Source organism: Triticum aestivum, chromosome 4B (assembly GCF_018294505.1).
Source record: "Triticum aestivum cultivar Chinese Spring chromosome 4B, IWGSC CS RefSeq v2.1, whole genome shotgun sequence".
NCBI classification, from domain to species: Eukaryota; Viridiplantae; Streptophyta; class Magnoliopsida; order Poales; family Poaceae; genus Triticum; species Triticum aestivum.
Genome location: NC_057804.1, coordinates 610,462,507 through 610,534,595, shown reverse-complemented (window position 1 = coordinate 610,534,595; position 72,089 = coordinate 610,462,507). Strand labels below are relative to the sequence as shown.

Sequence of the window (72,089 nt, the reverse complement as noted above, 5' to 3'; positions counted from 1 at the left end):
CACTTGATTATGAATCACTTGATGCTTGCGAACCATGCCTTATGGGCAAGATGACTAAAGACTCCGTTCTCCGGAACAATAGAGCGAGCAACTGACTTATTGGAAATAATACATACTGATGTATGCGATCCGATGAGTGTTGAGGCTCGCGGCAAGTATCATTATTTTCTGACCTTCACAGATGATTTGAGCAGATATGAGTATATCTACTTGATGAAACATAAGTCTGAAATAGTTGAAAGGTTCAAAGAATTTCAGAGTGAAGTGGAGAATCATCGTAACAAGAAAATAAAGTATCTGTGATTTGATCGCGGAGACAAATATTTGAGTTACGAGTTTGGTCTTCAATTAAAACAATGTGGAATAGTTTCACAAATCACGCCACTGGAACACCACAATTTAATGGTGTGTCCGAACATCGTAATCGTACTTTACTAGATATGGTGCGATCTATGATATCTCTTATTGGTTTACCACTATCGTTTTGGGGTTATGCATTAGAGACAGCTGCATTCACGTTTAATAGGGCACCATCTAAATCCGTTGAGATGACACCGTATGAACTATGGTTTAGCAGTAAACCTAAGCTGTCGTTTCTTAAAGCTTGGAGTTGCGATGCTTATATGAAAAAAGGTTTTCAACCTGATAAGCTCGAACCCAAATCGGAGAAGTGCGTCTTCATAGAATACCCAAAGGTAACTATTGGGTACACCTTCTATCACAGATCCGAAGGCAAGTTATTCGTTGCTAAGATGGATCCTTTCTAGAGAAGAAGTTTCTCTCGAAAGAAGTGAGTGGGAGGAAAGTAGAACTTGATGAGGTAATTGTACCTTCTCCCTTATTGGAAAGTAGTTCATCACAGAAATCAGTTCCAGTGATTACTACACCAATTAGTGAGGAAGTTAATGATGATGATCATGAAACTTCAGATCAAGTTGCTGCCAAACCTCGTAGGTCTTCCAGAGTAAGATCCGCACCAGAGTGGTACGGTAATCATGTTCTGGAAGTCATGTTACTAGACCATGATGAACCTACGAACTATGAGGAAGCGATGATGAGCCCAGATTCCACGAAATGGCTTGAGGCCATAAAATCTGAGATATGATCCATGTATGAGAACAAAGTATGGACTTTGATTGACTTGCTCGATGATCAGCAAGCCATGTTAAATAAATGGATCTTCAAGAGGAAGACGGACACTGATAGTAGTGTAACTATCTACTAAGCTCGACTTGTTACGAAAGGTTTTCGACAAGTTCAAGGTGTTGAATACGATGAGATTTTCTCACTCGTATCGATGCTTAAGTCTGTCCGAATCATGTTAGCAATTGCCACATTTTATGAAATCTGGCAAATGGATGTCAAAACTGCATTCCTTAATGATTTTCTTAAAGAAGAGTTGTATATGATGCAACCAGAAGGTTTTGTCAATCCTAAAGATGCTAACAAAATGTGCAAGCTCCAGCGATCCATCTATGGACTGGTGCAAGCATCTCAGAGTTGGAATATACGCTTTGATAAGTTGATCAAAGCATATAGTTTTATACCGACTTGCGGTGAAGCCTGTATTTACAATAAAGTGAGTGGGAGCACTACCGCCTTTCTGATAAATATATGTGAGTAACATATTGTTGATCAGAAATGATGTAGAATTTTTCTGGAAAGCATAAAGGAGTATTTGAAAGGAGTTCTTTTAAAACAAAGACCTCAGTAAAGCTACTTACATATTGAGCATCAAGATCTACTGAGATAGATCAAGACGCTTGATAAGTTTTTTCAATAAGTACATACCTTGTCAAGATTTTGAAATAGTTCAAAATGGAACAGTCAAAGAAAAAGTTCTTGCCTGTGTTGCAAAGGTGTGAAATTGAGTAAAGACTCAAATCCCGACCACGGCAGAAAATAGAAAAGAGAATGAAAGTCATTCCCTATGCCTCAGTCATAGGTTCTATAAAGTATGCTATGCTATGTACCAGACCTATTGTATACCTTGTTCTGGTTTGGCAAGGGAGTACAATAGTGATCTAATAGTAGATCACTGGACAGCGGTCAAGAATATCCTTAGTGAGGACTAAGGAGATGTTTCTCGATTATGGAGGTGATAAAAGAGCTCGTCGTAAAAGTTACATCGGTGCAAACTTTTACACCGATCCAGATGACTCTAAGTCTCAATCTGGATACATATTGAAAGTGGGAGCAATTAGCTAGAGTAGCTCCGTGCAAAGCATTGTAGACATAGAATATTTGCAAAATACATACGACTCTGTAATATGACAGACCCGTTGACTAAACTTCTCTCACGAGCAAAACATGATCATACCTTAGTACTCTTTGGGTCTTAATCACATAGCGATGTGAACTAGATTATTGACTCTAGTAAACCCTTTGGGTGTTGATCACATGACGATGTGAACTATGGGTATTAATCACATACAGATGTGAATATTGGTGTTTAATCACATAGCGATGTGAACTAGATTATTGACTCTAGTGCAAGTGGGAGACTGAAGGAAATATGCCCTAGAGGCAATAATAAAGTTATTATTTATTTCCTTATATCATGATAAATGTTTATTATTCATGCTAGAATTGTATTAACCGGAAACATAATACATGTGTGAATACATAGACCAACATAACGTCACTAGTATGCCTCTACTTGACTAGCTCATTAATCAAAGATGGTTATGTTTCCTAACCATAGACATGTGTTGTCATTTGATTAACGGGATCACATCATTAGGAGAATGATGTGATTGACTTGACCCATTCCGTTAGCTTAGCACTTGATCGTTTAGTATGTTGCTATTGCTTTCTTCATGACTTATACATGTTCCTGTAACTATGAGATTATGCAACTCCCGTTTACCGGAGGAACACTTTGGGTGCTACCAAACGTCACAACGTAACTGGGTGATTATAAAGGAGTACTACAGGTGTCTCCAAAGGTACATGTTGGGTTGGCGTATTTCGAGATTAGGTTTTGTCACTCCGATTGTCGGAGAGGTATCTCTGGGCCCTCTCGGTAATGCACATCACTATAAGCCTTGCAAGCAATGTAGCTAATGAGTTAGTTACGGAATGATGCATTACGTAACGAGTAAAGAGACTTGCCAGTAACGAGATTGAACTAGGTATTGGATACCGACGATCGAATCTCGGGCAAGTAACATACCGATGACAAAGGGAACAACGTATGTTGTTATGCGGTTTGACCGATAAAGATCTTCGTAGAATATGTAGGAGCCAATATGGGCATCCAGGTTCCGCTATTGGTTATTGACTGAGAATAGTTCTAGGTCATGTCTACATAGTTCTCGAACCCGTAGGGTCCGCACGCTTAAGGTTTCGATGACAGTTATATTATGAGTTTATGAGTTTTGATGTACCGAAGGAGTTCGGAGTCCCGGATGAGATCGGGGACATGACGAGGAGTCTCGAAATGGTCGATATGTAAAGATCGATATATTGGACGACTATATTCGGAGTTCGGAAAGGTTCCGAGTGATTCGGGTATTTTTCGGAGTACCGGAGAGTTACGGGAATTCGCCGGGGAGTATATGGGCCTTATTGGGCCATACGGGAATAGAGGAGAGAGGCCAAAAGGAAGGAGGCCTGCGCCCCCCCTCTGGTCCGAATTGGACAAGGGGCGCAGCCCCCTTTTCCTTTTGCCTCTCCCCCCTCTTTCCCCTTCTCCTACTCCAACAAGGAAGGAGGGAGTCCTACTCCCGGTGGGAGTAGGACTCCCCTTGGCGCGCCCCCTCCTAGGCCGGCCGCACCATCCCCCTCCCTCCTTTATATATGGGGGCAGGGGGGCACCCCATGACACAGAAGTTGATCTACGGATCGTTCTTTAGCCGTGTGCGGTGCCCCCCTCCACCATATTCCACCTTGGTCATATCGTCGCGGAGTTTAGGCGAAGCCCTGCGCCGGTAGAACATCATCATCGTCACCACGCCGTCGTGCTGACGGAATTCATCCCCGACACTTTGCTGGATCGGAGTCCGGGGATCGTCATCGAGCTGAACGTGTGCTGAACTCGGAGGTGCCGTACGTTCGGTACTTGGATCGGTCGGATCGTGAAGACGTACGACTACATCAACCGCGTTGTCATAATGCTTCCGCTTACGGTCTACGAGGGTACATGGACAATACTCTCCCCTCTCATTGCTATGCCATCACCATGATCTTGCGTGTACGTAGGAATTTTTTTGAAATTACTACGTTCCCCAACAATCTACACATACTCGGGTGGGATTAGGACCTATCTTTACCTATTAGCATCTAGGTTGCATGGACGTAATAAAAGTGACAAACTCCATTAAATGATGAATATATACATGCTGATTAATTTATATATATATATATTTCTTATGTGTCCAGTAGCTAGGAAAGATGAGTGATCGTGCGTGGATGTACATCGGTCACACTAGTCAGAAAGACATGACCATTGAATGGTTAACAAAAACCAAGGGGTTTCTGAGAGCCGCATTTGCAAATGGCCAGAGGACAACCTGGTGCCCCTGTGCCGGGTGCAACAATTGGCACAAGAGGACAGAGGATGAAATGGGCAAACACCTGTAGAAGAGGGGTTTTACGCCAGATTATACAGTGTGGACATTTCATGGCGAGTCTACCCAACGTGCCAGAGCTGAGGCGCTTCGTCGTCGCACCAACGAGCATGGTACCAGATGCAAGACATGGTGCAAGACTTTGATGATGCTCAGGACTCGGACGATGAGATGGAGAAATCTGCAAAGGCCTTCAATGAAATGTTGGAGTCTTCAAAACATCCTCTCTACGAGCACACTAAGCTTTGTCAGCCTGATGCCATCTCACAAATAATGGCTCTAAAGGCTCAATTCAACTTGGGCAGAGAATGCTAGATGTGATGATGAAAATATTGGGACGTTTTCTACCAAAAGGCCATGTACTACCTGCAAACCTGTACCAGTATGATAAAATCGTCCATGCTCTTAAGATGCCCTATGAGAAGATACATGCCTGTGAGAATGGATGTGCCTTATTTAGGCTTCAGTATGCAGACTTGAACTATTGTCCCATTTGCAAGTCATCCAGGTATGTTGTGGTAGACAACGGTATGGGTGAGAAGACGCAGACCAAAATCGCCATTAATGTTCTTCGGTATAGGCCAATCGTACCAAGACTTCAACGTCTTTTCATGATCGAAGAGACGGCAAGACAAATGACATGGCACAAAACGGGCAAAAGAATCCAACTAGGTGCAGATGGGAAGCTGATGATGGTGCACACATTGGATGGTGAAGCGTGGAAGCGCTTTGATGCATTACATGACGACAAAGCGGCAGATCCGAGGCATCCTCGAGTCCCCATCAACATGGATGGGTTCAGTGTGTTTGGTCTGACGGCAACCAAATACAGTTGTTGGCCCGTATTTGTCATTCCACTCAATCTCCCCCGGACAGATTATGCAAAGAAAGAACATTTTCCTGACGTTGATAATTCCAGGGCCCGACTATCCGAGGAAGAATATGAATGTGTACATGCAGCCGCTGAAGGACGAATTGCAAGAAGCCTAGGATAATGGGTTCAAGACATACGGCGCCTTTAGCAAAAAGAACTTCATAATGCGTGTCTAGTACATGTACTCGATGCATGACTTGCCGGCGTATGAGCTATTCGTTGGCTGGTGTGTGCATGGAAGGTTCCCATGCCCCACATGCAAGGGAGCTCTTTAGTTTCATTGGCTTCAGGCCGGTCACAAGTTTTCTTGCTTCGACATGCATAGACCGTTCCTGCATCCTTGCCATAAGTTCAGGAAAGACAAGCAGAACTTCATCGAAGGTAGAGTTGTCAAAGACTCTGCACCACCTCCTTTGACAGGCCAAGAGATCCTGGATTAGTTAAATGCTCTCGAGCCAGATCCAGAGCGTCCAAGGTATTTCAAGGGGTATAATTCGCAACACGCCTGGACTCACAAGACATGCTTGTGGGATCTGCCTTACTTCAAAGACCTCCTTTGCCCACACAACATTGACGTGATGCACACTGAAAAGAATATCACCGAGGCACTTTTTGGTACATTGTTTGGCATAGATGGGAAGTCAAAATTTAATCCTAAGGCAAGAGTCGATCAGGAGGCGCTAGGTCATAGACCGTTACAAGACATGCAACCACCGAAAGGAAAGAAGAACTGGACAAAGCCAAAGGCATGGTTCAACCTTGGAAAGCCAGCTATGAGGGAAATTATCTCGTGGGTGAGAATGCAATTGATGTTCCCCGATGGGTATGTAGCGAATCTAAAGTGGGGAGCGAGTCTTGAAAAAAATGAAGATATTTGGTCTCAAGAGTCATGATTGGCACATATGGATTGAGCGGGTAATGTCGGTGATGTTGCGCGCCTTCATTCTTGAGGATGAATGGCAAGTACTGGCAGAGTCGAGCTATTTCTTCTGTGTTCTTTGTGCGAAAGAACTATCGTTTGACCTGGTAGAAGAAATAATGGAAGAGTTGGTGCCAGAGTTGATCTGCAAGTTAGAAGATATTTCCGCTAGGCTTCTTTAATCCAATGCAACACTTGATTCTGCATCTCCCAACCGAGGCAACATTGGGGGGGGGGTGCTGTGCAGAATCGTTGGTGCTACGCAATTGAGAGGATGCAGAAGACGCTTCGAGCAAAATGTAAAAATAAACGTATAATTGAAGCATCAATGGCTGAGGCATTCATTATTGAGGAGGCAGCAAACTTCGTGACAGCACACTACGAAGCCAAAAATCATCATTTGCATAATCCGAAGCCTCGGTACAATGTTGGCGACCCTAAAAAGGGTGGATCCAACCTCAGCCTATTCAAAGGGGATCTGGCACCAGCCGGTGCTTCTAATTCCTTAACATTGGATTTCAAAGAATGGCAGACCATTTCGTTGTATATCTTCAACAACCTAACAGAAGTGTGATCGTACATCGAGTAAGTTCTCGGTACATTGTTTCGCAACTTCTAATTCCTTTGAACTGCCCTTATTCCTGGATGAATTTGATACAGTCGATACGTTGCCAAATTCTCGTATGGAGCGGTGATCCAAAAGGATCCTGTTGAAGAGTATGAGCTTCTGGCAAAGCATGGAGGCGGCTATCCCGGTTTCATCTCTTGGTTTAAACAAACGGTAGTTTCCATTAGACCATTTCATTTCTTCGTCTAATTTGTGGCTAATGCAACAATCCCTTTCGTATTAAACTTGTAGGCTAATTCAGAGTTTATGGACGCCGAATTGAGACAAGTCGCTAACGGTTTTAATTGACTTTAAGGTCCGTTCATTTGACAAATACGACATCAACGGGTATCACTTTCGTACCTATGGCAAAGAGCTATCTATAGCCGACCGAAAGTCTACAAATTGTTGTGTCTCTACTATCGGTGAAGGAGATACCGAGTATTATGGAAGATTTGAAGAAATTTATGAACTTGAATTCTATGGTGCAAACCCACCAAACGTCATAGTCTTCAAATGTTATTGGTTCCAGCCGAAGGAGACTAGAAGGACTCATGAACATATAGGGCTAGTGGAAATCAAACAAAGCACCCATTTGGATGTTCCCGATGTCTATATTATGGCTAAACAGGCAACCCAAGTTTTCTATCTACCATGGGCCTATCAAAGTGATCCTAATCTCAATGGTTGGGATGTCATTTCTGAAGTGCTGCCACGTGTTAGACCACCTCCACCCAATGAAGAGGATTATGAACCTCACATTAACCCAGACACATATGAAGGAGAATTCTTCCAAGAGACACGCCTTTCCAAAAAATGTTTCAAGAACCTCTCTACTTCACCCTAGAACATTGAAGTAGACAACTACAGTGAACCCGACTTCACCCCTCAGCCGGAACAAGAAGAGCCTGAACTAGAAGAGGTTACTGTTGCGGATGACCTATCAATGCTTGACCGATTACGTAGAGGTGGCCTTCCACATGATGATGCATTTATTAATGATGATGATGAGCACGTCATTACTGATAGTGATGATGATGATGCATTTATTGATCCCGAAGCATTTATTGAACCCGACAATCCAGATTATTATTAGGTATTCATTTTTTATGTTGTACTTGATTTATATAGTTACTTGCATGATTGCATGATTTATATAGTTACTTGTATAATTTTCTTACTTTGTATGATTGTTTGTTATACATAGTGCCATGGTCTTGATATCCGTCCCCGTTGGCCCTCACCCGATTTATAATTTAGATGTGGTAAATCCTCTTTTATAACTATTTGTTGCATTTCGCATTTATGACAATTATGGCCATCAAGTTGACATAGAGATATTTTAATCTAGGTGGTATGTGAACCGGAATTTGCAACCGACCCTCTTGTCGAGAAGTTAAATTTAGTTGAAAAAGAAAATGAGTGTTTGAAAGAAAAAATTAAAAGAATTGAAGAAGAGAAGATGAAATAGGAGTTGTATGTTGCCGATGTCGTCAATGATCACAAGATGAAGATGAATGCAATGCGCTTGAAGATGGATGCAATGCGTTTGAAGATTAAGAAGATTAGAGAATATGCCATTGATAATGAGGCTTGGTATCATTATGCTGTTGGATCAATTGATACCTTAGTTTCGATCTTCATCGCATTTGTTGTGATGAGGGTAAGTTTTCTCTAGTGTTTTGCTTAACAAATGCATACTTAGCCTACTTTCCTCCTAAATGGCATAATTATCTAAGTTAAACAAAAAATGAGCTATACTTAGCTTCTTCAGTTCATTTATGACATACTTAGCATACTTAGGTCAAAAATGGCATGATAATTTTTGTTACCTCCAAAATGATATAGACTTAGCTTATTTTCCTCGAAAATGACATAATAACCTTACTAAGCTCCAAAATGACAGATTGCAATAAAATGGCATTTTTACCTACCTTAGGTAGAAGAAGAAGAAGATAAAGAAGAGGAGAGGAGAAAAAGAAAGAGAAAAAAAATCTTCTTCTTCTTCTTCTTCTTCTTCTTCTTCTTCTTCTTCTTCTTCTTCTTCTTCTTATTCTTCTTCTTCTTCTTCTTCTTATTCTTCTTATTCTTATTCTTCTTATTCTTCTTCTTGTTCTTCTTCTTCTTCTTCTTCTTATTCTTCTTCTTGTTCTTCTTCTTCTTATTCTTCTTATTCTTCTTATTCTTATTCTTCTTCTTCTTCTTCTTCTTATTATTATTCTTCTTCTTCTTCTTCTTCTTCTTCTTCTTCTTCTTCTTCTTCTTCTTCTTCTTCTTCTTCTTCTTCTTCTTCTTCTTCTTCTTCTTCTTCTTCTTCTTCTTCTTCTTCTTCTTCTTCTTCTTCTTCTTCTTCTTCTTCTTCTTCTTCTTCTTCTTCTTCTTCTTCTTCTTCTTCTTCTTCTTCTTCTTCTTCTTCTTCTTCTTCTTCTTCTTCTTCTTCTTCTTCTTCTTCTTCTTCTTCTTCTTCTTCTTCTTCTTCTTCTTCTTCTTCTTCTTCTTCTTCTTCTTCTTCTTCTTCTTCTTCTTCTTCTTCTTCTTCTTCTTCTTCTTCTTCTTCTTCTTCTTCTTCTTCTTCTTCTTTTATGCTTCCTTCTTGTTTTGATTTTGATTTTAGATGAGGAAGCTTGCGTTGATGGAGTCTACTCTTCTCTTTATGCTTCCTTCTTGTTTTGATTTTGTAGGATGAACAATGTGAAACTTGCTACCTTTATATGTATGGTTAAAACCATTGCATGCTTGTTGTTGGATATGTTGGCTAGCTATATATGTTGCATATGGACTTTTGATTTGCTATATATATGTGTTGGATGATCATATCCATATGGCAGGGATATGATTTGGTATGTATATGTGTTGATATGCTTGTCGAAAGTATTTTCATATGTGTATATAGATAATCTGTGAAATTCTATGAAAAATTGAATGAATTTAAGAAAAAAAACAGGGGCTATACACGCTATTTGCCGTCTGCTGGCAGACGACAAATATGCCACGTGTCAGCTACCTATGCAACCTGGGGGCAATAGGGTGGCTATTTGGATGCTTTGCCGCCTGCTGGCAGACGGCAAAGACCATTGCATCTTTGCCGTCTGCCAGCAGACGAAAAAGCAACCAAATAGGCCAACCCCCAGGTGCTGCCAGGTGGCACGCTGTGCCGTCTGCTGGCAAGCGAAAAATATGCAAAGGTCTTTGCCGTCCGCTGGCAGACGACAAATATGCAAAGGTCTTCGACGTCTGCTAGCGGATGGCAAAGCACGTCGTTAAGCCTTAACGGACCTAAGCTGACACGTGTGCCATCCAGGCTCTTTGCCGTCTGCTCGCGGACGGCAAAGACCTTTGCATCTTGGACGTCTGCCAGCAGACGACAAAGAGCCCTTTGCCGTAGCCTGTTCAGCCGGACATTTTGCCGTCTGCTGGCAGACGGCAAAGGCCTTTGCCGTCCGCCAGGCATGAATTTGCCGTCAGCCATGGAGGACGGCAAAGTTCCTGATTCCTGTAGTGTACATGCAACAAATCCTCTCCCTTAATCAAACTAGCAGTACAAACAACCCTAAAAACAAGCAGTTATACTCTCAGGTAAGCCAATTAATGTACACAAGTCGTTGATGACCAGAATGAAATTTATTTTTTCAAAGCCATGGAAGCTTTTGTACCTAGAAAATTATTGGTAGGCTAATGAGTTAGTTAAGGTCGTCCCCTGGTTAGTGTCCCCCCTTCCCTGCAGACTGTGCGATGGCTAGGGCACTCATCCCCTCCAGGCATTGTAAACAAGCCCTTGGATCCACCATGGTACCTTGGATCCGACTAGTAGTTTAGGTTATGGTTTTTATTATCATAGGGGCCGCATTCTGACGGATGGCGGAACTTGATTTTCGAGTTGATATTCTGGGCTCTGATCCTCCCCGAGTGCAGCTATTGGAATGGAGTTGATGGAGCTCCGGTCTTGATTCCTATTGTCTTAATGAGATTACAGTATTTTCCCATGCATGCTAATACGTCTGCAACATATCTATAATTTATGAAGTATTCATGCCAGTTTACAATAATTTTATATGGTTTTGGTATGATTTGAATGGAACTAACCTGGACTACCGCTATTTTCAGCAGAACTACTGTGGTGTTGTTTTTTGTGTAGAAATAGAAGGTCTCAGAATGGGCTAAAAATTTATGGTGTCTTTTTATGGACCAGAAGAGACCCACAGAACACCGGAGCTAGGTCAGAAGAGCCACGAGGGCACGAGAAGTGATACGTCTCTGTCGTATCTACTTTTCCAAACTCTTTTGCCCTTGTTTTGGACTCTAATTTGCATGATTTGAACGGAACTAACCCATACTGACGCTATTTTCAACAAAATTGCCATGGTGTTATTTTTGTGCAGAAATCAAAGTTCTCGGATTGACCTAAAAATTACGGAGAATTTTGTGGAATAAATAAAAAATACTGGCGCAAGAAGTTACTAGAGGGGGCCCACCCACATGCCACAAGCCCTGGGGGTGCGTCCACCCCCCTAGGGCGCGCCCTGCAGGCTTGTGGGCTTCCTGGACCTCCTCCGACCCTAATTCTAATGCTATATATTCCTATTCGGGGAGAAAAAAATCAGAGAGAAGGAGTCATCGCATTTTACGATACAGAGCCACCGCCGCCTCCTGTTCTTCATTGGGAGGGCTGACCTGGAGTCTATTTTGGGCTCCAGAGAGGGGAATCCGTCGCCATCATCATCATCGATCTTCCTCCATCACCAATCTCATGATGCTCACTGCCGGGAGTGAGTAATTCCATCATAGTCTTGCTGGACGGTGATGGGTTGGATGAGATTTATCATGTAATCGAGTTAGTTTTGTTAGGGTTTGATCCCTAGTATCCACTATGTTCTGAGATTGATGTTGCTATGACTTTGCTATGCTTAATGCTTGTCATTAGGGACCGAGTGCCATGAATTCATATCTGAACCTATTATGTTTTCATGAATATATATGTGTTCTTGATCCGATCTTGCAAGTTGTAGACACCTATTACAAGTTATGATCCGCATACCCCAAGGTGACAATAATTGGGATTCTTTCTGGTGATTACCGTAGTTTGAGGAGTTCATGTATTCACTAAGTGCTAATGATTTGTTCCGGATATCTATTAAAAGGAGGCTTTAATATCCCTTAGTTTTCCTTAGGACCCCGCTGCCACAGGAGGGTAGAACAAAAGATGTCATGCAAGTTCTTTTCCATAAGCACGTATGACTATATACAGAATACATGCCTACATTATATTGATGAATTGGAGCTAGTTCCGTGTCGCCCTAGGTTATAACTCTTGCATGATGAATGCCATCCAACATAATTATCCATCGCTGATCCAATGCCTACGAGCTTTTCACATATTGATCTTTGCTGAGTTACTTTCGTTGCTACTGCTATTACAATCACTACAAAACCGCTACTGACCTACAATTACTTTTGCCACTGTTACCGTTACTTCCATACTACTGTTACTAAATATTTTGTTGTAGATATTAAGTCTTCAGGTGTGGTTGAATTGAAACTCAACTGCTCATACTCGCGAATATTCTTTGGCTCCCATTGTGTCGAATCAGTAAATTTCGGTTGAATACTCTACCTTCGAAAACTGTTGCAATCTCCAATACTTGTGGGTTATCAAGACCTTTTTCTCGCACCGTTGCTGGGGAGCATAGCTCTATTTGCTGAGCCACTTGGGATTTATATCTGTTGATCACTATGAGGAATCTGAAAGATGACAAAACCAAGATCGTTCCCTCTAGGACGAGGGGAGGTAAGGAACTGCCATCTAGCTCTGCACTTGATTCACCTTTCGTTTTAAGTAAGCTTGCGACACCACCACCTGCTATTAATCCTAATATGTCACATGTAATTGATGATGCTACTTTTGCTATGAACGGTACTTATGATGATGCTAGTACTTTGCTTGATAAGACTATGCCACTAGGAGAATTGCTTGATGAACACCTTACTAGAGCTAGAGAAAATGAGATTATTGAAACTGAAGATTATGATTCTCCTTCTAGATATGAATTTCCTGATACACGTGAGGGTTATGTTATGGATGGAGAGGTGTCTAGGGACTTTTTTGCTATGAAGGATAAAGATGATCTTAGGAAATTATTATGCAAGTGGAAAGAAAAATCTTTGAATTCTAGAATGCAATATGATCCTAAGTTTGCTACTTCACCTATCTTTGTTACTGATAAGGATTATGAATTCTCTGTCGATCCTGAGTTAATTACTTTGTTTGAATCTGATCCTTTCCATGGTTATGAATCTGAAACTATTGTGTCACATCTTACTAAACTAAATGATATAGCCACCCTATTCGCTCATGAGGAATTTTTTCGCTATTACTATATTCTTAAGTTGTTTCCTTTCTCATTAAAGGCTGATGCTAAGATATGGTTTAATTCTATTGCTCCTGGTTGTGTGCATAGTCCCCAGGATATGATATATTACTTCCGTGAAAAATATTTTCCTGCTCATAAGAAACAAGCTGCTTTACAGGAAATATTTAACTTTGTGCAAATTGAAGAAGCGAGTCTCCCACAAGCTTGGGGGAGGCTTCTCCAATTACTTAATGCTTTGCCTGATCATCCTCTTAAGAAAAGTGAAATACTTGATATCTTTTATAATATACTAAGCGATGCTTCTAGGGAGAGTATTTAACCAAAAACTACCACATTTCGTGGAAACATGCCCAGAAACTACCACTTTATAGATTTGTGCCAAAAACTACCACTTTCTTACTAACCCTCGGCCAAAAACTACCATGTCGGATAACCGCTCGCTGCGCCCACTCTAAGCACCGAACTGACTGGTTGGGCCCATGAATCAGATGCCACTGTGGCCAACCGTGGACGGCCACACGTTAACGTCCGTTAACGCCATGTTTGCGGTCGGGTCAACGCGGCTGTCGATGGTCAAATAAGTTGGCCCACTGTGAGAGCTCAGTCACTCTCTCCCTGCTCGCTCACTCATCCTCATCCTCTCATTCTCCCTCCTGCTCTGAGCATATCGCCGTTGCCGCCACCGGCATAGCTGCCGGTAGAACTTGAGGATGCCATTGTGGAATGACGAGGAGAGCTCGGACGAGGACATCTGCATGGTTTCAACGGATCCTCAGCTCTTTGTAGGTACATCATTGTGGAATAGAGTTAGGGTTAGGGTTAGGTCATCCAAATTCGAGATTCCAAGTTTCTTTTTGTTTAAATGTTTGATTCCAAGTTTCTTTTACAGGAAACCCTCGACAGTGTGGTGGATCCATCTTTCTGTGGTTCTTTCACAGAATCTGAACCGAAGTGCATGATGCATCATCATAGGCCCAAGAAGGTGGTAGCTTTCGAAGATGATTTGACTGAGAGGCGATTCCTCGGTGGTCCTGTGCAGTAGGTATTTAATCTTCAACTCTTACTTGTTTTGCTAGTGGAACAGAAAGTGCAATGTGAATGTGTTCTCAAGTGTGTAGATGTGTGGTGTGTTTTGAACTCAAACTAACAAGTGCCTTACATATGGAAGCATATGTGTGAATATAAATCTTGAGTTAACTGAATTCAATAAATAGTTGACTGAAACTGAGAACACATGTTAACTGTTAACCAAATATATCTATTAACAGAAAATAACTGTTAACTGAATTTATCTCTGCTGCACTGAATCTAGTAAGCTGAATTCATTTGATGTTGTTAAATGAATTTGAGTGTTGCTAAATACGGTGCTTCGTGCTTACTTTTGAAGAATTGCTTCTGTTAGTTGAATTGAGAGAGCATTGATCTAAACACAAGGTTTGACTTAACTGAATTAAGTTTATGACTTCTGTTAACTGTATTAAGTTTGTAAGTAAGGTGCTTTGTGCTTACTTTTGAAAAATTTCTCATGTAGGATGAATGTGTGAGCTATGGGTGGTGGAGTGGGTGGATGCTCCTTGTCCAGAGATCCTACAAAGGTGCCTAGCAAGGATTTGGGACATGTACCATGAGAAGAACATGGGTATGGTGAAGGACAATCAAGCTCACGAGAAAGAGGTGGGCAAGCTAAAGAAGGAAATTGACTTCCTATCAGACAGCTACAGCCAGTTGGTGGAAGATGTATACAAGCTTTTTGACTATCAAGATGGCAAGATGTCTCATGACATGGACTATACTAGTCAGGAAATCAATGATCTAAATGAAAAGAAGAAACAACTTGAGGATCAGGTAAAGATTGAGATAAAGATGGAGAAGCTGAAGCTTGCCAAGGAGCAAAGGTGCATTCTTCAAAGCCAAGCAGATATCATTCAGAACATGAGGAAGGCCATGAAGTAAGTGGAGGGGGAGAGGGGCTTACTTAAGCAAGAGAAGAAGAAGCTGGAGTATATGATTGCTGATCTGCTCAAGGCTGGAGAGGATCAAGGCAATAATGGATGAGTGAAGTGCTTGATGTGTTGGTTAAGTAATTATTAGGCCTATATATTAATATATATATATAGCTGGCCTTGGAATGTCCTACATGTTAGGTGTATATTTTGGGTATGTGTTATGTGGTTTCAGAACCTGAATCAAGATGCTATGAGCTACTGGTATGGTTTAAGAACTAGGTGGTTTTATCTCTCATGTAATGACTTTTATGTTAAGACCTACTATGCTAAGTTAAGCAAGCAAGAAGGTTGAATGATGAGGCTATTTTACTTTCCTATATTATGTGTAGCTAGTATATGCATATTTATCTAGCTAACTGACAATAGTGACATACTTGGAAATGATAACATAGCTTTCATATATTAGCATATTTGGAAATGATAAGTAGTAAAACAGTCTGACATACTGCTGGCATACATAGATAGTCTGACATACAACTAACATACATAGATAGCAATGACCAAATATGTCTGACCATACTGGCACTCTAACTTAGTGAACTGACAATAGCATAGCTGAAGAAATCAACAATGATGAAACTGAAGATTGGTCAGACTGACGAAACTGAAGATTGCTAAGACTGATGAAACTAAAGATAGCATCCTCACTCCTCCTTCTTCAGCAGCTTTAGGCATTTGGAGCGCCGCACTGCAGTCATCTTCCCCGCCACCCTCTTCTTCTTCCCCACAGCCGACGCAACTGAGGGAATTTAGGATTAAGGGGTCCTCGGGTGTCCGGGCTATGTAATATGGGCCGGACTAATGGGCCATGAAGATATGAGATCGAAGACCTTCCTCCATGTCCGGATGGGACTCTCCTTTGCGTGGTTGGCAAGCTTGGCGTTCGGATCATGTATTCCTTTCTCTGTAAACCGACCTTGTACAACCCTAGGTCCCTCTGGTGTCTATATAAACCGGAGGGTTTAGTCCGTAGAGGCAGATTCATAATCATACAGGCTAGACTTCTAGGGTTTAGCCATTACGATCTCGTGGTAGATCAACTCTTGTAACCCCTATACTCATCAAAGTCAATCAAGCAGGAAGTAGGGTATTACCTCCATCAAGAGGGCCCAAACCTAGGTAAAAACATCGTGTCCCTGCCTCCTGTTACCTTTGATCCTTAGACGCACAGTTCGGGACCCCCTACCCGTGATATGCCGGTTTTGACACCGACATTGGTGCTTTGATTGAGAGTTCCACTATGCCGTCGCCAGAAGGCTCGATGGCTACATCAATCATCCACAACATCGCCGTGAGGGAGACTTTCCTCCCCGGCCAGATCTTCGTATTCGTCGTCTTCGCAGTGTGGGCCAATTCGATTGTCCAGCTAGAGTAGATCAACAGCTACACCCCCGGTTATCAGATTAATTTTGGAAATCTGAACTATATCACTGATATCCGAGGAGACTTGATCTTCCAAGGGTTCGTGGCTCCAACCACCGCTCTGGCCTTAGATCCGGAGCGCATCACTAGATCCGAAGATAGTAGTTTAGAGCCTGTCGGACTCTCTATGGCTATAAAGCCGGACACCGGAGGACCAGAGGGGATCGCCTCACCGGCAGGACCAGAGTTGCGCCAGGCTCCCCTCACCATTGTGAAACCAGACTCGCCTCCGGACACTAGCTCTGAACTCTCGAGGTCCGCGTTTTGTGAGTTCGGCCAGGGAACCTCTTCCTCGCCCAACTCGCAGGACTCTTGTTTTCCCGTCTAGACCTTGCTATTAGACAAGGCCCTGGACCTGATACGATCTCTTGCCATTATAGAAGGATCGCTACTGAGCTACGCCCAGCCCATATTAGGGGCTGAGTGTAGGGAATTTAATGTCCCACCCGAAGGAGTCCTGGATTAGGGGGTCCTCGGACAGCCAGACTATATACTTTGGCTGGACTGTTGGATTATGAAGATGCAAGATTGAAGACTTCGTCCGGTGTTCGGGTGGGACTCTCCTTTGCGTGGAAGGCAAGCTTGGCGATTCGTATGTATAGATCTCCTTCTCCGTAACCGACTCTATGTAACCCTAGCCCCCTCCGGTGTCTATATAAACTGGAGGGTTTAGTCCATAGGACAACAACAATCATAATCATAGGCTAGCTTCTAGGGTTTAGCCACTATGATCTCATGGTAGATCAACTCTTGTAATACTCATATTATCAAGATCAATCAAGAAGGAAGTAGGGTATTACCTCCATCGAGAGGGCCCGGACTTGGGTAAACATCGTGTCCCCCGCCTCCTGTTACCATTACCTTAGACGCACAGTTCGGGACCCCCTACTCGAGATCCGCCGGTTTTGACACCGACATTGGTGCTTTCATTGAGAGTTCCACTGTGTCGTCATGGTAAGGCTTGATGGCTCCTTCAATCATCAGCAACGATGCGGTCTAGGGTGAGGTTTTCCTCCCGGAGAGATCTTCATATTCGGCGGCTTCGTACCGCTGGCCAACTCGCTTGGCCATGTGGAGCAGATCGACAGCTACGCCCTGTCCATCAGGCCAGGTTCGGAAACTTGAACTACACCGCTGACATCCGCGGAGACTTGATCTTCGACGGATTCGAGCCCACGTCAGGAGTGCCGAACAGTCACGACGGGCATGACTTAGATCTGCCATCGGACGGTTTTCGGGATATCGCACCTGCGGCTGCCTTGGCCTTCAATCTGGAGCAGATCACGCCATCCGAGGACAGGTGGATGGACCCCATCATGGAGGCCGCGCATTCATCGGTGCTGGAGCCGAACACAAACTTCACATCCAAAGAGATCTGTGTCATCGGACCCTCGGACTCGTCTCCGGCTATAGGTTCCGAACCGCATGCGCCCGTGTCTATCGAATCTGATTGGGCACCAATCATGGAGTTTACCTCCATGGATATCTTTTAGCACTCACCCCTGGGTGACATGCTAAATTCATTAGGCTCTCTCTCTCTCTCTATCAGGAGACTCTTGGCCGAACTATGTCCGGCTTGAGTGGGAAGCGGACGACGAAGAAATTCATTTCCCACCCACCACCCACTTAATAGCCACTGTCGATGACTTAACCGACGTGCTCAACTTTGACTTCGAAGACATCAACGGTATGGACGACGATGCAGGAGAAGAACAGGAACCACCGCCCACAAGGCGCTGGATAGCCACCTCATCATATGATATATATATATGGTGGACACCCCCAAAGAAAACAATGGCGATGAGGCAACGGAGGATAATCCCTTGGGGAAGCAATCAAAGTGCTGACGTCATTAGGCGCCGCTCTAAGCCCCGCCATAGCAAAAATAGCAATACCGGCACAAGAGATGATAGCAATCCGGATGGTGCCGAAGACGAAAACAATCCCGCCCATCCAGACTTCGAGCAGGCCGAGCGCAAGGATGTGCAAGCTAGCCCTAAGGAGCAGGAAACAAATGGAGAATCAGAGGATGACCATTACATGCCCCTCTTCGAAGACGAAGTGAGCCTTGGCGACGAAGAATTCATCGTGCTTGAGGATCCCATCGAGCTGGAGCGCTTCAAGCGCCGGCTTATAGCCACCGCAAAAAACCTGAAAAAACAGCAGCAGCAGCTTCAAGCTGGTCAAGACCTTCTAACTGATAGATGGCCGAGGTCCTGGCCGCCCAGGAATACGGACTCGAGCGCACAACTAAAAGTTACCCATAGCGCAGGTTGCTACCTCAACTCGAGGAGGAGGCATCAAAACCTACACTACCAGCGCATGATGCGGTTGACCGGCCACCTCGTGGCTGGGACAAAGCGGCGTGTCAGCCCGCACCCCACCACTAATCAAACAAAAATACTAAGGCCCGGGGCTACACGCAGGACCTGCGAGTTGTATTGGAAAACAAAGCAGGACAATCAAGATCAATCTACGGATCACGGGGGCGCACCACAACGCGTGAGGATGACCGTCATGCCGGATATACTAAAAACAAGTCCGGCCAAGCCGAATACAATAGACCAGACTCATTTGAATTGCGTCGTGATGTAGCCCGGCATAGAGGCGCCGCACACCCCCTATGCTTCACTGATGAAGTAATGGATCATGCATTCCCAGAAGGGTTTGAACCCGTGAACATCGAATCATATGATGGTAAAACAGACCCCGCGATATGGATAGAAGATTTCTTCCTCCACATTCACATGGCCCGCGGAGATGATCTACACGCCATCAAATACCTTCCACTAAAACTCAAGGGACTGGCTCGACATTAGCTGAACAGCTTGCCAGCAAACTCCATTGGAAGTTCGGAGAACCTGGCAGACGCATTCCTGGATAATTTCAGGGCACTTATGTGCGACCACCGGATGCTGATGATTTAAGTCACATACCTTAGCAGCCTGGAGAGTCAGCTAGGAAATTCTGGACTTGGTTCCTCACTTAAAAGAACCAAATTGTCGACTGTCCGGATGCTGAAGCCCTAGCGGCCTTTAAGCATAACATCCGGGACGAGTGGCTTGCCCGACATCTTGGCCAAGAAAAGCCAAAGTCCATGGCAGCCCTCACGACACTCATGACCTACTTTTGTGCAGGCGAGGATAGCTGGTTGGCTCGTAGCAACAACATAGCAAGCAATCCTGGCACATCAAAAGCCAGAGACAGCAACAACAAACCACGACGCAACAAGCACAAACGTCGCAAAAACGGCAACAACGCCGAAGACACGACAGTCAATGCCGGATTCAGTGGCTCTAATGTAGCAACCGGATTTTTGGGATATTAATTTCCCAGAAAGTGGCCCTTGTGCTCACCAGCCCCAGGATTACTGTTAGCTGATGAGACACCAACTTGATACAGAAACTCCAAGCAAAATACATAATATGTAGTACAAGACCATCCTGGCCTATGAGTACAACATAAGGTTTCTGGTGGCTGATGGTGGAAGCGGTTTTTGGTTCATCAGCGTCTATGGGACTCCATTTCTCACAGGAACATCTGACCAGGATAACTCCTATCTTCGTGAGGATGCTATCATCATTGTGTAGGCTCCGGGGCTGTCATCGCAACGCTCCTCTCTGTGCAAGAAATCTGGCCAAGACAATAGCCAGGGACAAGCCAGTGAGTACTTTTGAATGTACTCGCAAACATTATGAACACAGGTATAATATAACGAATGATAATCATGCTCCGAAATATTTCATGATCACAACGTCTGTCACAAAATAAAATCCATGATGCACGAAAGCAGGTTATTCATATACAACATGAATATGCAATAATGGAGTAGAAATAGATTGCACCGATCGGGTGTCTGAAGCGACGCCTCAAAAGGATAATAATATAAAGCATGCCACAGTCGGGCGTCTCAGCGACACCACATAAAGGGCTTATAAGTAGTTTAAATGACAAGCATGCCACAGTCGGGCGTCTGAGCTACACCACATAAAGGGCTTATAAATAATTTAAATGACAAGCATGCCACAGTCGGGCGTCTGCGCGACACCACATAAAGGGCTCATAAGATAATAATCACAGTGAATATCCAAGAGGTAGAACCGTCCCAGGGATACTCAATAGTTCAAATAATGTAAATGGTTAGTCCATGATTAATAGTAATCATAATTCATCATGAGTCACAAGTAATGATCCATGTTCTAGTTTAGCAATCTTTTCCTCCAAAGACCGACACTAAGACCGACACTTGACCCATCCCAGACTGTAGTCCTTAACCATGGACACAGCTATTCGAATAGATATAATCTCTGCAGAGGGCGTACTCTTTACCCACGAGTAACAGATTCCTTTAGTCCATGGGGACTAATTCCGTCTACGGTTTTTTAATTGAAAACACACCTCACCGCACACACCAGTCCTAACTTACCGGTGTTTGGAATCACCCACGACGCCAGTTAAGCAAAACTCTAAGTGAGGAGGCTACAACCTCGATTAGCATGGGATCACAAAATTTATAACACGCGCAAATTAGGGGAGCTACCCCCTCGGCTACAACCAGAAACACCCATGCTCCCGGACCAGGTGGCATGCCTACCGAATGCAGACGGTATCTTCCACCATGACCTCTCTGTATGGTGTGTGTGCTAGAAAGGGGTTGAAAACTTACTGAACTGTACTCTACCTATGGCAGGACAAGTGGTAGTACGAAACAAGTATGGGGGTTAATGGAACAAGACTCGATCTACGGCCGACTCAGGAGGTTTAAGTATTCCCTGCATAATTAGCATAAGAAATATGTTTCAACCAACAGACAGAATCACCACTCCTCATGCCTCACTATGCCATACCGGACACAACCGTCTCGACGAAGACTGGAGACAAGCTCGTGTCTACCCAAGACAGAGGCTTTCCCGGATTCCTTTCGATAGGCATGAAAGGCATAGGAGGGTGATTGCTGTCACAAGAATATCAAGTTCCAACAGCAAGGAACATTCATTATGCACTCATGAGTATGATCATATCATCACATAAAATAACGAGTACTTCGTGTTAAGGTGTTGTTGTAACCGTATCAAACAACACACAACAATATTATGCCAGGGTTCAGAATGCTTGCCTTCCAGAGTATGCAAGTGGGGTGCATTTTTTTGAAAGTTGCTTCCCTCTTCAAAATCCTATTTTAAGAAAATTCAAATCAACACATAGTTTCAAAACAGTACAATAAAGTTGTTTGGAAAATTTTGAAATAAATATGAAAATAATCTAGACAAAATTTGAGAAACAATAGAAAAAGAATCAAATCGTTTGGACTTATATTTAAAGAGTTATAGCCAGTCAAAGTTTAGTCAAAATTCTGTTTTTAATAAATAAATAAAAGAAACAGAAAAAGAAAAACGGTTCGGGGGGGGGGGGGGAGGGAGCGTACACTGGGCTTTACGCTTTCACTTATGCCAGCATGGACCGGCTCGGGGTCACTGACAGTGGGTCCCTTGGGCCCACTGGTCAGGTTTGACCAGTTGCCCACCTCCTTTCTCCTCTGCCCGAGCGGAGGCGGGGATCCGGCGATCGCCGTTGACGAACGGCGGCTTCCCGCGGGGTTCCAAGTGCGGGGATGGATCCGCTGGTTCATGGTGGTCCTCCCGGTGGTCGAACGGCTGGTGGGGACGAAGGGAGTCGCCGGCGGCGAGCTCCGCGGCGGAGGTGGCTTCGGAGGATTTGGGGGCTTGGGCTACGGTGGCTCCCGATCAAGTTTGAGAGGTGGGCTGGCTCCGCAAGGCCAAGGGGAGTCGAACGGTGGCACTGGAAGGCTGGGGGAGGCTCTGCTCGCGACGCATGGCACCGGAGGGCGGCGGCTGCCGAACTGGCCGGAGACGGGGAAGACGGCCTCCCTCCGCCGATAGCTGGGTGTGGGGGCTCTAGGGGGATGGTACGAGGTTGCGTGAGTGTCCGGATGGGCTCGGGGATCCCTATTTATAGCGCGACTAGGTCGGTTCCGCGGTGGCCAGGGATAAGATCGGCGGACCGCCGTTCTGTAGCTTGCAGCGCAACGTGTCGAGGCTGGGGATGGCGGCAGAAGCTAGCTGACGAGTGGGCACTGCTCCAGGGGCGAGCTGGCGAGCGAGAGTGGCTCGGGTGGCGCCGTCCAGGGCAGGAGCCTGCTGTGGCCAGTCGCTAGCTGCCATGGCCGACCTGACGGCGATGCTGTGGGGCTCCAGGGGCGGCCTGGAGGGTTCTGGTGAGCGGGCGAGGTCGGGGCGCGGCCCTGCGGGAGAGCAAAGGCTAGGGGTGTGACGTGGCGGCTCGGCTGCGCGCGCGTGCAAAACGTGCACTCAGGGCGCGCCCAGAGCACGCACGCTACATGTTTGGCAAAATGCTAAGGCATGCCAGGGGGCTCCAATCCACATGAGGTTTAGCAGGGTGGGGCTATATACTAAGGTAGAGCCATGAGACATGCTGGTTAGGCAAAGCAAGCAGGTCCAATGTGCAAACTAAAAACTATGACAAAACTGACCATGCACACAAGGTGCTTGACAGAATGCCAAGGGCATCTAGGCAATTCTTGGGGTGGCCAAAAACTCTAGATCAGAGTATTTTTAGATGATAGAGAGGGTGGCAAGGTTAGTTGGGCAAAACCAGAAACTAGTTAGCGTAAGTTTTTGAGAAAACCAAATCTGGGCAGAAACTAAAGGCTATTATTGCATGGGCCAAAAATGCACCAATGGGTCCAATCTCCTGGACTTAATGGTTTGGTAGGGTGGTTTATAAGTAGGAGAAAGATCATGGGTACTAGAGTAAAATAAAATAGAGTTGCAGTAGAAAACACCCAACTGGGCCAGAGAGCAAAAGAGGTTGAGTTGCTCAAATTTTTCAAAGAACACTCATGGGTTTTTGCATAAAAGTGAATTATATGCATCTACTGACATCTCCAAATTTTTATTTAATTTTTAAGGAAATATTTAAATAGGTTGCAGTGCAAACCACAAATTGATCCAGATTTGAAAACTTGAGGTAGGGCTCAAAATCCCCAAATGATCAAGAGAAGTTTTTGCATAAAAGTGATTTAGGAACCTCACATGTCATCCCCAAATTTTGGTGGAATTTTTAAATGAATATATGAAAGGCTTGTAGTGCAAATGGGACCCTAAATCTTATAAAAATCATTTTTAAAAGAAATAGAGCTCAGGGAAGATAATCATAATAATGATTCCACTGAATAAAGAAATGTTTTTTGAGAGGGTATACAAGTCCAACAATATTTTTGAAAGGTTTTCTATTTGGAGGGAAACTCCACAACTCAGAAGAAAAGAGTGGTTCTGGATCAAAAGAAAATCCAGAAAATAAAAATTTAATTTACCAAGGCAAAATTTTAATTAATAAATCATGGTTAAATTTTTGGGGTGTTACAACACTACCCCCCCTTAAGAAAAATCTCATCCTCGAGATTTGCTAAGGGTTGTTTTGAAAAAAAATTACTCCTACCATCATAAGGTAATACAAAAATAACCATCCTACTCATGTAATTAAAACGTGGCTATAGCAAGTGGGCAATTAAATGGTGTAAAACTACAGTGTGGTATACTGGCGTTGCATGGAAAAATCTACGAGAAATTTCTACTATTAGTTACAGTAAAATTTTGATTAAATATCTAAATTACCAAAACGAGGCTCTTATGGTGGAGGTGATGCCGGACTGGTATGTGATCCTGATATGCGGAGGGTTGGCGGTGTTGCTGGGGTTCTCTGTGCTCTTGTGCGTGATGATCCTCGACGATCATCATGAGGTTGCCGCTCGAGTGTTAGCTCTCCGCGGTGGCGGTGATCATGAGGATTAAGTGCGGTGTTGGATCCTAACTGTTGTTGGTGTGCTGGGGTGATTAGGTGCAACAGGTGCACGCATATTTGCAATTAGTGCATGTGGTCGAGTGGTTGTGCGTCTGCTGTCATGGTGCTGCGTGAATAAAAATCTATGTCGTGAAGACATATACGCTGCAACAACTCAGGAAAAAAAATTCTCACTTCAGAATTTTCCGAGAGTGAAAACAGTTAATAAAAATTAACAGCAGTAAAAACCACTCACATTAACTGAAACTAAAAATTTAACTCATAGTACAAATTTAGGATACCACGCATAAGTTGCAACACATAAATAAAAGCTGAGACAATGAAGACAGCAGTGACATCTACAACAACAACGGTAAATGGACAGGGTCCTGAGAAAATGCCTCTGGGATTGGGGCACACTCTTCTTCTATCGGGGGAAGCGGATTGACTAGTCGATGAACGCGTCTCTCCTGGTCGGGCCTCAGTGGTCTGCCGATGGCGATCTGAGGATTTAAATCAGGGAGGCTCTGGAGATAACCCATTACTCGTTGGGTCAAACGCTCTTGGGCGATGAAATACTGGGCAAGGTTGGCCAGTACTGGGTCTCTCTTGATTTGTCCATCGGGAAAAGATGCTACTTCTCCGGGTGCTGCACGACCCGGGAAGTAATAATACCCCCGTTCGCTGGCATAGGGTACTGCAGATCAAACGCGAGCAAGCGCTTTGTACGCAGTAGCTTCTATGGCCATTTGCGGAGTTGACATAGATTTCCCCACAAAGAAGACTTCCGTTGGGTCTTGGTTTGGGTTTGTGGGAGGGATGTGCACCACTGCCCAATATTTCGAGGTGGATGGGGTGATCCTCGATTTGAGCAGCTCGTACTAGGGTGGATGGGTAGCACTCATGGTACTGCAGGTAAAGTCCCACAATATTTTAACAAAACTACCTGGGGTTGCATCTGGGGTTCTCAGATAAATACTAGGGCTCGGCATGGCAAAGAAATGGCTGTGGGAGTTGTGCAAAAGGTGAGGGATACTTGGCAAGGTCACGAGGTGGCCTTTTATATAGCATTGGGGCTGGGTTATTTATCGCGGTGAAGGGCAACTAGTTTGTCGAATCTGCTCTATGGGGTCGGGGTCAATGCTACAGATACACATATCTCACAAAAGTGATGTATTACTGTGTGTGTTGTCGGGGTAGTGTTGGTGGCTGTGCCCGGAATTAAAAAAAATGCAATCGCACGCTAACATAAATATGCATGGCTACCATCCAAAACAGAGGCACCCAAGCAGGCCGCGATTATTTAGGGTGATACAAGATCACACAATTACAGGGCGTGGACATACTGAGACTCGGTACTACTCGAGTGACTTAGTCTACCTCGTTAATATCTAAGCGGGCGTGCCTTGTGGACGTCGATGCTTCTCCACGGGTTTCACCGTCGGGGTTAGATGGATGGAGTTGAGGGGCTGCAGGGTCGGGGTAGCAACGATGACCATCGCGGGGGTTGTTGGCCACAATCCCGTTGGAGCGTGTTCCCAAAGGCGATGAAGCACTTCTGGGGACACCAAAGTATTTTGGTCGATGGCTGGGGCAGACCTCAAGGACTCAATTGGTTGTCCAAACAGCACGACTGGGTTGTCGGCGTCAGGCTCATCTTCTCCTCTCGCACAGGCTCGGCGAACCAGTTCTCCACGAGCTGCGATCAGATCAAGGGTGATTTGATCGAACAGTTCCTCTAGTGCACTTACATAGCGCACCAGATGCAACAATGCAGGATCCGTCTCATGATCTCCGTTGGCAACCTCGGGTGGCCTACCATACCCGTCACGGATGGGGTAGTAGTAGAACGAGCGATAGTTCACTCTGGGCGACAAGTGCGGGAGTTGAACTATAGCCTCTCGAGCAGCTAGTTGGATGGTTTGTGGTTCAAAGGAAGTTGTCCTTCCGGTGAACCTGTAGGGGCGTTCGGGCGATAGACCCCTACCTTAGATGTGCACAGTGGCCCAGAATTGATGGCTCTCACCGCTCATGGGCCCTTGGTACACAACATATTCTGGGGGCTCTTCTAATGCAAAGGCACGACGGGTGAGGTTTGCTAACATGGTCACAAAACCTACAAGGTTGGTTGCTGTGGTCTCATTGTGCATGACGGGGCCAGGCATTATAGCTTGGTTTGGGTAAGAGGCTGTGCTGTGCTGGGTTGAGGCTAGCGTGTCCTTTTTATAGGAAAAGGGGACGAAGTCTTCCTTCGCACGCTTGCGAATGAGACAATTTAGGTGTCGGTCACTGGCGTGTGATCGACAGGCTAGGCTGATAGGTTGGGCACCGACTACCAAAAGGTGTCGGGGTCACTGTGTGGCTATCTTATACGAGAAGCTTGGCCGGGGTTAGGTTAAGGTCTGGTGGGTTGGTTAATCCAAGTTTATTGACCTGGCTAAGATAGGATTAGCCAATGGTCAGCCTGGCCCTGATACCAAGGTTGTAGCGACCGGATTTTCAGGATATTAATTTCCCAGAAAGTGGCCCTTGTGCTCACCAGCCCCAGGATTACTGTTAGCTGATGAGACACCAACTTGATACAGAAACTCCAAGCAAAATACATAATATGTAGTACAAGACCATCTTGGCCTATGATTACAACACAAGGTTTCTGGTGGCTGATGGCGGAAGCGGTTTTTGGTTCATCAGCGTCTATGGGACTCCATTTCCCACAGGAACATCTGACCAGGATAACTCCTATCTTCGCGAGGCTGCTATCATCATTGTGTAGGCTCCGGGGTTGTCATCGCAACGCTCCTCTCTGTGCAAGAAATCTGGCCAAGACAATAGCCAAGGACAAGCCAGTGAGTACTTTTGAATGTACCCGCAAACATTATGAACACATGTATAATATAACGAATGATAATCATGCTCCGAAATATTTCATGATCACAACATCTGTCACAAAATAAAATCCATGATGCACGCAAGTAGGTTATTCATATACAACATGAATATGCAATAATGGAGTAGAAATAGAATGCACCGATCGGGTGTCTGAAGCGATGCCTCGAAAGGATAATAATATAAAGCATGCCACAGTCGGGCGTCTGAGCGACACCACATAAAGGGCTTATAAGTAGTTTAAATGACAAGCATGCCACAGTCGGGCGTCTGAGCGACACCACATAAAGAGCTTATAAATAATTTAAATGACAAGCATGCCACAATCGGGCGTCTGCGCGACACCACATAAAGGGCTCACAATATAATAATCACAATGAATATCCAGGAGGTAGAACTGTCCCAGGGATACTCAATAATTCAAATAATGTAAATGGTTAGTCCATGATTAATAGTAATCATAATTCATCATGAGTCATAAGTAATGATCCATGTTCTGGTTTAGCAATCTTTTTCTCCGAAGACTAACACTAAGACCGACACTTGACCCATCCCAGACTGTAGTCCTTAATCATGGACATGGCTATCACTACAAGAAACCTGTTAATCCATGACGGATTCGTGTTGACGTTCCTAGAATCCGTCACGAATTATGACGGAAAACCGTGAACCGTCACGACTGCCGTCACCGATTTGTAAGCCGTGGTTGGGCCCGAAAACAGCGGGCCCTTGATGACGGACGTCGGGCTACCGTCACAGAATCCGTCGCGGATTGTCCAAGCGGGCTTAGTCGGGCCTAGCGTTTTTTAATATACACCATCTGGACCGTCACGGATTGTGCTCCTGCTGATGTGGCGTACATGCCCATTCGTTGGTCCACATGTCGGTCAGACCAGCTCAAGAAAATAAAACTGTGAGGATACGTGTGGGTGCCATTGGACACATGATAATGTATTATGCGTTATGTTGCTTCCCGTAAAAAAGCAGCGGAGACTTTCTTTTCCCCGATTGTCAATCCTCCAGATCCCGTCGACCGTCGCCGCCGCCGCCGCCGACAGTGCCATCGACGACTGCCCGGGCGAGGGTGGTTAGATCAGGCGGGGTGGTCCATCTCAGCCTCTTGCCTCGCCGCCGGGCGCCCTTGCTGCGTCGACAAGCCAGCGTCTGCCCGCCATTGCCATGCCTACGATCTAGCCGCCGCACGGACGAGCCAATCGCTGCCCGCACGTGCTCACCGAACAAGCCCCCGTTCTTTCCCTACATCAACGTCAGCCAGGAGCGAGCGGTATGTCCCCGGCAGAAATCATGTCTCTCTCCTTCAGAATTTGTTGACTAAATATTCTGATTTGCAATTTTCCCCTTCAGAATTTGGGGTGAACTTTTTCCCTTTAGGTTTCACCCTATTTAGATCTAGAGGTATGACGCAGAGCAAATGCTTCTGGGATTCATCTCCCTGCTGGGTGAACTTTTTCCCTTTAGGTTTCAGTCTATCTAGATCTAGAGTTATGATACATGAGCTGTTGGTCCTGCTAGCTTCAGCTTTTCAGAAAGATATAAACTGATAAATCCACTGCAGCTTGAGTAGATAATTTGGATTTCATAATCTGCCACGGCCGAAAATCAGCACGGTGGCCCATTGAATTCTTTGCCACGGCAATGAAGTTACACAATCTGTAAATAACTTTGTGCACTTTATATCAGCAGCATTTTTTACATGAGCTGTGATTCCTACTACAGTTTCAGCCTTCATCCAGCAAAGCTGATGAATTAACAGCTCAAGCTCTAGGACATGTACTCCTCTGTTTTGGGGTGGTCCAAAGGACATGTATTCCTCTGTTTTAAAATTTTATAACTAAATCAACCCTACACCAAGAGACAAGATGAGCTTGTAGTAAGTAAATTATGACAGGATCATGCCTATAAATTTCCTTGCATCCAACTACCGAAGATCATTACCCTTGTACAAACATTTTGTGCAAACATGTGTGTAAAAATGTGTACTACGGATTTGTAGACCTCTTTAATGTGGAATAATCAGTGAAATATTGTCAAATGGTGAATGTTCCTTTGTTAGAGCAAAAGAAAAATCTTTTGATGAACTGTGTTCACTATAGTGTGAAGCAATATAATTATAATTCTGAACATATTTTAGTTTGCTATATACTGTACATTTTAATTTGATGGCCGGGGTAAACCTTTGATTGAGTTGGTTCTTTTTCTGCAGTGCAGATGGATAGACGTTGGATTCATGGTACATTGTTTTCCCGTGAGTACATCCAAGGTGTCAAAGAATTTATGAAATTCATTCAAGAGAAATTCAGTGAGAATGATAAAATACTCTGCCCATGTAGAAAATGCCTTAATCATAACTACCAGCATCAGACCGTTGCGAACACGCACATACTGATGTATGGCATGGAAAGTATGTATACTCGCTGGATATATCATGGAGAAGACTTTGATGTAGATGTTATTGAACATCCTGTTGATGTGCATGACACTGAGGATGGTGACAATGGCGCTGACCGGTTTGAAGAGATGTTTGAAGACCTACGCACAACAGTAGAACAAGCTCAGAGTGAAACTGAAAATCAAGATGCTAACAATGGTGGAAACCCTTCTGAGAATGAGTCTTTTTTGAAGAATGTGATGAAGGAGGCAAAACGACAGCTTTATCATGGTTGTACCAAGTTTTCAAGGTTCTCCTTTGTGGTAAAGCTTCTTCACTTGAAGTCATACCATAGGATCCCGAATAGTGCATTTACTGAAATTTTAAAGCTATTAGCCGAAGCATTCCCTGAACCCAATACACTCCCAAAATCGTATAAGGAAGCAAAGAATCTTCTAAAGGAATTAGGCCTTGGGTATGAGTCTATGCATGTGTGCTTGAATAATTGCATTCTGTTCAGAAAGCAATATGCCAATCATGACAACTGCCCAGTTTGGTGACTATCAAGGTGGAAAGACCCTGCTAGAAAGAAGATTCCACAGAAAGTGTTGAGGCATTTTCCGTTGGTGCCTAGGCTAAAGAGGATGTTTCTTTCCAAAAAAGGTGCAGAAGAAGCACAATGGCATGAGCTAAAGAGGCAACCCAATGAGAAGGAACTGAGTCATCCAAAAGACGGTGATGCATGGAAAGATTTTGATGAAAAATTTCCAGAATTTGCAAAAGATGCCAGAAACTTTAGGCTTGGCATTGCCACTGATGGGTTCAATCCTTTTGGAAATTTTAACACAACCTATAGTATGTGGCCTGTATTTGTTATACCATACAACCTTCCACCTTGGGCATGCATGGATCAGTCAAATTTTATGATGGCTTTGCTGATTTCTGGTCCCAAATCACCTGGCAAGCACTTCGATGTCTTTCTCCAACCACTTGTAGAAGAATTACTTGAGCTCTGGGAGGGTGTGCGTACATATGATGCTCTTAGTGGAAAAATGTTTGATCTTCATGCTGCGGTTCTATGGTGCATTCACGATTACCCAGCTCTGAGCACTCTTTCAAGGCGTACCACAAGAGGCTATTTTGCATGTATTCATTGTGACAAACACCCTCTTTCTTACAGCCTAAGGAGTAAAATTGGGTATATTGGTCACTACCATTTCCTTCCAAGGGGTCGTCGTTTACGGAGAAACAATGAATTTGTTGGTCTTCATGAAAGCAATGATGAGCCAGGTAAATTCTCTGAGAAAGAGTTGCAAGCAGAATTGGAGAAGGTTAGACCTGGGAGACACCAAGAAAGTAGGAAAAGGAAGCGTTCTGACCTGGGCAACAAGAAGGATCATGTGCCAATTTGGGGCTGGAGGGTTTGTTTGTGGGATTTGAAGTATTGGGCAAAGTTGAAGCTGGGACACAATCTTGATGTCATGCACATTGAGAAAAACATTTGTGAAAACCTCATTGGGAGAATTCTGAATCTGGAGGGTAAGACAAAGGACACACTTAATGCTAGGATTGATCTGAAAGATTTGAATATTAAAGAAGAGTTGCAATTGAGGAAGGAGGGAGACTCATATGTGATGCCTCGGGCCCGATATACCTTGTCCAAAGAACAAGTGGTTGCATTTTGTCAATTTTTACGAGAGTTAAAGTTTCCAGATGGGTTTGCTTCCAACCTCTCAAGATGCACAAGTGCTGATGGAACGAAGGTACAAGGCTTGAAAACACATGATTGTCACATTCTTTTGCAGAGAATCTTACCCGCCGGCATGAGAGGATTTTTGGACAGTGATATATATGAAGCAATAGCTGAGTTAGGCAAGTTTTTCAGAGAACTGTGCAGCAAAACTCTTAATAGGGATGTCTTGGCTGAAATGAAGAAGGAAATCCCTGTAATTTTGTGCAAGCTTGAGAAAATTTTCCCGCCTGCATTCTTTGATGTGATGGTGCACCTTGCCGTACACTTACCTGAAGAGGCATTGCTTCGAGGTCCCGTGCAATATGGGTGGATGTACCCAGTTGAAAGAAGGCTATATACTTTAAAGCGCTATGTGAGGAATAGGGCGCAACCAGAAGGTTCGATTGCTAAGGCATATATTGCAGATGAATGCCTGACATTTTGCTCCAAGTACATTGTCAGGACCCTGACTCAATGCCACATCGATCTAGCATGTAACACCTCATATCACTTTGCGGCCTCACGCACGGTATTCCCACGAGTGTCGCCTTCCCTTTGCTCGGGATCGTTTGCGCCTTTTGGCACACGTATATGATAGTGTCGCTAGCATCCATATGATAAGGAGCCCGGGCTGACATGGCTAGTCGTAAACCCAAAGTGGCACAAACTTACAGGGACAGGCATCCATGACCCAGCATCGAACGTGTCGGTCATCAGCGAGTGAATCCAGGCTGTAGCACTGGGCTAGCAGGACTCCGGTGAACCGGGCTGTAGCGGGCTAACAGGACTCTGGTATTCATCGCGTGACATTTCCCCGAAGGGACAGATACAGGAACGAAGAAGGACACATGCCGGCCAGCCTAAGTGTTCCGGAGCAGTAGCAAGCTACCATGGCTCAGTGGAAACACTAGGAGACATTTCCCGGTAAGAGAGGCTACTAAGAATAAACAACTAGATAGTCAGATCCCACACATACCAAGCATTTCAATAACATACACACAATATGCTCGATATGTGCAAATACAACATGGCATCACAACATGACTCTATAACTCAAGTATTTAATCAATAGGCTCCGAGGAGCGAGATATTACAAACAGGGGTCTCATGACCCAACATTCAGAGCATACATATCAAAGCACAAGCGGAAGTTATCATGTCTGAGTACAGACATCTATAAATGAAAAAGGCTGAGAAGCCTGACTATCTACCAAATCCTGCCGAGGCACAAGACCGTAGCTGAGGTAACAAGCTAAACGTCGAAGTCCACGTGGAACTACTAGTGAGACCGAAGTCTCTCTGCAAAAACATAAAATAGGCAAACGTGAGTACAAATGTACCCAGCAAGACTTACATCAGAACTAACTACATATGCATCATTATCAACAAGGGGATGGTGGGGTTTAACTGCAGCAAGCCAGCTTTGACTCGGTGGCTATCCTAAACTACGACTGCAAGCAACTCTTTTTAGGTGGCGCACACGAGTCCACATATTCACCATATCAATACACCACTATGGATCCGCTCCCGTCTCCCTACGAGAACGCCATCCATAACACTCACGCTTATCTTGCATATTTTAGAGTATCCACTTTCACTTGTCTATGAACTGATATAAGCAACCCAGAAGTCCTTTACCGCGGACACGGCTATTCGAATAGATGATATTAACCCTGCAGGGGTGTACTTCTTCATACATGTTTCCACCACTTAGCGTCTGCACACGACATGTGCTCGGCAGACTTCAAGCGAAAGCCGACGTGGGTGTAGACCACGACCTACCTAAACACTCAAGTCTCTAGTCCAGGTTTATCGCCTATTCGGGTTCCATCCATGAGGAGATCCGGCCGGAGTTTCGCTCACAGCCCCAAACGATGTGAACAGGGTTCCCGAGACACCAAACGGGCGCCCGGTACACCGTGCCATGTGCCTACCGCATCACAGCCCACCCCTCCGGCCAGCGCTGCCCACGGCCTACAGCATACTACAAACACCAGAAACTACTTGCAACTCCTAGACAGAGGACAAGGGTGGATAAGAAAAGTCGAGCGGGGTCATATTTCAGGGCCCAATGTATGGTAGTAGCTGAATCATGGATCACAAACACAGAACTCAGTTCTTGAGGACGGCTTCAATGAGACAACCCACCATGTACTCCTACATGGCCTCTCACCGATACCTTTTACCAAATCGTGTTCACACACTTAGCTCACACACAGTAGGACATGTTCATACACCTCTGATTCATCCCCGATGAATCAGACCTGACTCAACTCTAAGCAGTAGCAGGCATGACAAACAAACATGAATGAGTAGGCACAACAGGGCTCAAACAACTCCTACTCATGCTAGTGGGTTTCATCTATTTACTGTGGCAATGACAGGTCATGCAAAGGATAAAGGGGTTCAGCTACCGCAGCAAGTAACAGTTGAATCGTAGTTGTCCTAATGCATTAAAAGAGAGCAGGAGCGAGAGAGTAGGATTGTATCGGAATGAACAAGGGGGTTTTGCTTGCCTGGCACTTCTGAAGATAACATTGAGTCTTCATCAGTGTCAACGATCACATCATCGGTATCACGTCTATCGAGAGGGGATAAATACCGACAACATAGAAGGGAACACAATCAATGTAATGCACAATATGATGCATGATCATGACATGGCAAAATGAATGTGTTTTGAGCTAATGCAACTAGCAACAGATTAAATGAAGTTGGTTTGAATACAAGATTCAAATTCAAACTTCATATGTGATTATTTAAATGCCCTTTATATGATTTGTGCTAAACAGCATCTATAAGTTGCTCTAACATGCATGAAAATGGTACAGATGGATTCCTTGAATTTTTCTGATAATTTTTCATATATAATTTATTTAATTTGGAGTTACGGTTAATTTTCTATGATTTATTGAAGTTTTAGCTATTTTCTGAAATTCCTGAAATAATAATAAATCCAGAAATGATTTATGGCGTCAGCACCACGTCACGGTGACGTCAGCAGGGTCAACTGGGCGCCCCAGGTCAAACCTGACGTGTGGGGGCCACACGTCAGTGACACAGTTGGTTAACTGGGTTGATTAGGGTTAAACTAATACTAACGAAAATGTCAGCAGGGTTGGGCCCACATGTCAGTCGCTTAAATAATTAACTAACTTAATTAGTGTTAACTAATCTAACACCTAAACTAATTAACAGGGGCTGGCCCCACCTGTCATCGACCCAGGGGGGGTTCCGCCGTGGTCAAGTGGGTCAACCCCACCGGCGACTCGACGCCGGCGAGGCCCGAGACGGTGGCGCGGCTCGGATTTGAGCTTCAGGCGGTGGTTTTGGATGCGGTTTGCGGCTACAGAAAGCTAGGAGTCTTGCGCATCCAACGGAGGCAACAACTCGCGACGGAGTGGGCTAAATCAACGACGGCGGCAGCTTTTGCGGCGGCCGGAGTTCGGCGGGGAGGGGAGAAGGGCTACGGTGCACTAGAGGAGGAGCAGGTGGTGGCTACGAGCTCCTGGTGCTACGCTGAGCACGACGGTGGGCTCGGGAGCGAGCTGCGGTGGCTGTGGCCACGGCCACGCCATGGCCGGCGGTGAGAAGCTCTCGGTCGCGGTGGTAACGGCGGCTACGGAGGGAAATAGAGCACGGGGAGAGAGGGGTTCAGCAGAGGAGCTCACGGCGAGGTCGACGAGCAGCTCGGTGGGCTCGGGGAAGGCCGAACGGCGACGAATTTGACGACGGCGATCCTCGGTGGCCGAGGAGGGAACGGCGAGGCTAGCGGCATCCAGGGGCTCTTCTGGTCGCGCGAGACGACGAGGAGGACGAGGGAGGACCGGCGGAGCTCGGGAGCGCGTCGGAGAGGAGAGGGGGTGGCGGTGGCCGCGAGGGAGCTCGTCGGTGGCGGCGGCTCCGTTCGGTCCAGGCGAGAGAGAGGGAGCAGAGGAGGATAGGGACGGAGGGAGAGACACGGGAGAGTGAGAGAGGGTCGAGGGAGTTGCGTGGCGTCACCGGGGCGTCGAGGAGGAAGCAGGAGGTGGCCAGGGGAAGCAGGAGGTGGCCGAGGCCTCTCGGGCGCGCGCCACGCCTCGGTCCTTCTGGCGAGGAGGAAGACGACAGGGGGAGGCGCTGGGCTGGGCCGCACAGGAGCTGGGCCGGCTGGCTACCAGGTGAGTGGGCGCCAGGTAACTTCCTTCTCTCTCTCTCTTTTATTTCTTTTCTATTTCTGTTATTTTGTTTTTGATTTGATTTAAAATACCAAATCATTTAATAAAATCCTGGAAACAATTATGGGTGCTTTCTGAATTATTTCAGTGACCCTTAACAATTTCCAACATTTATTTGAACATTTAAATTATTTATAGTGTTTAAATGCCCAAAGTCAAATACAATATGATTGAATTCAAAAATCCAAAAATGACCTAAGAATATATTCATCATTTTTGGCAGAGGTTTCCACCTTAACCAGAAATCATGAACTTTTCTTAGGAACTTTTTGGGTTTATTGAAAAGACTATAATTCACCCTAGTTGAGTTGATTTAATGCTACGGTTTGAACATCCCCATTCCAATTTTAGGCAAAATTTAAACATGATGCAACACATGACTAGCTAGCTCAGAGCAAACCAGAAGTTAGGGATGTGACAACTCACCCCCACTAAACAAAAATCTCGTCCCGAGATTCAAGCGTAGGGTAAGGTGATGGGGAAACGCAAACTAGCACAATCTTCACGATCCAAGTTGTACTTCAATTGAACGTTGATTTGTTCACCATCCTTGTCTCGACGTCTTCCTCTGAGAACTCCAACTAACATGACAACGAGAGGAAAGGAAAGACCCTAAAAGAATCGTTCTTCTCGAAGATCGAACAACTCAGGATTAACTCCCGGAATGAGGCATAGCAACATCTCTTGAGCTGAGACACGAAGCACACATCCATAGGAATGGAGTGAAGCAGATGACGGAGGTTCACTAGGTAGGCAACAATTCCACACCTTAGAAGGTGGTAAACGATTGTCAACGTAGCAAGGAGTTGAATTGCCATGATACCACGACGAAACATCCTAGAGGAGGGTGATTCGTAGATTATTACCTTAAGTGGCAAAATGAATTACCTTTGATATAGAGATCATTGAGACTCTCTATATCAGCCTAAGGCAAATCACAGCAATCGATTGGCGGGGGTCGGTAGAATGGCATACTCGGACTTGGATGATGTGGATTACCTTGTTGAAGACAACGTAATGGATGAGTTTGCTTATCACCAGAAATGGAAGAGACCCATGGTAGAATGGCACATTGGCGGTGCAAGCTGGGAACAAAATGCAAATGCTAGGAACGATTCTGGTAACTGGGGGAAGAACCCAACAATAGAGAGTGAATTCACTGTTTGAAAAGGTCATAGCATTGCCGAGGAAACTGAGAGGAATCCCAGTTAGTGCCGATGATATCACGTAGCGCTTGTGCGTGCTCTCAAGAACTTGAGCATTTCCACAATCATCAAGGTTTTACCAATATCCGTGTCAAGGATCCTGGCAACACAACTTGCTACCATGATGAATGATGATGGATGATGCAGATGCAAAGGAAGATAACACTTTCTTAGATTTCACCCTTGGCGGGGCCAAGGAAATAAAATCTGGATGATCGACCGAGAGACATTTAGCACTCCGCTCCTAATGTTCTCCTTGATGTGCTAGCGTATCCCATTCATTGAAATGGTTTGGTATCTAGAACATCAAGTAAAAGGTCGGACTTCGGGAACACAAAATCCATAGGGGCAACTAGGGAGTAAATCCTACGAAATCCCTATGGGGAGGTGGCCAACTTCCTCAATCAAGATATTATAATAACAGGTCTTCCGGCTAGGTGTGTTGGCCACGACATCCACTTTACCGGTTTTCGAGGGATCGATATTATAGTTCTTGGGAAATGTTCCAAACCATCATATCTGCCTGAGATTCAGATCTGGTTGGTGTCAGGATATTCCAGACTCATCGAGTCTAGGAAGAAAAACGAAAGTTTACAACACAAATCGATGAGATGACGTTGCGAGATTCTCGGGAATGAACTACGATAGCAAGCTCCAAACATGAGCTGGTTCTGCTACTAACATGTGAACACGTTGTCCCAGACAAGCATGGCCACGTAGTAGTCTTATAATCAAACACTACCGAGTTCGGGTGGGGAACCATAATCGAGGATATAGAAGTCTTTACGCAAGTCCATGTATTAGATCCCAAGCATAGACTTCTTTTCCTTGAACAAGTTAATCAGTGGCTTAGTGTGCTAGGGACACATATAGAATGAAGGTTGCAAGTCTCCAGACTACAGAATACTTCGCACGTGTGCATGACTGATTTGGGATGATTCCAAAGGAAACAAAACAGTCTTTCTCAAATTCACGGCGGCAACTTTCACCAAATGCACGTGTATAAGAGGAAGTCACTCCTTTCATCAAACAAATACTTCATGAGCTAGCATGAAGAAAATGCTTTCAAAAGTTTCCAACACTAGCTTAATGTTCAACAACATCATGGAGGAGATAAGGATGTTGCCAATGGGCTCAACAATAATTCTTCCGGGTTTCGCTTTAAAAGGAATTCCATAGTTAAGTGAACAAGTGATAGCATTGGTCAGACCCGAAAGATATAATGGTGTATGCTCGAGGGATCAACCACGAGTAAGACAACATTACGAATATCGTTGGTTCTGGTCTGATTGGATGATAGCCCATACTCCAATCAAAGGTTAGATAAAAATGATAGGTCCAGCAACTGATCACAGGGACGAATCGATGAAGATATCATCTTTCGTACACACATACTACACAAGAATATCCCTTTGGAACGAACTAAGTCAGGCAAGCTTTTATCTTCCAACTCTCCAAGTTGTTGTCTAGCTTAACCAACTAGCTCAGGGATATCCAACACAGATTCTTGGAGAAGGGTGGTTCACAAGAAACCAACTTGATCACGAGCTCAACACAGCGGTCAGGTGACAACCTGGTAATACTTCCGAGAAGATCTTCGGAAAATCACGAACCACCGGTATGTTACTAAGCTCGAGAACAATCTTGCTTTTCAGGGCAAGACGATATAATTAAATGAGCGAGGACTTGACAGAATCCTAACTCATCAATCGAAATGTGCACCAGGAAGATGAACAAGGTAGCACGATCAGTCTTAGAAGGATGATTCAAAAATCAACACGCTAAGAATGAGGTTATCGTCCATTTAACTACCAAGCAATGGAGTTGCTAGCAGTATTGATTTCACACACCACGATTCACTTGTCGGCATTCCGGTTACAATAACACAGGAACCGAGGAATGAACAATGATGGCAAGAAGTATCACTGTACCAAGAGTTCATAGGATGGTGTGCAATTCCTATAACAATCCCGATATAAAGATGGTAATACTCCAAGGTAGATCAGAATCAAAAGCTGGGCTGGCATTTTGATCTGCGGAGCACAATTGCTTTGACCCAATCCTAGATATGGAAGAGGTACTGGAGTTTGTTTCTCCTATCATTCTATGATAGAATGGCTTGACGGACCACAAGAGTAATAGGCATCGATAAACGAATGCATGCATATTCTTGACTATCAATTGATAGACGAAGGTCAGTAGGCAACTAAAGAGGGACAATTCAAAGGAACATATAACTTTCTGACTTGTGGATGCATAGATTAGTATGTCGAACTAAGTTCAACATAATTCTTCCGGATAACCCATGCAGAAAGGTTGAGCTGGCAGAGTCGCAATATAGAATGGAGAACTCATAGAGGGCCTGTTGTGATCTTTTAATCCAACAAACTTCTGCCATAATGGTTCATGGTATTTGGAAGAACGATATACCACGGACCTCGAGGACTAACGCAAAGGTTACTAATAACCTAAGGGAGCTAGCAATTACTATCAACATGAAGTAAGTAGAGTGAATCTCGGGTTCAAGAACCCAGGAATAGAATACCTACTACTAAGTAGCATCACGGGATGCTTTCGGGAATAAAGGCCAGAATCATCACACTAGAACACAAATCATGGCTAGACCACTAGATGATCCCCTGAGACACCTAGGGTCATAATAATAACTCCAACATAATTGTCAAGGCAATAGAATACCTCAACTCAACAATTAGTGTGATTGAGCTAGCATAAAGGAACATTGAAACCAGAGGGAAAGGATTTTGCAAATGCATCAGACTATTTAGAACCCTGGGATGACTCGGACAGCATAACGGCTGTAAATGCTCAGAAAAGATTTGAGACATTCACAAAAATGGTGGCATAACCACTCGGAAGCACAATATCAAGGTTTCGAGATCAACAATTAACATACGGAAGTAGTAGAAACTGAACTCAAGCTTAAATCCAACCATCTTATAAGTCTACGGATTAGTAACGCATGATCCTGATAGAAAGAAGAGATAGCCTAGCTCTTAATCCCCGTAGGAAAGATAAGATGACTCAGATCAGAAGGGCATGAGGTATAAGGAGTAAAAAGAGCCTTACGTTCCATCCCACAATCAATTTCCTTATATAACTAAAGAATTTCTAGACTCAACTTCGACCAGTTTGGCTTGGTAATCCTACAGGCAATCAAGCTCTGATACCAACGCTGTCGGGACCCTGACTCAATGCCACATCGATCTAGCATGTAACACCTCATATCACTTTGCGGCCTCACGCACGGTATTCCCACGGGTGTCGCCTTACCTTTGCCCGGGACCGTTTGCGCCTTTTGGCACACGTATATGATAGTGTCGCTAGCATCCATATGATAAGGAGCCCGGGCTGACATGGCTAGTCGTAAACCCAAAGTGGCACAAACTTACAGGGAAAGGCATCCATGACCCAGCATCGAACGTGTCGGTCATCAGCGAGTGAATCCAGGCTGTAGCACTGGGCTAGCAGGACTCCGGTGAACCGGGCTGTAGCGGGCTAACAGGACTCTGGTATTCATCGCGTGACATTTCCCCGAAGGGACAGACACAGGAACGAAGAAGGACACATGCCGGCCAGCCTAAGTGTTCCCGAGCAGTAGCAAGCTACCATGGCTCAGTGGAAACACTAGGAGACATTTCCCAGTAAGAGAGGCTACTAAGAATAAACAACTAGATAGTCAGATCCCACACATACCAAGCATTTCAATAACATACACACAATATGCTCGATATGTGCAAATACAACATGGCATCACAACATGACTCTATAACTCAAGTATTTAATCAATAGGCTCCGAGGAGCGAGATATTACAAACAGGGGTCTCATGACCCAACATTCAGAGCATACATATCAAAGCAGAAGCGGAAGCTATCATGTCTGAGTACAGACATCTATAAATGAAAAAGGCTGAGAAGCCTGACTATCTACCAAATCCTGCCGAGGCACAAGACCGTAGCTGAGGTAACAAGCTAAACGTCGAAGTCCACGTGGAACTACTAGTGAGACCGAAGTCTCTCTGCAAAAACATAAAATAGGCAAACGTGAGTACAAATGTACCCAGCAAGACTTACATCAGAACTAACTACATATGCATCATTATCAACAAGGGGATGGTGGGGTTTAACTGCAGCAAGCCAGCTTTGACTCGGTGGCTATCCTAAACTACGACTGCAAGCAACTCTTTTGAGGTGGCGCACACGAGTCCACATATTCACCATATCAATACACCACTATGGATCCGCTCCCGTCTCCCTACGAGAACGCCATCCATAGCACTCACGCTTATCTTGCGTATTTTAGAGTATCCACTTTCACTTGTCTATGAACTGATATAAGCAACCCAGAAGTCCTTTACCGCGGACACGGCTATTCGAATAGATGATATTAACCCTGCAGGGGTGTACTTCTTCATACATGTTTCCACCACTTAGCGTCTGCACACGACATGTGCTCGGCAGACTTCAAGCGAAAGCCGACGTGGGTGTAGACCACGACCTACCTAAACACTCAAGTCTCTAGTCCAGGTTTATCGCCTATTCGGGTTCCATCCATGAGGAGATCCGGCCGGAGTTTCGCTCACAGCCCCAAACGATGTGAACAGGGTTCCCGAGACACCAAACGGGCGCCCGGTACACCGTGCCACGTGCCTACCGCATCACAGCCCACCCCTACGGTCAGCGCTGCCCACGGCCTCCAGCATACTACAAACACCAGAAACTACTTGCAACTCCTGGACAGAGGACAAGGGTGGATAAGAAGTCGAGCGGGGTCATATTTCAGGGCCCAATGTATGGTAGTAGCTGAATCATGGATCACAAACACAGAACTCAGTTCCTGAGGACGGCTTCAATGAGACAACCCACCATGTACTCCTACATGGCCTCTCACCGATACCTTTTACCAAATCGTGTTCACACACTTAGCTCACACACAGTAGGACATGTTCACACACCTCTGATTCATCCCCGATGAATCGGACCTGACTCAACTCTAAGCAGTAGCAGGCATGACAAACAAACATGAATGAGTAGGCACAACAGGGCTCAAACAACTCCTACTCATGCTAGTGGGTTTCATCTATTTACTGTGGCAATGACAGGTCATGCAAAGGATAAAGGGGTTCAGCTACCGCATCAAGTAACAGTTGAATCGTTGTTGTCCTAATGCATTAGCGAGAGAGTAGGATTGTATCGGAATGAACAAGGGGGTTTTGCTTGCCTGGCACTTCTGAAGATAACATTGAGTCTTCATCAGTGTCAACGATCACATCATCGGTATCACGTCTATCGAGAGGGGACAAATACCGGCAACACAGAAGGGAACACAATCAATGTAATGCACAATATGATGCATGATCATGACATGGCAAAATGAATGTGTTTTGAGCTAATGCAACCAGCAACAAATTAAATGAAGTTGGTTTGAATACAAGATTCAAATTCAAACTCCATATGTGATTATTTAAATGCCCTTTATATGATTTGTGCTAAACAGCATCTATAAGTTGTTCTAACATGCATGAAAATGGTACAGATGGATTCCTTGAATTTTTCTGATAATTTTTCATATATAATTTATTTAATTTGGAGTTACGGTTAATTTTTTATGATTTATTGAAGTTTTAGCTATTTTCTGAAATTCCTGAAATAATAATAAATCCAGAAATGATTTATGGCGTCAGCACCACGTCACGGTGACGTCAGCAGGGTCAACTGGGCGCCCCAGGTCAAACCTGACGTGTGGGGGCCACACGTCAGTGACACAGTTGGTTAACTGGGTTGATTAGGGTTAAACAAATACTAACGAAAATGTCAGCAGGGTTGGGCCCACATGTTAGTGGCTTAAATAATTAACTAACTTAATTAGTGTTAACTAATCTAACACCTAAACTAATTAACAGGGGCTGGCCCCACCTGTCATCGACCCAGGGGGGGTTCCGCCGTGGTCAAGTGGGTCAACCCCACCGGCGACTCGACGCCGGCGAGGCCCGAGACGGTGGCGCGGCTCGGATTTTAGCTTCAGGCGGTGGTTTTGGACGCGGTTTGCGGCTACGGAAAGCTAGGAGTCTTGCGCATCCAACGGAGGCAACAACTCGCGACGGAGTGGGCTAAATCGACGACGGCGGCAGCTTTTGCGGCGGCCGGAGTTCGGCGGGGAGGGGAGAACGGCTACGGTGCACTAGAGGAGGAGCAGGTGGTGGCTACGAGCTCTTGGTGCTGCGCTGAGCACGACGGTGGGCTCGGGAGCGAGCTGCGGTGGCTGTGGCCACGACCACGCCATGGCCGGCGGCGAGAAGCTCTCGGCCGCGGTGGTAACGGCGGCTACGGAGGGAAATAGAGCACGGGGAGAGAGGGGTTCGGCAGAGGAGCTCACGGCGAGGTCGACGAGCAGCTCGGTGGGCTCGGGGAAGGCCGAACGGCGACGAATTTGACGACGGCGATCCTCGGTGGCTGAGGAGGGAACAGCGAGGCTAGCGGCATCCAGGGGCTCTTCTGGTCGCGCGAGACAACGAGGAGGACGAGGGAGGACCGGCGGAGCTCGGGAGCGCGTCGGAGAGGAGAGGGGGTGGCGGTGGCCGCGAGGGAGCTCGTCGGTGGCGGCGGCTCCGTTTGGTCCGGGTGAGAGAGAGGGAGCAGAGGAGGATAGGGACGGAGGGAGAGACACGGGAGAGTGAGAGAGGGTCGAGGGAGGCGCATGGCGTCACCGGGGCATCGAGGAGGAAGCATGAGGTGGCCAGGGGAAGCAGGAGGTGGCCGAGGCCTCTCGGGTGCGCGCCACGCCTCGGTCCTTCTGGCGAGGAGGAAGACGACAGGGGGAGGCGCTGGGCTGGGCCGCACAGGAGCTGGGCCGGCTGGCTACCAGGTGAGTGGGCGCCAGGTAACTTCCTTCTCTCTCTCTCTTTTATTTCTTTTCTATTTCTGTTATTTTGTTTTTGATTTGATTTAAAATACCAAATCATTTAATAAAATCCTGGAAACAATTATGGGTGCTTTCTAAATTATTTCAGTGACCCTTAACAATTTCCAACATTTATTTGAACATTTAAATTATTTATAGTGTTTAAATGCCCAAAGTCAAATACAATATGATTTAATTCAAAAATCCAAAAATGACCTAAGAATATATTCATCATTTTTGGCAGAGGTTTCCACCTTAACCAGAAATCATGAACTTTTCTGAGGAACTTTTTGGGTTTATTGAAAAGATTTTAATTCACCCTAGTTGAGTTGATTTAATGCTAGGGTTTGAACATCCCCATTCCAATTTTAGGAAAAATTTAAACATGATGCAACACATGACTAGCTAGCTCAGAGCAAACCAGAAGTTAGGGATGTGACATACATGGATGATGTTGAAACAATATTTAATCGGAAACCAAGAAATGTAGGTTTTTCAGATGAAGAAGCCTATGGTGTTGACGTTTTTGGGCATGGAGTTAATTTTACTTCAGGATATGAATATGAATATGTGCATGACCAAAAAGAATTTGACCAGATGGTGTGGTATGTGTTGAACAACTGTGATCAAGCTAAGAAATATATCGAGTACGTTGTCACTTCTGAAACTTGCATTGTGTTGTACATATGTCACGAGACTAATTTGTTTTATTTTACAGTATGTTCAGAGATGAGTTAAAGAGGAAACGGTTGCCGGACAGTGATAAAGAGCTTCAACAAAAATTTCAGACATGGTTCAGGAACTATGTTAGTTTTCATTAACATCTAGTTTTAATTTTTGGTTGTCAAATTTCAGTGCAGATTCTAATGTATGTGTTTGTGTGTTGTCGCAGATGATGAGGCTACGAGACGAGGATGGTGAAGAGGTAGATGAAGATCTCTTTGCCTTGGCATGTGGTCCTGATCGGAGTGTCCGGAAATTCTCATCATGGATAGTGAATGGGATTAGATTTAGCATTGTTGCTCGTGATAGCAACAAGAGGACACAGAACAGTGGAGTCATGACCGAAGGCGAACATAACCATAAGGTCATAGATTTTTATGGAACCTTGAAAGAGATCATTCAGTTAGATTATAACTTGGACGATAGGTCAGTTGTTTTGTTTAAATGTGACTGGTTTAAACTTGATGGAAAGAATACTGAACTTAAAAATGATCGTTTTTTCAAAAGCATACATGTTGGAAGTTGGTGGTACAAGGACGATTCTTTGATTCTGGCTACTCAGGCTAGTAAGGTCTTTTATTTGCCAGACACGAAGTATGGGAAAAATTGGCAAGTTGTGCAAACATTCGACTATAGGCATCTATTCAATATTAGTGAAACTGAGGGTGTACCTTTTAGTGGTCCTGCATATCAAGAGGAGGAGTGTTGTGAAGAGGAGGGTAGGAGAACATCAGTTTCTGACCTTACATCTGAAAAGCCTTTGCATAGAGATGATGAGCAAGGCATTACTTTTGAAGCTGATGTTGTTGCTCGTTTGATGAAAGATAAAACCACAAAAATGTATGAAGGTGGCGACGAAGATGAAGAAGATGATACAGGTTTGGAGTATTGCAGTGAAAACGAAGGAGGTGCCACAATGGATATCGACAGCGATGACGAGTAGATGTTTTAATGTAGAAGGTACTATCTCCATTCTTCTTCCAGTGTACTATATTCTTTGCAAAACCTGTATGATGTGGATGACAATATTTTTTCTCTTGGTCTCTTTCGTGTTGCATAATTTTTGTCTTTGCTACTGCAATATTTTGTTGCTGTTTACACACTACATGATAATTTTTGTCTTTGCTACTGCAATATCTTGTTGCTGTTTACACACTACATGCTTGTTCAGTACAATACATGATAGAGTGAGGTGTTTTTCTTCTCACTGATACATATGATTTGTTCAGCACAGTACATGGGAGTCTGAGATGTTTATGCACTACATGTTTGTTCAGTTCAGTACAACGTCTCTTTTGAATATCTACAGTTTGAATGGACTTCTAATTTTGAAATATTTGACAGGCATTGCTGACAAGGCTGAGAAGGAGATGCTGAAAAAAGGTTGTGCTGCAAGCTTAAGTTGGTCTGTATAGTGCTTCTTGGCTCTGTAATACTGTCATCTAATGGCAGTATCTGGAGTTTTATTTTGTTTGCGTTGATAGGCCAATGACTGTTGATCCTTGCTGTTGTGAAAAATTAGCTATTGTGACACGTAGCTATTGTGAAAAACTAAATCGATAATCAAACCGGTAAGGATGCCGGTTCAAATTTTTACTAGTCAAACCATCGGTCCGGTTCGGTTTTTTATACTATGTCATCGTTTCCACATGTTTTGGAAAAAAGTTGGCGCATATGTCTTGCTCATTCTAGTAATTATTTCCTAATAATAGTGCATAATTAAATATATGTCTTACCAGTTACAGTAACAAATAATAAACTTGTGATATATATGCTCTAGAATGTTCTAAATACGGCTCGGAGGCAAAAAGCGCGCGCGCACGCTACAATTTTCGCTCCAGCCGCGCCAAGGCAAAAACAACACAATGCGAATTGACGCCATTGCCTAGCAATGTTCCCAAAAATTACACATATCCATTCATCCACCACTACCATATGAAGGGCATATTAGTAATTTGACACACACAAAATTCCTAACCCCCACCGCACGACCAGCCCTCGCCCGCAAATCGCCAAATCGCCAAATCTCCTCGCTCCCGTTCCCCTTCCTCTCCCAACTCCGGCCACGGCTTCACCTCCTCCACCGCCGAGCTCAGCTTCCCTCCCTCCCCTTCCTCCCCTTCCACCTCCACCGCAGAGCACGAATCCCCTCCCACCCCTTCCCCGTCCTCTTCCACTGCTGGTCAGGACCCCCTCTCCCCCTACCACCCGCCTCCACCAAACCCTAGAATAAGGGTCGCCGCCACCACACTGCGCCACTGCTGAGAACGACTCCCCTTGCTCTTTCGCCTCCACTGCCGGTCCCTAACCCACCCCAACTGCTGGTCAAGACCTCCCTCCCCCTCCCCTCCGCTCCACCAAACCCTAGAACAAGTTGTCGCCGCCACCACACTGCGCTGCTTCAAGGACCTATCTGCCACACTGATGGGGAAGAAGACTGCTACGAAGAGACCCCGAGGACGGAAGATAGCAGGTATACCTTCTTAACCCACCCCACGCCTGCCTATTTATTGTTCATGCATATGTATGTCTAAAGGATATGTGGTAAAAGCTTTTTGCTTGTGCTTGATTTCAATTGCTAATGTTTCTTGTTCATTAGACTTCTGGCCGTACATTTGAAATAAGGGTCTTGTGCTGTCAAGTGTAGATTTGGGTCACATATTCTTGCCAAATTAATAACAAAAGTAGTAATTTGTTATTAAGTACAGATTGTACACATAGTAATTCTTGTTCATGTGTTCACTCATCTTAGAACCACCGATGCATCCTTTGGAAGAGTCGCGCATCAAAATATGCATAAGGAACAATTCAGTGCTGCAATCACTCGGAATTCCTGCACTATCAACACTGTTTGCAGCCAAAACTGTCATTTCACCTGGAAAAAGAATCCCAAGCATAGTTCTGATGATTCTGAAGCTGAGTACCATCCTAACGAGGACAATACCAGTGAAGGAGAGTCGTCCGATGATAGTTTAGTAGATGAAACAGAAGCACTGCAGTCCACACCTGCTGCTAGCTCAAACTCTAAGGTGCTAAATTCCTCCATCTAGTCATTCATTGCTTAGATATGTTGCCTGTTTGCCATTGCAGTAGAATTTTGTTACAGTTTGTTGATTAAACCATGTCTTCATATCTATCAGGGCCGTAAGAAGACTAGTCAGAAAACTAGCAAGAAAAGATCTGCGGCCATGCCCCGTGGTGGAGTCAAGCCTCGGCCTCCTAAGAGAGTTCATGCAGACATCCCTACTAATTTGCGAGTCACAAGGTCGAAGAAAGCTCTATTACAAGATGTTGATGCAAGTACTCAAAGTGAGGAGATGTTGGATCCTAAACATCAGACACCAAGTGTCATCGATAAGCCAACTGCTTCTGTGGCTTGTGCCCGCCAAGCTGAAGAAATTATTCCCAACTTTGATGACCATGGTGTTGAAGGCAATTTCCTTACTATGTTTTCTATTTTGAATTGCTAGCCTAGTCAATTAGCTCGGATTGCATGATGAACATACTCTCACTAGATGATTTTTTCTAAAAAGATGATGACCCTGCACATTGTGATGATGACAACTGGATTGCCAATGGAGCTGATCTTATTGCCCATCGTGATGACGACAATGAGATGGCCAACGAAGCTGGTGGTAGTGGTCACAATGAGATGGCCACCGAAGCTGGTGGTAGTGGTCACAATGAGATGGCCACCGAAGCTGGTGGTAGTCCCCAACCAAATCAGGAAACCCAACCTAACAATAACTCCGAAGGCATGTTATAACCTGAATCTTTGTAGCATCTATTAGAGTTAAACTTCTTGTTCAATCTATTGTTCTATGCATCTTGCTGTCTAAACTATACTTAATATAAACCATAATTTTTTATCTTATTGACTGCAACTTCATGTGTATTACTAAGCTTAATTTATACCATATATGCGCAAAAAAATTTATGAGTCATTCCAGTGTTGTAGGACAATGATATTCTCAAGGACAACTCCATTGCTCATTTATTAAAATCACAGTATTTAAATAAGGACAATTTACTTACTTCATAACTTAAAAGTGTGTGTCTTGCAATGGATTATATCCATATACTCACTGAATATAGATATGTATAGACCTGACAGCTTATGGTCTAATCTGAAATCATGATTTAGTTTTCTCTTCTTCTGTCTTTGCTGAAGATATTGCCTTGTCGAAATCTGCTCGAACCGTGTCTTTAGTTCCAGGTAACCTGTGGATTTGTAGCAATGAGAAACACACCAACATGATAGATAACTTGTGAACTGTAATATTCCATTTAATTGTTGCTGCCATATGGTTACCAATATATTGTCTTGGCATTTTTGTGAGCTTAATTCCTGTTGTTACAGTTACTCCTTTTGAAAAGATGTTCTCCATTTATTAGTACACTTCTATACTTTGTAATTACGGTCTAATTGTATCCAATTCTTGATTTTACTTTCTTTGTAGGTCCACAATCCTATGAAGATCCAAGGGAAAGGGGCCCCAATTTGGGAAAAGGCCTGGAAAGGATCACTCGATGCGGGCACGGCAAACTACCACTTGTCATTCCAGAAGGGAGGATAAGGCTGGAGGCACCTCTTCTTGCTGCAAAGTTTGCAACTGAATGCAACGTCACAGTCAGACACCATATGCCTGTGTTTAAGCGCTGGAAGGATTACAAGGACCCAAATGGAGATGTACGAGATGGGATCTTCAGGAACTTCATAGGCAAAGTTGGTGTAAGTACATAGTCCAGGCCTTTCTCCCTCTAATGGCTATCAACCTGTCAATTTTGTGCTATTGTGTTAATTATGTGCAATCATGATACTTACACATGTTTTTTCATCGGACTAGAACAAGTTTCAGATGGACGTAGATGTTGTGCCAGTTAGGAAGGCTTGTACTGAAATGGTGAAACGTGCGACTCGCCAACAACGATATAGGCTCAAGAAAGAGTTTTTTGACCCTCACCCACTCCATTTGGTGACGAGAACTTCTCCTGTCCCCTCGATGACTGATGAGCAGTGGAATGAGCTGGTGGAAAGCTGGAAGGATCCCAAAAAGATGGTATGTTTCTTCCTCGAGACCAATCTCTCGCCTTCTATATGCTAATCTAAAAAGTGTGCCTTACATGTAGTCGGACTATTGATGTAGGGGATATGTCAAATTAACAAAAATAATCGAGCTCAAGTTAAGTTTCACCAAACTACTGGCGCGTGCAGCTATCCTGTGCATTGTGATAATCTGGTAAGTCAAACATGTGGCTCTGGATGTGCATTGTCATGAGAAATATTCATGACCATAGGTTCATGTAAACTATTGCGTCCATGTAGTAACTGTGTACGATGTTCCCTTTCCTTCATATTTGTTGTTTCCAGGGCGACAAATACAAAGATAAAGAACCCACTGCATTGGATTTGTTCAAGGAGTGTCACTACAGCAAGAAAAATAAAAGCTACACTGATGTCGTGCAAGCTGCAATTGTAAGTCAGCTTCAAAAGACTACCAACCATCAATTTTTACCTTTCTGCATGGCTAGAACTAATATTGTTTGAGTCACTTTACCTGATTGAAAACTGATAATCAAATGTCGGCGTATCTTAATACAAAATGTTAACATGTTCACTTAACTATCCTGTAATAGTCTATCCTGTATGATTGTACCCTTTTTTCAGACAACTGATATGATTTGAAGTGATTGAAAAACATGCCCTGTATATTGCAATTTTGGCCACCCTCGATGTCTTATCTTTTAGTATATATATTGTCTTATCTTTTAGTATATATATTTTAGAGATTTACTTCCAGAAATAATTTGACTTAAACATTACTCACTTGTAGTTAATTCAGGAAATAGTCCACTTTGCTGTAGATGATAGTATATATGAATAACCTGGATCACCTCCACACAGAAAAAAGATTAGTCTAACTATTATCACAAATGTCTAGTTGTAAAGGATACATGATAGCTTTCCTTACAAAGACGATATATGTAAGCTTGTTGCTATCGTCTTCTCTACTTGTGCTTAAGCCATCTTATAACCATGATTGTTGCTTGCATTGCTAGACTGAGATGGAAAACAAGGCCTCTCAACCTACAGAAGATGGTCAGGAATCAAACTCTGCAACCGAGGCTGTAGCTGAAGTACTTGCTAAGCACACTAAGAAGCCAAGGTTTCTTCAGCATGTGGGGATCCAGCATGTCCATGCGAGATCCAGTGCAGAAGTGGCAACGGAGAAGAGGGACAATGTCGAGCTTCGGGCACGTGTTGACACCTTAACCAAGCTGTTGAAGGAGTCCGAAGAAGCAAGGATCAGGCAAGACGAGGAGCACAGGAAGAGAGATGAGGAGAATAGGAAGAAGCAAGCTGCGATGGATGCAAAACTAGACTTTTTGCTAAGTCAGTTGCAACCAAGATTAGCTTAAGGTAAGTTGTTTGAGTCCAAGATCAGTGTCTTTCTCTACTTGATGCATGGAAGCCATGTGAATGTAATATACCGCTGGAACCAACCTTCTTATTTTCTAATGCTTTTGTTGTGCAAACTGCACACTGTTGGAAGAAAACTTGTTGCATTTTGCTGCTCCATGTTTAGTGCATGTGGAGATGTAAGCCCAATGTTACTTGTGTTTTCTGATGCTATGTCTTTTTTCTATCTTTGTGATTTTGTGCCTTTGTCTTATGATGTTAGTGGATCTTGATATGTAAGTTCAATGTTAGCACACATTGTGCGTACAAACAAAAATGGGACAGGCCGGGTTGAATAAACACTAATGGGCAGGACGAAGTGGGCCTGGAAACGGACTTTGTGGTTAAAAAAACATGAGTGGCCTGTGACTTTGATGGGCCGATGTGAATATTGAACAAGTAGAAATGGGTCAGCCCAAAACAAACGGGCCAACCAGGCTACGGTAAAATGGGCTAATAGGCCTGGCCATACAAAAATAAATGGGCCAGACCATATTGGGCCGAATGCTACATGGGCTTGCACGACGCCACGTCAGACCCACGTCGGCGCCACGTGAGACTCACGTTGGCGCCACATGGGACTCATCTTACTACACGTCATGTAAATCCATGACGGAACAGTCCGTCACAGGGGATCGGGCCTTGGGCGGGCCGAACGGGCCTAGGGGCAGATCGATGACGGAGAAAGACCGTCATGGATCATGACGGAAACCAAAATCCGTCAAGGATGGACAGGTTGGCAAATTATGACGCGATATACATGACGGATTTTAGGATCGTCACGCGAAGCCATGGTTGACGGTTTCTGTCACGTCTGTGACGGAGAGCGACTGTCACAGATTAACAACTTTCTTGTAGTGTATTCGAATAGATATAATCTCTGCAGAGGATGTACTCTTTACCCACGAGTAACGGGTTCCTTTAGTCCATCGGGACTAATTCCGTCTACGGTTTTTTAATTGAAAACACACCTCACCGCACACACCAGTCCTAACTTACCGGTGTTTGGAATCACCCACGACGCCAGTTAAGCAAAACTCTAAGTGAGGAGGCTACAACCTCGATTAGCATGGGATCACAAAATTTATAACACGCGCAAATTAGGGGAGCTACCCCCTCGGCTACAACCAGAAACACCCATGCTCCCGGACCAGGTGGCATGCCTACCGAATGCAGACGGTATCTTCCACCATGACCTCTCTGTATGGTGTGTGTGCTAGAAAGGGGTTGAAAACTTACTGAACTGTACTCTACCTATGGCAGGACAAGTGGTAGTACGAAACAAGTATGGGGGTTAATGGAACAAGACTCGATCTACGGCCGACTCAGGAGGTTTAAGTATTCCCTGCATAATTAGCATAACAAATATGTTTCAACCAACAGACAGAATCACCACTCCTCATGCCTCACTATGCCATACCGAACACAACCGTCTCGACGAAGACTGGAGACAAGCTCGTGTCTACCCAAGACAGAGGCTTTCCCGGATTCCTTTCGATAGGCATGAAAGGCATAGGAGGGTGATTGCTGTCACAAGAATATCAAGTTCCAACAGCAAGGAACATTCATTATGCACTCATGAGTATGATCATATCATCACATAAAATAACGAGTACTTCGTGTTAAGGTGGTGTTGTAACCGTATCAAACAACACACAACAATATTATGCCAGGGTTCAGAATGCTTGCCTTCCAGAGTATGCAAGTGGGGTGCATTTTTTTGAAAGTTGCTTCCCTCTTCAAAATCCTATTTTAAGAAAATTCAAATCAACACATAGTTTCAAAACAGTACAATAAAGTTTTTTTGAAAATTTTGAAATAAACATGAAAATAAACTAGACAAAATTTGAGAAACAATAGAAAAAGAATCAAATCGTTTGGACTTATATTTAAAGAGTTATAGCCAGTCAAAGTTTAGTCAAAATTCTATTTTTAATAAATAAATAAAAGAAACAAAAAAAGAAAAATGGTTTGGGGGGGGGAAGCGTACTCTGGGCTTTACACTTTCACTTATGCCAGTGTGGACCGGCTCGGGGTCACTGACAGTGAGTCCCTTGGGTCCACTGGTTAGGTTTGACCAGTCGCCCGCCTCCTTTCTCCTCTGCCCGAGCGAAGGTTGGGATGCGGCGATCGCCGTCGACGAACGGCGGCTTCCCGCGAGGTTCCAAGGGCGGGGATGGATCCGCTGGTTCAGGGCGGTCCTCCCAGTGGTCGAACGGCTGGTGGGGACGAAGGGAGTCGCCGGCGGCGAGCTCCGCGGCAGAGGTGGCTTCGGGAGGATTTGGGGGCTTGGGCTACGGTGGCTCCCGATCAAGTTTGAGAGGTGGGGTGGCTCCGCAAGGCCAAGGGGAGTCGAACGGTGGCACTGGAAGGCTGGGGGAGGCTCTGCTCGCAACGCATGGCACCGGAGAGCAGCGGTGGCCGAACTGGCCGGAGACGGGAAAGACGGCCTCCCTCCGCCGATAGCTGGGTGTGGGGGCACTAGGAGGATGGTACGTGGTTGCCTGAGTGTCCGGATGGGCTCGGGATCCCTATTTATAGCGCGACTAGGTCGGTTCTGCGACGGCCAGGGATAAGATCAGCGAACCGCCGTTCTGTAGCTTGCAGCGTGATGTGTCGAGGCTGGGGATGGCGGCAGAAGCTAGCTGACGAGCGGGCACTGCTCCAGGGGCGAGCTAGCGAGTGAGAGTTGCTCGGGCGGCGCCGTCCAGGGCAGGAGCCTGCCGTGTCTGGCCGCTAGCTGCCATGGCCGACCTGACGGCGGTGCTGTGGGGCTCCAGGGGCGGCCTGGAGGGTTCTGGTGAGCGGGCGAGGCCGGGGCGCGGCCCTGCGGGCGAGCAAAGGCCAGGGGCATGACACGGCGGCTCGGCTGCGCACGCGTGCAAAACGTGTGCTCTGGGGGCGCCCAGAGCACGCACGCTACTTGTTTGACAAAATGCCAAGGCATGCCAGGGGGCTCCAATCCACATGAGGTTTAGCAGGGTGGGGTTATAGACTAAGGTAGATCCATGAGACATGCTGGTTAGGCAAAGCAAGCAGGTCCAATGTGCAAACTAAAAACTATGACAAAACTGACCATGCACACAAGGTGCTTGACAGAATGCCAAGGGCATCTAGGCAATTCTTGGGGTGGCCAAAAACTCTAGATCAGAGTATTTTTAGATGATAGAGAGGGTGGCAAGGTTAGTTGGGCAAAACCAGAAACTAGGTAGTGCAAGTTTTTGAGAAAACCAAATCTGGGCAGAAACTAAAGGCTATTATTGCATGGGCCAAAAATGCACCAATGGGTCCAATCTCCTAGAGTTAAGGGCTTGGTAGGGTGGTTTATAAGCAGGAGAAAGATCATGGGCACTAGAGTAAAATAAAATAGAGTTGCACTAGAAAACACCCAACTGGGCCAGAGAGCAAAAGAGGATGATTTGCTCAAATTTTTCAAAGAACACTCATGGTTTTTTGCATAAAAGTGAATTATATGCATCTACTTACATCTCCAAATTTTTATGTAATCTTTAAAGAAATATTTAAATAGGTTGCAGTGCAAACCACAAACTGATCCAGATTTCAAAACTTGAGGTAGGGCTCAAAATCCCCAAATGATCAAGAGAAGTTTTTGCACAAAAGTGATTTAGGAACCTCACATGTCATCCCCAAATTTTGGTGGAAGTTTTAAATGAATATATGAAAGGGTTGTAGTGCAAATGGGACCCTAAATCTTATAAAAATCATTTTTAAAAGAAATAGAGCTCAGGGAAGATAATCATATAAATGATTCCACTGAATAAAGAAATGTTTCTTGAGAGGATATACAAGTCCAACAATATTTTTGAAAGGTTTTCTATTTGGAGGGAAACTCCACAACTTAGAAGAAAAGAGTGGTTCTGGATCAAAAGAAAATCCAGAAAATAAAAATTTAATTTACGAAGGCAAAATTTTAATTAATAAATCATGGTTAAATTTTTGGGGTGTTACATCTAAGTCCGGTCAGCGGAAAAGCCATCCCAAAAGAACAATTCGGGCCCGTCCAGTCTGGATCGCATACTCGATCGTCCATCCCAAATTCACGGCACCCCAAGAACACCAGCCAATCACACCAACAAAGAATGCTGGGTCTTCAAACAAGCCGGTAGGTCAGGTGCCGCAAATAAGGTGCAAAGGTCTCAAAGTGATGATGACGACGAGGAGCCCCGACCACCAAACAAAAGAGGGCAAAGGAGATTTCCCCCACTAGTCAAAACGGTGAACATGATAAACGCCATCCACATCCCCAAACGGGAACGGACATGCACTTTTAGGGATGTCGACTTAACGGAGCAAGTCGCCCCACAATATGAACTATGGCCGATCACTTTCGATCATACAGATCGTCCGACCAATACCAACCAGGGTATTTCAGCCGCACTTGTCCTCGACCCAATAATTTACGGGTTCCACCTCACACGAGTCTTATGGACGGAGGCAGCAGTCTAAACCTACTGCATCAGGACACAGTGCGCCAGATGGGTATTGATCGTTCGATGATCAAACCCACTAAAACGACCTTTAAAGGTGTTATACCAGGTGTGGAGTCCAGTTGTATAGGCTCCATCACTCTGGAGGTAGTCTTCGGATCACCAAACAATTACTGTACCGAAGAGTTAGTCTTTGACATCGTCTCCCTCCGCAGTAATTATCATGCACTGATTGGGCGAACCATGTTTGCTCGCTTTAACGGGGTACCACACTATGCCTACCGTAAGCTCAAGATGCCCGGCCCGCGCGGTGTCATAACGGTTAATGGCAAAGCCGAACTCCACCTCGGCACCGAAGAGTATACCGCCGCTTTAACAGAAGAAGCAACGAGTGGCACCTTTCAATCGAACCTTGAGTCGACGACCAAGCTCCTGGACACCGATAACGGAGTCCGAACTACTTCGCGGCATGATAGCCCGGCTCTTCCGGAGCTCAATTAAACACTCCGGCAAAAGCTGGGAAAGGCCACATACTGCGGCTCAACCGCTTCGTGGCACACAAATATTTCTCGCATTTCCTTTGCAGGTTCACTTTTGTGCAGGACAGGACTGGCGACAGAATCAGCTCGAACACACAAGGGAATCCTTAGATATTCCCCTCGAAGACAATCCGAATACACTTCGGATCCGCACACAACTTCTTCCCGCCTGGTTTCAGCAGGTTCCGCCATCATACTTCTTTTTATTACATCACCTGTACTCATACGCATCGGCGTATTACTCAAATACAACATGTAGATTTATATGACGCTTATTCGCTATTGTTTTTTATTGACACATTTCGTCATAACGGCAACCGTACATTGTGATATGCCTTCATACACCAGGGGCTTCATTGTATCCACAAATACAACAATAAAGTCTGACCACCTTCACGGTCGTTCAGCACCCCAAACTTATAGCATTATATGCATCAACTCCGAATCATGTCTTGGGTCAATAGTTGGGTTTTCCCGGCTCCCATGTTTTGGTACCTTACGTTTCGCTACATCAGCTAAGGTAGCGCAAGGAGAACTATTGCGATTGTGTCCCGGTTCTTCCGGACGAGCGCCTCAGTAGAGAAAGCCGAAAACTGACTGTCATGATACGGCGAGAGCTGGTCAGCTGCTCGAGAGGTTGTAAAATCTTTAAGGATTTCTTCCGCATAATGCCATAACTAATGCAGTGTGCGATGGATCGGCTTATCTTCCGATCAGGTGCTTATAGAGCCCCTCATGCGGTCTTCCGAACACCAGGGGCTGCGCCTACCTTCCTTTTGTCAAACTCCTATGGCTAAGTGAGAGTGATAAAGCCCTATAGTCTCATTGCCTAGTTCGTTGTGCTGAACACCTGCTTCAAGGACCCAAAAATGGGATAAAGAGTGCTCAGGTTTATCCCAAACACCCCCGTACTTCCTACGTGGGGGCAGAAGCCAATGACTGGCCAACTCTCAGGATTAATATATATGAAAGGACCGCACAGGAGGAAAAACTTTCACATAATAGGAAATAAATAATAGAAATGACCTTGTTCAACATTACAGGACAACATGACTGTATTCATGGAGATATAATGTCCTTGGTGCATTGCTCCGCTGCAAGGCGGGATGCTTTCAGGACACTATCATAATATAATTCGGGCTTGTGGTGCTCCTTCCCCTTCGGTGATCCCTCAGTAATCAGCTTTTCCGCATCCATCTTCCCCCAGTGCACTTTTGCGCGGGCGAAGGCCATTCGCGCACCCTCCATACAGACCGACCGCTTGATGACTTCAAGTCGAGGGCAGGCACTCACAAGCCGCTTCACGAGCCTGAAGTAACTGCTTGGAATTGGCTTGGCGGGCCATAGCCGGACAATCAAATCCTTCATGGCTACTTCGGCCGCCTTGTGTAGTTCGATCAGCTGCTTTAGCTGATCGACAAATGGCACTGGATAATTCGGCGCCAAATACTGCAACCAGAAGAGTTTCTCCGCAATCTTCTTTTCCTCGGCTCGGTAGAATTGGGCGACATCAGATATGCTGCATGGCAGCTCCGCAAACACTCCTGGAGAAATCATAATTCAAATTATCAACTTGATCTTCTTCTTTCAAAAAGACCGCTTTGTATAGAAAAAGCCTTACCAGCCACAATCTTTCCCGCCTCCTGAATTTCCTTCAGAGCACCTTGGGCCTCCTCCCGGGCATCACTTGCGGCTTGGCGAGCTTGAGCAAGTTCGGATTCTTTCCTTGATAAACTCTGCTCCAAGGTGTCGCATTTCTTCACGGCATCCTGAAGCTCTCGCTCAGCTTCAATAACCTTGGCCTCGTGCTTTTCGCGAAGAGCCTGCTCCATGGCTGCCTTCTTCTCGGCTTCGGCCACAGCCTTCTTAAGAGCCTCAATTTCGGCCATCGCCCCTAGAGCACACAATAAAAATATCTTCATCAAGTACACTTATTCATTTGTGCTGAATGAACAAGGTTTCAGCATACCTTGGTTATCCTCCATCTGCTACTTCACTCGGCCAAGTTCTCCTTCGGCTCGTTCCAGACTCTGCCTCAGTCCGGATACTTCCGCTGTATGAGAGGTGGCAGTCACTACACACGCCTGTTTATAAAAGAAGAGATATAGATGTCATCAAATGAGTCTCCTGTGAACATAAATTTGATCCTCTGTCCGGTTCTCTCTTTCACCGAACAGTGTATCAGGGGCTACTATCCATACTATGACACTCCTCAAAATCTCATAAAACATATCTCAAAGCCTTTTATAAGGCTGATACAGGATTCATTCAGTCCACTCTCAGCGGACCGAATCTTCTCAATCACCGCAACCAGAAGGGCACGGTGTTCATCGACGATGGACACACTTTTTAGCACCGTCGATAAGGTATCCGACACCTCTGGTTGGACAGAGGTTGCCGGTGGAGCAGGCACACCCCCTCCAGCCGAGGGAGGTTGCCTACCTAATTCTGGAGCCGTAGAGGTCTCCGGGACTGCATCCAGATGGGGGCTGAATTTGAGATCGCCCCCGCCGATGACGCCCATGGGAGCCTTCTCTCCCATATGTCCGACCCATGAAGTTTGACCTCCTGGCGCTGCCTTTACGATCCCCCCTTGGTCTGGATCCTTCTAGGATGACATCTCGGTGTCATTCACATGTTTGGGGGTAGGGGCCTTCGGGGGTGTCCCGCTCTCCATAGCATCCAAACCCAGCAAATCCTCTGATGAGGATTGTTGGGTGCGGGACCTTGCCGGACTGCAAAAAAGTATGGCTCTGATTAAAGTGTTATGCCATGATAAGCCTGGACGCATAAGCATGTTTGGCTTTTGTATACTCACGAGTTCACCAGGGCCTAGGCCCTGGGATCCCACTTCGGGCTGCTATCGGCAGCGGCGGAGGATTCCTCTGGAAGAGGAGTTTTTCCCCTCTTAGGCGATTCGGCCTCCAAGGATGTGGAGGCCATCCTTTTCTTTCTTACCCCCAAGGGGGATCATCTTCTACCTCCTCCTCGTCCTATTAGGAGGAAGAATGGGCATTGGAGTCTTCGGATTTTGTGTCCGAGGCACCGCGGCGACGGAGGCCTCCCCTGGTCTTCTTGGCCTCCTTCTCGACCTTGTTCTTCGGTGCCTTGTAAGGCGCTGGGACCAGCATCTTGGTCAAAAGTGGGCCAGCCGGTTCTTCCGGCAGTGGGGCCGGACTATAGATCTGCCCCACCTTCTTCGTCCAGCCCTATGAGAATTGTGGAAAGCACTTTAAGCATCTTCCTCAGGATATGCGAATAAAACATATGAATTGCCAAACATAAACGGTGACTTACCGAACTTGCAGGGCGGGACAGTTGGTACCCACGGTCCTCGGCGGAGTCCGGCCATGATTTGCCGGACTTAAAAAGTACCTTCCAGATGTCCTCGTGCGAGGAACCAAAGAGCTCCTGTAGGGTTTGGTGCTTAGCCGGGTCAAATTCCCATAAATTGCGAGCCCGGTGTTGACAAGGAAAAATCTGGCGAACTAACATCACCTGGACTACATTGACAAGCTTGATGTTCTTATCTTCCATATCCTTGACGCGTGTTTGGAGCACTGACAGTTCTTCGGACGAAGACCAGTTCAGGCCCTTCTTAGGCCAGGACGTAAGCCGCAAGGGGGCTCCAGATCGGTATTCGGGAGTAGCGGCCCACTCCATGCCGCGCGGCTCAGTGATGTAAAACCACCGCTGCTGCCACTCCTTGATGGAATCATTGAAAGTTTGGCCATGCGGCGTTGGGCATCTTGCTCACTATGGCGCCTCCGCACTCGGCGTGCTCGACGCTCACTACCTTGGGCTTCATGTTAAAAATCTTCATCCATAAGCCGAAGTGTGGCGGGATGCGGAGAAAGGCCTCGCACACGACAATGAATGTCGAGATGTTGAGGAAGGAATTGGGGGATAGATCATGAAAATCAATCCCGTAATAATACATGATGCCGTGAACGAATGGATGGAGGGGAAACCCTAGCCCGCGGACAAAATGAGGGAGGAACACACCCTCTCGTAGGGGTCCGGAGTAGGGACGATCTGTCCCGCCGTCGGAAGACGGTGGCCGATTTTCTTGGCCAGATACCCGGCCTGCCGAAGCTTTTTGATATCCTTCTCCCGGACGGTAGATGCCATCCACTTGCCCCCTGCTCCGGATCCGGACATTTTCGGAAGACCTCTTTGGGTGGAGAAGACAAACACCTGGGCGCTAGGGCTCGAGCGAGGGGGAATGGATGAGCAGAGAAAGAAGAAGGCGTGGGTGAAAGAGGGAGTCCTTATCCCTTTATAAAGGCAGCAGGGATCCTGCGCCTCCCCACTTGCCCGGTAAACTCGCTTATTCCCCAAGTGCCACGATGGCACGGTTGGGTTACCCATACCCGTATTGATGAGAATCCCGTGATAAGGGGACACGATCTCTGCTTTGACAAGACGTGCCAAGAGAACCGCCTCGCAATATGTGCAACAGCTGGTTGAGGAAAACGGTTCGAATAATGACCAGGCCGTGGGGTGATGTCACGCTATGAAGGGTTGTCAGCAGATTGGATTTGTACAATATTGTGCTCTCTACGGTGGTATGTGGAAATTATTTTGCAGGGCCGGACACGGTCCTCATATTTAAGATCTTCTATGGAGTATTCAGAGAAGGAACCCGCCTTGCAATGCCGAAGACAATCTGCGTGCCGGACTCATCGTCATTGAAGCCTGGTTCACGGGCTACTGAGGGAGTCCTGGATTAGGGGGTCCTCGGACAACCGGACTATATACTTTGGCCGGACTGTTGGATTATGAAGATACAAGATTGAAGACTTTGTCCCGTGTCCGGGTGGGACTCTCCTTTGCGTGGAAGGCAAGCCTGGCAATTCGGATGTATAGATCTCCTTCTCTGTAACCGACTCAGTGTAACCCTAGCCCCCTCCGGTGTCTATATAAACTGGAGGGTTTAGTCCATAGGACAACAACAATCATAATCATAGTCTAGCTTCTAGGGTTTAGACTCTACGATCTCGTGGTAGATCAACTCTTGTAATACTCATATCATCAAGATCAATCAAGCAAGAAGTAGGGTATTACCTCCATCGAGAGGGTCTGAACCTGGGTAAACATCGTGTCCCCCGCCTCCTGTTACCATTAGCCTTAGATGCATAGTTCGGGACCTCCTACCCGAGATCCGCCGGTTTTGACACCGACACCACCCACCACCCACTTCATAGCCACTGTCAAGGACTTAACCGACATGCTCGACTACGACTCCGAAGACATTGACGGTATGGACGAGGATGCCGGAGACAAGCAAAGCCAGAACCCTCTGTTCATCGGACGCTGGACGGCCACATATGACGTGTACATGGTGGAGACATCCAAAGTGAATGCCGACGACGGTGGGAAAGATCCAGATGAGGACAAGCCTTCTGAGGCACCACCAATGCACCAACGTCAGCGGCGCCGCTCGAAATTGCATCGCAACAAAGATAGCAATACCGGCACCGGGGATAATAACACTCCGGAGAACGCCGAAGACCAAGAAGCCCCTATCAAACAAGCTTCCAAATAGGAGGACTTGGAGGATGGGCAGTCAACCTCGATGTGGATCGAGGATTCAGAAGATAGTAACTATTTACCGATCTCCAAAGAGGACGAGAGCCTCGGCGATGAAGAATTCATCGTGCCAGAGGATCCCCTCGAACAAGAGCTCTTTAAGCGCAGGCTCATTGCTACTGCAAAAAGCCTAAAAAATAAGCAACATCAGCTTCAAGCTGATCAGGATCTACTCAATGAGAGATAGACTGATGTCCTGGCAGCCGAGGAATACAGACTCGAGCGCCCAACCAAGAGTTACCCAAAGCGCAAGCTGCTACCCCAATTCGATGATGAGGCCCCGAAGCCCGTACCGCCAAAGCATAAAGCCGGCGACAGACTTGAGCGACCACCGCGTGGTCGGGACAGAACGACAACTCAAGCCGAACACCAACCTGGACCACCCCGCCGTAAAGGAAGAGAGACAGCGGCTGCAGGATACACCTATGACCTATGACAAGACCTGGATAATAGAGCCGGTCAGAGATCAATTTATGGATCAAGGGGGCGTGCCCCAGCACAGGAAGACGCCCATCAGGCCTGGCGCGACAAGCACAACCTCACCCAGACCAATCACCACGTCCGGACTCCATCCGAACTACGTCATGATGTGGCCCGATACAGAGGCGCCACACACCCCCTATGCTTCACTGATGAGGTAATGGAGCACCAGTTCCCAGAAGGGTTTAAACCCGTAAACATTGAATCATACAATGGCACAACAGATCCCGCAGTATGGATTGAAGACTTTCTTCTCCACATTCACATGGCTTGCGGCGATGACTTACACGCCATCAAGTACCTCCCTGTCAAGCTTAAGGGACCATCACAACACTGGTTAAACAGCCTCCCAGAAAATTCTATTGGTTGCTGGGAAGACTTGGAGGATGCCTTTAGAGACAACTTCCAAGGTACCTATGTTTGGCCTCCAGACGCCGATGACCTTAGTCACATAATCCAGGAACCTGGTGAGTCATCCCGGAAGCTCTGGACCAGGTTCCTAATTAAGAACCAAATTGTGGATTGTTCGGACGCCGAAGCCCTTGCGGCCTTCAAACACAGCGTCCGAGATGAGTGGCTAGCCCGGCACCTCGGCCAAGAAAAAACGAATTCCATGGCAGCCCTTATCAAACTTATGACCCGCTTTTGCACGGGAGAAGATAGCTAGCTAGCTCGAAGAAGCAATAGCACCAGCGACCCAGGCACCTCTGAAGCTAGGGACAGCAATGGAAAGCCCCGACGTGACAAGCACAAGCGTCGAAACAATAACGAAGACACGGCGGTCAACGCCAGATTCAGTGGCTCCAAATCCGGTGAACGGAAGAAGCCATTCAAAGGAAGCAAAGATGGTCCACCTAGTTTGGACAGGATACTTGATCGACCTTGTCAGATTCATGGCACCCCTGATAAACCTGCTAATCACACCAACATGAGCTATTGGGTTTTCAAACAGGTCGGCAAGCTCAACGCCGAACACAAGGGGAAAAGGCTGCCCAGCGAGGACGACGAAGAAGAGCCTCGCCCTCCGAACAGAGGGGGACAAAAGAAATTCCTCCCGGAGGTCAAAACGGTGTATATGATCTATGTCACCCATATGCCCAAGCGGGAGCGCAAGCGCGCACTAAGGGACATGTACGCCGTAGAACCAGTTGCCCCAAAATTTAACCATTGGTCGGCTTGTCCGATGACCTTTGATCGAAAGGACCACCCGACCAGTATCCGTCATGAAGGTTTGGCAGCTTTTGTCCTCGATCCAATCATCGACGGATTCCACCTTATGCGGGTCCTTGTGGACGGTGGCAGTTGTCTTAACCTGCTTTATCAGGACACCATCCGCAAAATGGGCATTGATCCATCACGAATCAAGCCCACTAAAACTACCTTTAAAGGAGTAATACCTGGCGTAGAAGCACGCTGCTTGGGCTCAATAACACTGGAGGTCGTCTTCGGCTCACCCAACAACTTCCGTAGTGAGGACTTGATCTTCGACATCGTCCCCTTCCGAAGTGTCTATCACGCACTACTCAGACGGACCACTTTCGCTCGATTCAACGCGGTTCCGCACTATGCTTATTTAAAGCTCAAGATGCCCGGTCCACGCGGCATCATAACAGTCAATGGAAACATGGAACGCTCCCTCCATACGGAGGAGCACACTGCGGCTCTCGCGGACAAAGTACAGAACGACTCTCTCAAGCTGCACACCTCATCGGCCATTAAGCCGCCGGACTCTGTTAAAAGAGCCCGGTTAACCCCACAAGCTGATAGCTCAGTTTGTCATGGGTTTGATTAGCAGTTCCGCCTCTGTCGATGGCCACACACACCCGCAGACTATGTGCCGCGCATGCATCATTACGCACTCAAAATACCCTGGGCATCAACGGAGGCACAATACGGACAGGCCTACAATATGGTTCGACTCTGCATGACCTTTAACCCTTTTTCTTTGATTACCTTTTTTTCTCTCCTATCTGAGGTGCATTTGAACCTACATATTTTATGAACTTACAAGGACTCTCTCCGAGACCGGTTTTGTACGGATAACCAAGGACCACTCCTTCTAAGGAACCCCTCTCTACAAGGCGAAAGCGGCGTAGACGTGCGACATGATATCTAACAGACCTGTATTGAGATTTTTTTCCTTTTATTATTTGAGCCCTGGCATGTAAAATGGCTTTGGAGGTTATGGTAACCTATGTAAGATTACATTTTGATTTACCAATCAGATCATAGTGAGGACTATTTTTTGGTATCTACTTTACTTATAGAATTGTACCCCGTTTCCTAAGTGTTCTCACTCATATACCTCGGCATCCATTGCCAGGGGCTATATACGTCCACACATGTGTCGCCAAACAAAAGTCCGAACAGCTTTGTAGCATACTTCGGGGTCCCGAGTTGGGCATTATATGCATCGGCTCTGAATCATGTCTTTGGTCAATAGTTGGGTTGCCCGGCTCCTGTGCTTGCTACCTTACGTTCCATTTGTTCGGCTAGGGCAGTAAAGGGAGAACTACTAAGATTGTGTTTTTGGTTGGTCCGATCAAGTACCTTAGTACAGAAAGCCGAAACTGACTGTCATGATGTGGCGAGAGCCGGTCAGCCATTTGGCGACTTACTAAGCAATTTTTTCCACATTAGATGAAGGACCGTTTCCCGACCGTACACGTTGCACATCCGAATTCGGATAAACCGCATATGTACCAGGGGCTATTTCGTAGCCCCATCATCAAACTCCTATGGCTAAGTGAGAGCGTTAAAGCCATATAGTCCGATTGCCTGGTTCGCCGCACTAAGACCTCCATTACGGACAAAGATGTTGGAGTAAGAGTCTTTATGTGCCAATCCAATCACCCTCGTAGTATCTACGTGGGGATGAAGCCAACGACTGGAAAAGTCTCAGGATTATAAAAAACGGCCGCACAGGAGGAAAAAACTTTCAGAATAATGGCACACAGCCTTACTATATACAAACACATCTGGGTCTTTCGGATACATTCACTCGAAGATAATATCCTTTGAACACTCACCCTCTATCAGACGGGCACCCTCTAGGACGTCATCAAAGTAATGCTCTAGGGTGCGGTGGTCCTTGCCTTCGGGTGGACCCTGAACCGCTATGAAAATAGCGGCCTTCATCTTTGCCCAGTGCACCTTGACACGGGCGAAGGCCATCCGAGCACCTTCTATGCACGCCGACTGTTTGATTGAGTCAATTCGGGGCACGACATCGATGGGTCACCGCACTAGGACGAAATAGCTGCTCGGAGCGGGTTCGTCTGGCCACAGCCAGACTGTGACCTCCTTCATGGCCGCTCAGGACATCTTGCGCAGCTCGGCCCACTGCGCCATCTGGTCATTCAGCAGCATCGAGCGCTCCTAAAGTTCTGTTTTTCACAGCATGATCATAAAGACTTCACCCAAGTTTTCCCAAAGGTTCTACTTGGCACAAACACTAATTAAAACATGAAACCACATCTAACCAGAGGCTAGATGAATTATTTATTACTAAACAGGAACAAGAAGCAAGGAACAAAAATAAAGTTGGGTTGCCTCCCAACAAGCGCTATCGTTTTAACGCCCCTAGCTAGGCATGATGATTTCAATGATGCTCACATAAAAGATAAGAACTGAAACATAAGGAGAGCATAATGAAGAATATGACAAGCACAATTAAGTCTAACCCACTTCCTATGCATAGGGATTTTGTGAGAAAACAACTTATGGGAACAATAATCAACTAGCATAGGAAGGTAAAACAAGCATAGCTTCAAGATTTTAAGCACATAGGGAGGAAACTTGATATTATTGCAATTCCTACAAGCTTATATTCCTCCTTCATAATAATTTTCAGTAGCATCATGAATGAATTCAACAATATAACTAGCACCTAAAGCATTCTTTTCATGATCTACAAGCATAGAAAATTTACTACTCTCCACATAAGCAAAATTCTTCTCATTCGGAATGGTAGGAGTAAACTTAACAAAATAACTATCATGTGAGGCATAATCCAATTGAAAACTAAAATCACGATGACAAGTTTCATGGTTATCATTATTCTTAATGGCATACAAGTCATCACAATAATCATCATAGATAGCAACTTTGTTCTCATAATCAATTGGAACCTCTTCTGAAATAGTGGAATCATCACTAAATAAAGTTGACACTCTTCCAAATCCACTTTCATATTCATGAAAATAAGATTCAACATCCTCGAAAATAGTGGGGGGGTCAAAACTACCTAAAGTTGACACTCTTCCAAACCCACTTTCATCAATATAATCATCATAAATAGGAGGCATGCTTTCATCATAATAAATTTGCTCATCAAAACTTGGGGGACTAAACATATCATATTCATCAAACATAGCATCCCCAAGCTTGTGGCTTTGCATATCATTAGCATCATGGATATTCAAAGAATTCATACTAACAACATTGCAATCATGCTCATCATTCAAAGATTTCATGAAAAACATTTTATGGATTTATTCTTCTAGCACTTGAGCACAATTTTCCTTACCATCATTCTCACGAAAGATATTAAAAAGATGAAGCGTATGAGACAAACTCAATTCCATTTTTTTGTAGTTTTCTTTTATAGACTAAACTAGTGGTAAAACAAGAAACAAAAAGATTAGATTGCAAGATCTAAAGATATACCTTCAAGCACTCACCTCCCCGGCAACGGCGCCAGAAAAGAGCTTGATGTCTACTACACAACCTTCTTCTTGTAGACGTTGTTGGGCCTGCAAGTGCACATGTTTGTAGGACAGTAGCAAATTTCCCTCAAGTGGATGACCTAAGGTTTATCAATCAGTGGGAGGCGTAGGATGAAGATGGTCTCTCTCAAACAACCCTGCAACCAAATAACAAAGAGTCTCTTGTGTCCCCAACACACCCAATACAATGGTAAATTGTATAGGTGCACTAGTTCGGGAAGAGATGGTGATACAAGTGCAATATGGATGGTAGATATAGGTTTTTGTAATCTAAAATTATAAAAACAGCAAGGTAACTAATGATAAAAGTGAGCGTAAACGGTATTGCAATGCTAGGAAACAAGGCATAGGGTTCATAATTTCACTAGTGCAAGTTCTCTCAACAATAATAACATAGATAGATCATATAACAATCCCTCAACATGCAACAAAGAGTCACTCCAAAGCCACTAATAGCAGAGAACAAACGAAGAGATTATGGTAGGGTATGGAACCACCTCAAAGTTATTCTTTCGGATCAATCTATTCAAGAGTTCATACTAGAATAACACCTTAAGACACAAATCAACCAAAACCCTAATGTCACCTAGATACTCCATTGTCACCTCAAGTATCCGTGGGCATGATTATACGATATGCATCACACAATCTCAGATTCATCTATTCAACCAACACAAAGTACTTCAAAGAGTGCCCCAAAGTTTCTACTGGAGAGTCAAGACGAAAATGTGTGCCAACCCCTATGCATAGGTTCATGGGCGGAACCCACAAGTTGGTCACCAAAACATACATCAAGTGGCACATGATATCCCATTGTCACCACAGATAAGCACGACAAGACATACATCAAGTGTTCTCAAATCATTAAAGACTCAATCCGGTAAGATAACTTCAAGAGGAAAACTCAGTTCACCACAAGAGAGTAGAGGGGGAGAAACATCATAAGATCCAACTATAATAGCAAAGCTCGGGATACATCAAGACCGTGCCATAGAGGGAACACGAGAGAGAGAGAAAGAGAGAGAGAGAGAGAGATCAAACACATAGCTACGGGTACATACCCTCAGCCCCAAGGGTGAACTACTCCCTCCTCGTCATGGATAGCGCCGGGATGATGAAGATGGCCACCGGTGATGGGATCCCCCTCCGGCAGGGTGCCGGAACGGGCTCCCGAGAGGTTTTTTGTGGCTACAGAGGCTTGCGGCGGTGGAACTCCCGATCTATCTTGATATTCAATTTTTTTAGGGTATGTAGGCTTATATAGGCTAAAGAAGTTGGTCAGGGGAGCCTCGAGGGGCCCACAAGAGGGTAGGGAGCGCCCCTTGTCTCGTGGCTTCCTCGATGACCCCCCAGCTTGCACTCCAAGTCTCCTGGATCATAATCTTTCCAAAAGTCACGCTTCCAAAGGTTTCATTCCGTTTGGACTCCATTTGATATTCCTTTTCTTCGAAATACTGAAAAAGGCAATAAAACAACAATATGGGATGGGCCTCCGGTTAATAGGTTAGTCCCAAAAGTAATATAAAAGTGTATAATAAAGCCCGTAATCCTTCAAAACAGATAACAAAATAGCATGAAAGCTTCATAAATTATATATATGTTGGAGATGTGTCAGGCACTAGGCTCTAGGTTAATAAGTTAGTCCCAAAAATAATATAAAATAGCATAATAATGCATATAAAACATCCAAACAGATTATATAATAGCATGGAACAATCAAAATTTATAGATACATTGGAGACGTATCAAGCATCCCCAAGCTTAATTCCTGCTCGTCCTCGAGTAGGTAAATGATAAAAACAGAATTTTTGATGTGGAATGCTACCTAGCATATTTATCCATGTAAATTTCTTCATTGTGGCATGAATGTTCAGATCCATTAAATTCAAAAAAGGTTTAATATTGACATAAAAACAATAATACTTCAAGCATACTAATAAAGCAATCATGGCTTCTCAAAATAACATGGCCAAAGAAAGTTATCCCTAAAAAATCATATAGTCTGGCTATGCTCCATCTTCATCACACAAAGTTTTAAATCATGCACAACCCTGGTTTTAGCCAAGAAATTATTTCATACTTTAGTATTCTCAAACTTTTTCAACTTTCACGCAATACATGAGTGTGAGCCATGGATATAGCACTATAAGTGGAATATAATATGGTGGTTGTGGAGAATACAAAAGAAGGAGATAGTCTCACATCAACTAGTCGTATCAACGGGCTATGGTGATGCCCACTAATAGATATCAATGTGAGTGAGTAGGGATTGCCATGCAACGGATGCACTAGAGCTATAAGTTTATGAAAGCTCCAAAAGAAACTAAGTGGGTGTGCATCCAACTTGCTTGCTCACCAAGACCTAGGGCAATTTGAGGAAGCCCATCATTGGAATATACAAGCAGAGTTCTATAATGCAAAATTCCCACTAGTATATGAAAGTGACAACATAGGAGACTCTCTATCATGAAGATCGTGGTGCTACTTTGAAGCACAAGTGTGAAAAAAGGATAGTAACATTGCCCCTTCTCTCTTTTCTCTATTTTGTTGGTGGGCTTCTTTGGCCTCTTTTTTTATTTGGGCTTCTTTGGCCTCTTTTATTTTTCATAAAGTCCGGAGAGTCATCCCAACTTGTGAGGGAATCATAGCTTCCATCATCCTTCCCTCACATGGGACAATGCTCTAATAATGATGATCATCACAAGTTTAATTACTTACAACTCAATAATTACAACTCGAAACTTAGAACAAAATATGACTCTATATGAATGCCTCCGGTGGTGTACCGGGATGTGCAATGATCTAGTGTAGAAAATGACATCAAAAAATGGACAAGCCATGTAAACATCATGCTAGCTTTCTTACGATCATCCAAAGCAATATGACAATGATGGAGCGTGTCATAACAAAACGAAACGGTGGAAGTTGCATGGCAATATATCTCGGAATGGCTATGGAAATGTCATAATAGGTAGGTATGGTGGCTATTTTGAGGAAGGTATATCATGCGTGTAATGCACCAACGAAAGTTGTGCAGTATTAGAGAGGCTAGCAATGGTGGAAGGATGAGAGTGCGTATAATCCATGGACTCAACATTAGTCATAAAGAACTCATATATTACTACAAAACTCTATTAGCTATCGAAACAAAGTACTTCACGCATGCTCGCAGGGGAATGGTTGGTAGGAGTTAACCATCGCGCGATCCTGACCTCCACACAGAGGATGAGAATCAATAAATATATCATGCTCCAACTTCATCACATAACGGTTCACCATACGTGCATGCCACGAGAATCACAAACTTTAACACAACTATTTTTACCAATCCAAAATTACTCACTAGCATCACTCTAATATCACCATCTTTATATCTCAAAACAATCATAAGGAATCAAAGTTCTCGTACTATTAAATGCATTTTATATGGAAGTTTTTATTATATCCCTCTTGGATGCCCATCATATTAGGACTAAATTCATAACCAAAGCAAAATACCATGCTATTTAGAGAGACTCTCAAAATAATATAAGTGAATCAATAGAGTTCAACAATTTCTATAAAATAAAGCCACCACCGTGCTCTAAAAAGATATAAGTGAAGCACTAGAGCAAAATTGCCTAGCTCAAAATATATAAGTGAAGCACATAGAGTATTATAATAAGTCACAATTCATGTGTGTCCCTCTCAAAAGGTGTGTATAGCAAGGATGATTGTGGAAAACTAAAAAGCAAAGGCTCATATCATACAAGATGCTCCAAGGAAAACACATATCATGTGGTGAATAAAAATATAGCCTCAAGTAAATTTACCAATAGACGAGGACGAAAGAGGGGATGCCTTCCGGGGCATCCCCAAGCTTAGGCTCTTGGTTGTCCTTGAATATTACTTTGGGGTGCCTTGGGCATCCCAAGCTTAGTCTCTTGCCACTACTTATTCCATAGTCCATCAAATATTTACCCAAAACTTGAAAACTTCACAACACAAAACTCAAGAGAAATCTCATGAGATCCGTTAGTATAAGAAAATAAATCACCACTTTTTGGTACTGTTGTGAACTCATTATTTATTTATATTGGTGTAATATCTATGGTATTCCAACTTCTCCATGGTTCATACCCCCCGATACTACCCATAGATTCATCAAAATAAGTAAACAACACAAGAAAAACAGAATCTGTCAAGAACAGAACAGTCTGTAGTAATCAGAAAACTTCATATACTTCTGTAACACCAAAAAATTCTGAAAAATTAGGAAAACCTGGGCAATCTGTATATCAATCTTGTGTAAAATATTCAGATCAAAAGCACGCTTCTGTGAATTATGAAAATTATTTTACCCGGCGCAAAAGTTTCTGTTTTTCGGCAAGATCAAATCAACTATCACTGTAAACCACCCCAAAGGTCTTACTTGGCACAAACACTAATTAAAACACAAAAATGCATCTAACCAGAGGCTTGATAATAAACTTATTCAAAAAATAGAAACAAAAAAGCAAGAACAAAAATAAAATTGGGTTGCCTTCCAACAAGCGCTATTGTTTAACGCCCCTAGCTAGGCATATTTCAATAGATCTAGGTATTGTCATCTTTGGTATGCAATTATTTTTTCATCAAATCTTCCAACAATCATCTTAACAAATCTATTCTTTCCTTTATTTCCTTTCTAGTAGAAGAACTTAAATCATGAAAAGGACTTTGGTTAGTGATTTTGATATTCATAAACCCGTAATCCAGATCATCACTATATATATCATCATATAAAATACGTATCTCGTTTCTAACAGGTTCCTTAATCATTTTTCCAACCAATCCTTATTAAACCCTACATAAATTCCCCTTGTAATCCAACCAAATTCATCATAAGCCTCAAGGTACAAGGTTTGAATGATTTCCGAGTAGGGAACCCTCCTCCTAAGATTGTCGTTGTAAGATTGATAATCCCTAGATTCCAAACTACGGATAGTTTCTTTATCATGGAGGATTTCTTCAATCGGAGGATGTTCAACACTTTTATTATAAAAGGCAAAAATCTCCCTAGACTCTTGTATTATAAAATAAAATTCCCGCATAAGGATGAAAGTGGCAATCTTTTTAGCTTTGGGATTATTAATATTGGGAAGTTCATAAAACACTTTTTGCAAAGCAGGATATATGTGCACACATTTTCTTTCTAGTTTTTCA

General features: G+C 44.8%; 1 protein-coding gene and 1 long non-coding RNA gene across 2 annotated transcripts; both read left to right on the top strand.

Moving 5' to 3' along the window:
• Positions 1–28,671: 28,671 nt before the first annotated feature.
• LOC123089389 (uncharacterized) lies at positions 28,672–46,160 on the top strand. The gene is made up of 3 exons (XR_006442275.1): positions 28,672–28,759; positions 45,484–45,619; positions 46,004–46,160. It is a non-coding gene; the product is annotated as an uncharacterized lncRNA (long non-coding RNA).
• A 1,291-nt stretch (positions 46,161–47,451) lies between these two features.
• LOC123090281 (uncharacterized) lies at positions 47,452–51,079 on the top strand. Its single transcript, XM_044511658.1, has 8 exons — positions 47,452–47,688; positions 47,800–48,091; positions 48,193–48,414; positions 49,120–49,391; positions 49,507–49,719; positions 49,807–49,899; positions 50,031–50,135; positions 50,720–51,079. Exons 1-8 carry the CDS (start codon positions 47,452–47,454, stop codon positions 51,077–51,079), a joined length of 1,794 nt encoding a protein of 597 aa, XP_044367593.1.
• The last annotated feature ends 21,010 nt before the right edge of the window (positions 51,080–72,089 follow it).

Excerpts from the sequence above, each read along its gene's own strand:
- LOC123090281 (XM_044511658.1), top strand. The coding sequence starts at position 47,452 with ATGCATAAGGAACAATTCAGTGCTGCAATCACTCGGAATTCCTGCACT. Across the intron at positions 47,689-47,799 it reads CTGCTAGCTCAAACTCTAAG|GGCCGTAAGAAGACTAGTCA; the intron begins GTGCTAAATTCC and ends CATATCTATCAG. Across the intron at positions 49,392-49,506 it reads ACTTCATAGGCAAAGTTGGT|AACAAGTTTCAGATGGACGT; the intron begins GTAAGTACATAG and ends TCATCGGACTAG.